Raw genomic sequence first — 72089 nt, forward strand, 5'->3', positions numbered from 1 at the left:
AGCTTTTCTGTAATTAATTCAGTGCTTGCTGACTCCCTACATTTGCTCTCAGCAGAAGGGGATGTTGTGCACTAGCTTGCAAAATGAAAGGCCTCTCATTTAGACACATAAATCTACCCTTCTCTGGAGCTCAGCAGGGCAGACTGCGGTGCTGTGTAGACGCAGTGCACCCAGGGGTTCAGGTGGCTGCACTGCATGCACACTGCTTGCACACTGCACCCCTGCAGGACCCTAGCAGCCTGCCTGCCGCCATGCACTGACAGGCTTTGCAGCCACATCTGATTCCCTTTTGACTTTTGGGCTTTTGTCATTACAATTGTCTGAAGTATGGCATTTCACTGAGTGTCCAGTCCAGGAGCTGCCAAGAGATTTGAGAGCCAGAAGGTGCAAGCTAGTTTAGGCACTGCAGAGCTCATCACAGGAAAATGTGAGTTTTATTTTCTCTGAGGCCTCTTTTAGGAGAAAAGGTCTTCTCTCCATTGCTGTGTAAAGAAATTCATGTCAACATAAGAGTCCTCCTTGCTGAGCTGATAAAAAAACCCAAACCCACAATAATTTTTCCCCAGCTAACCAGAGCTAAATTAGGCCAATAATGTAAAATGCAGATGGAACTTGCTTTGAAATGCTTTCCTCGCTTGCTTTCAGTATACAGGCACCTGTATTATCTAGGAAAAACTGAAGACAGCTATAATATAGTTGCAAAAGCAGATTTTCTTCAGAGACATAGACTGGGATTACATCAGTGTTGCTGAATTACACCCATCCAATAGATGTAGTGCTCTTTTCCCTCCAGGAACAAAAGTAGATTCAAAGAGAACATCTACACTTTCCTCCAGCTGATGTACCAACCTTCAGAGAAGGTGGAACAGAGCCATCAAAACAATATTCACATTTCCTTTTTAAGGATTATTAGAACCATGAGACTAATTCCATATAAAGATACCTCATTTTGTTCCCCAGAACACAGATGCAAAATTGTCTTCAAAATCATAACACTGAAAAAAAAGAAAACAGCATTTTTTTCTGAAAGTATTTGTAGAGGTCTCTTACTGAGTTTGTTTTCCAGTCACTTTTTTTCTCCCATTCTCTTGCTCTTTTCTCACAATTTCTTCCAAGAAAATATATTTTCCTTTTTTTCTATCTTGGTAATTTTAAAACAATTTATTAAACATTTGTCTTCTGTGCATGATAGAGTCTATCTTTTATTTATTTATTTGCAGGATTTGTATCCCAAAATAGTGGAAGGACACCAACTGAAAAGATAAAGTAATGCAAAATAAAAACAAGACGACTGAAATATTTGTCAAAAAGGCAACATTTGCCCACACAGTTATCACTGTATGAAAACGGAGATGTTGCGATTATTTCTTATTTTAATTTAAAAATCTCCATGCATAGAGTACAGGCATGGGCAGTAATAGGTAATACCTTTGATCACATTTTCCTTTCCAGAGAAAACATTTTCCTTTACAAGCATTTTATGACCTTTTAAAAAAGTGCTCCAGAATTACTTTGATTTGCTGTATGACTTTGACATTTGTCCAGGCAGCAGTCCTAGAGTTTGCTGCATTTCAATTTGGGAATGAATCTTTTCAAAGCAAGAGCTGCACTGCAGTTCACATTTTTTCACTGCTACCATGGTCAGTTAAGGTCAGATACATAAGGTAATTTAAAGATCTGAGGCAGCAAATGAGTGCCTCAGATGCCTAGCTCTCAATATTCAATGCCTTCTTTTGTGTCCAATTACCTGAATGTTTCCATTCCATTTGTCATGTTTTTTGCAACAATATGGGAAGATTTGTAATATCACATGTTCAAGATCAACTTGGATATCAGACAACAGCAATCAGCATCTTAAGCTACTTAAGATAAAAATATGTCAATATTAAGTAAGTTGCTCAAGGTGAAAGCAGAAGTTCATGCTCAAACAAGAAGCGTGCCTCACATGGGTCCTCAGTGCCTGTCAGATGAGCCTAGTGCTCACTGTTCAAAACAGGCATTTTGAATTTGGAACAAGCTTCCTGCTGGAGTCTGAAGGTGCATTTCCAGTCTTGCATTTATGGGAATCAAAACAGGCTGTCATATTAGCAGAAACAAACAGTAAAGAAAAATCCTAAAAATTGTGCAGAGAAGCAATCCTTTAAGTCCAAAAGCTGCGTCATGTCCTCTGAGTCCTCCAAGTCCAAAACTGAATGTTTTCCAGAGGCACAAGCATTTCCAGCAAACAGCCTTCCCTATCCATAGGCCTCCATATGGTCTTAATTTTAAAAATATTCCTAATTCCATCAATCTCTATCCAAAATAGATTTCAAATGCTGGATACAGTACTTGGTTTAATTTAACGACAAAGGAGTATTTTTCTCTTTTTTCAACTTTAAATGTTTTCATTAGTAAAACATATTTTAGCAAGTAAAAAGCAATTTTCCATCCAGAACTACCCAAATTAACCAAAAATATATTCTACATATATTCATAAAGTTGTGTTGGTTTTCTGCTTGAAGTTAGCGGTTGTCTGTTTCCTGACTGTTACTGCTAAAAGCATCTTTCTATAAAATAAATGGTGATATGTAGGCCATAAGGCAAACATTTCCTGAAAGAGATTGTCCCAAAAATGCGGTATGACTGAAATCTTCTGGCTTAAAAATAGTGTAGAGTTAATAGCATATGTGATGAGAGGAGGTCTTGAACTAACAAGAGTTTGGGAGAGAAAGTGGCTTGGAAAAAGAGCCTAAGTGTTATTTAATATAACACATTTAAAACAAGAAATGAACCATTAGGTTTGTGTTCAGGCAATCTTTCTTGTGGCATGCAATCTACAAAGTGCTATAAAAGCCTGTATTTCAATATTTCATACCAACAAAATTATTTTCTAGAATTGTGGTCATGTCCTGCAGTTAAGTTCTCTTCTGATTGCATAATACTTTACTTCTGACAGTCCACTATAAGTAATTTGCAACTTCTTCTGGATGAACTACAGTAATCCTTATGGTGATTATTTTTGTCGTTACTGATGGCTACAACATACTGTCTCTGTTCGTTTCTTTATAACAGGTGAAACTCAGATAAGTGATGACCAACATCACAATCACTATAGTTGCCACAATCCATATATGGATCTAATGCTACTAGTGCAAACAAATGTTATCACCTTATCTGATCTCCCTTCCCTGTGCCAGTAAACAAACTACAGAAATGTTTTACAAATATCATGCTATAATAAACTTTAACCCATATTAAACAGATGAGGTAAAAATCATATGTTGCTTAAAGAAATCCTGAGCGTCCTGTGGCTGTGGTTTTTCAGTTAGATGAAAGCTAAACTGAAAAATTCCAGAAGAACCTTTCTGGATTTCAGTGCTGACTGTAGTAACTTCTTTTATGAAATACATGAAGAAGTTTTATTTTAACAAGGGCTACTTAAATGTAAACTGCTGTTTGGCATCAAAATACACAGGACAAGAAGACAGAACTGGTCTAAGGTGGTTTCACTTTCAAATCTGGTGTATTACAGACTTACAGCATGAGCTATGCTCTCTGAAGCAGATCTGCTGATGGATTCCCCTTGTTCCAGTGAAGCAGCCAAAATTCTACATAAGGTGGAACTTGTAGTCATCCTGCCACTGCTGAGCCCTGCCTTTATAATGAAGTGTATCCTGCCTCACCACAGCAGGAAAAGCAAAACTTTCTGGTCATGTAGGAGCATGCCACTCTCCAAGATCTAGAATTAAAGTTCTGAGCTTCTCATATACAGGGTAAGTGGACCCCTTGTTTTGTGTATTCCTGAAGTATACCATGCCCAAGTGCTGCATCTCCAGCTCCACACACTGGTACTGGAACCTAATTCAAGAGGCAGGGCTCATGGAAATTTTGTATCACAACTGCTTTCCACAGTTGAGAAATGCCTTGAAAGTCTTAGGTAGAAAGCTAAAGAAGTCTACAGGCAGGTACACTCAAAACATGTTTTTTCTTTTCTTACTTTTCTCTTTCTGTAACTGTATTTACAATTTTCTGATTTTTCTCACCATTTGCATTGTTAGAAATACACATTAATTTTTCTGTCATAGCATTTGCATAGCAATTAATTTCATCCATCAAACACAAATAATTCCTTTCTCTGGAAGTGAAAATGCAAATACAAAAAAAGTGGTTGTAAACAAATCCCAAGAATTTCTGAGTGTTTTTCAAAAAACTACAGTTTGGTTTGAATTTCAGTGTGAAAGAATAAACTGCCAAGTGAAAGGAAGGAGGTCTACTTGCAGGTGTAATTGAGGAACCTTCTGGCAGGGATATGCAATGGAGAAACAGGCAAAATCTCCAAGCAGTCCCCTGATTGTTGTATCTTGGAAGTGCCACAGATACCTCCAGTTTCTTCAGTGAGATTGCACAACATTGCATGTAATGGATCAAAAGCATGTTCATGCGTTCCCACATGCAGGGATGCTTGTTGTACAGGACTCTAGAATGGGAATTTTTCTCACATCTTGCTTGCAGTATTTCACCTGTAAATTTTCCCAGATGTTCTGTGAACATGTGTGATCTCCTTGGCAATTCTACCTCCCCTCAGCTCCTTACCCTTTCTCTCCTCTCTGTGAACTGACATCAGGGCCTTCAGCAGTTCACAGTAAATTTACAAGTCATTTAGCATATTCTTTGGACTTCTCAAACATTAACATGCCTACAAAAAAACCCCCCAACCAAACCATAATTTCTTAATACAGAGCAGATCATGCTGCAGTTAAGCGTTCCTGAGTTTGATCCAATGATCTTCCCTTAAAAGCAAAGGGAAGATCTGAATTCTTTCAGTTAGTCCTGGTCTCCAGATGGGATGTTCTTGTCTTGTTCTCACGTCTCTGCTGGGTGTTTAACTTAATTAAATACTTACTTAATACTGCAGATTGTTACAAAAAAAAATCACTGTCTTTTAGAGAATGAGCGGTTCTCATATCCCCTTCCAAGAATTTCAATTGCTGCTGCTTTAAAGGCAAGCAAGTTACTTTTTGTCAACAATATTAATTTGGGTCATGAGTCTGGAAAACGTCAAACTTTATGGAACTTTATGAACCACAAGTAAATCCACACTTCTGTTTGCATTGCAATAAAGTTGCATATTTAAGTCTTTACATGATGTTAATGTAGTAGGATTAAGGGTATGAAAACCTTCCAAACTACCATAAGTAAGGACATATGAATCTTCCAGGACCTAACAAATCATAAATATATTGATAATAATTTACACATGGACTCTTTCACATTATAATTTTAAAAAGAGCTTCATAGACAGTTTTGTAATTGTTTCCCCTGCAGATTTTTCTTCTAATTAGCTCATGCTCAGCAACACAATTTAATTGCTAATGAGTTTCTTGAATGAATAATGACAAATGTTTTATTCTTTTACTGAAAATAATTTTGCACAGAAGTGTTTGACTTAATTCTACACAGGATTTATCCACAACAGTTGGCTAGTATTAGTCTTGCCTTGTCTTCAAGCTTGCAATGAAATCTGAAATAAATAATCAGAATGTTTAATGAAGAGCGAGGTATTTCCTACTTATTCCTGTATGCCAACAAATAATACTGATTGTCTCTTGAACATTTGGCTATACTCTAAACACAAGCTACAACTGAGAAATACTACCTAATCTTTCTCTGTATTCATGCAACTGTAAACAGCTAAGTTACTAGCCAAGATTATTAAATTCTACATTCTTTTCTATCATAGTACCTGTTTAATATCTGTTGCAGTTGTTGGCTGGAGAATTTCATTGTCCTCAACAGCTGAACTAAAGATCTTTTGAAATGGATTTTAGTTAAATGTACCAATTTTGCTGGAATTAGAAAACCGAAAGAGCTGAAAATGCTAGGTAGCTATTGTCACTTACCTAATATCATCACTTGTCACAAAAACATAAAGATGTCCTGACCGGCTCAAATATTAGTAACTTATCCTCATAACTGAAATTATGGCTTCCTCCCCATGCCATATGCAGAAGAAAAACAGGGCAAGCAAATATGATAAATTCTTGGTGGTATTACTTGCTCTGGTTTCTCTGTATTTAATAGCCAACAATGGATTTTCTTTTTCCTTTGCTCACCTTGAGCTAAGTAAAACACAAACACCTGGAGTCCACTACATCCGGATCAAAACCTTCTACAAATCAGTAGCCCACTGCATGAGGAATCATTACTTTTCACTTCTTCTGAACCTGGTTTCATTTGTTTCCCTCTGCTCCCATACAAGAAAAGAGATGCCCATCCAAGTTCTCCAAGGTCTTTGTAGACTTCTGTGTTATCCTGCTCAACTGTTCCTTCTCCAGACCAGGGTCCTGGCTTACCCACTTGTCCCTCTTTTGGAAAGTATTTAATGCCTTTGATCATTCTTGTTGTCTTTCTCTGAACCTCTCGGAGTTCAACAGGTATTGAACTTCTTTGACTTCAACAGATATTAAACTTTGGAAAGGTTAAATAATTCTTTACAAGGCAAAATATAATGGGACTTCCCATCAGAGAACTTCAGAAATTAGAGTAAGGAACATAACCATCTAGAATTAAGGCGTAATGAAAACAGACAATAAAGTCAAGTAAAGTCACCTTACAATGTGTAGCTAAAGTAAATACTGTACACAAACTAATGTACATAAAGCAATCTACTCCACAAATTATTGATAACATGATCCAATGATGACTGAACTGCTTGAAAAAAATCTTGTTGGTTTCAAGGTCCACAGTGTCAATAAAATTCTGTTTTGTGGCATGGATGTTATCACATCTGAGAAGCAATAGAAAGCAGTTGCTTGGCTATTGGAGACGTTTCATACAGGATAGAGAAACTGGGAGGTTTAGCTTGCTTCTACCTGAGAGAGGGAAAAGGTCAGTGAGTTTTTTGGGAAGCTGAGGAGTTGAGGGACAGGGGTCTCCCTGCCTCCTCCTCTTGTGCCCAGTCCCTTCATACACTAACCCTCTCCACTCTTCTTTTTCCTTGTTTTGCAGGAGGCGTGAAGGTGAGAAGGAGCCAAAGGCAGTTCTGCAGCAAGAGGAAAGGCTTGTGGAAGAAGAATGGAAGTGAGACAGAGATTGGTGCTCAGGGCTTCTGCTGGGGATAAGCAAGAAGGCTTTACAGGTAGAAAGAAGAATCTTTGGTTTGGAAAGGAGGCACTGCTCCAGCAGCCAGCCTCCACCTCTGCTGGCATGAGCTTGGCAGGCAATTTGTATCCTGCCTGCTTTGCCAGTGCTTAAAGCCAGCCCTTCCTGCACCATAGCATGACACCTGGATAAAAAACTTAAGTTACATGGGGAAAGCCTGAGTAGTGCATACTCTCATGGCGGCTCAGAAACATGATGCTTCTACTGCATAAACCAAAGCAATTTAGTTTTGCACTTGCCTCTGCATTTAGTGTACTTATCATTATATTGCTATCTATCCCTAGATTTCTAGATAAATGGATTCACATGGCAGCAAATAGTTACTCTAAGCAGTAAAAAGGAAAAGAATAGGAATCAGTGCAGTGTGCAAAACACAAACTCTAATCCATCCTAATTAGCTGCTATATATTTTTAAATGTATAGTAACTAAATATAATTATTGCTAAAGTTCAGCTTCAGACTGTTTAAAACAAAAGGTTATTGATTCTCACATGATACAGCAATCTTATGAACATTGCGTGCTGAGTCAGCCAATTCCCCTGGGCATCTCTTAGAAAAAAGTGAGGTTTTTGAGCCAGGCTTTGAAAAATGATTCACCTACACTATAACTGAAGGGTGATATCAACGACAAATGATACCAAATGTCAAATGGCTTTGTGAAAGCTTTGAGAATATAATGTAAAAAGGCAAAACAGAGTCCTAGAACTGAAATAGTGTGTTTCCTAATCTTAATATAAGAACAGAACTCGTGGCACTGGTTTTCAAGTAATGGACCAAAACTTATGAAGCAGTCTCAGCAGCACACAAATTTCTCATTCCACCTTTCGCCAAGATTATTAATTTTTCACCATAATTTATTTATAAAGGATTATTCTAAACCAGAGTGAAATTTCTCCAGTGTAAATCACAAAGTACTATAGAGACATTACCATACTAAGGGACCTGCAGAAGTTTATAACCTGAATGAACAATGAAAACAGACTAGAGAATGAATTTAGAAACACTAATTAAAAAAAAAAAAAAGTCTATTTTAACAAAGTAGATTGTTCCAAACGGCTAGTTTTGTCTTGAAACATCTTTACAATAGTAGCACACGTGCTTCTGAAGGATAGTCTTTTTGTGCACTGAGTAACCTCAGTGTCTGCTGAGTCTATTGTTGCTGAGACTGTGCAGTCAGTGCTTATTCTCAGCATATCAGACTCTTGCTTGATTCTTACACAGTTTACTAAATCCTCAGACAGATTGTTCAGATTTAAAAGACATTTCTGCCACTTCATGGCTTTACATCAGAGATAGAGATGTCTAATATTAAGGAAGGAAAACTGTTTCTCAGCTGCTCATTCACCTTTTTTTCCATCCTTCCTCCATCCTTCTTTTTATATTATCCTGCCTCAGTTTGTTTTATAAAATCAAAATGAAAAAAATCCTGACAAAAGGCTTCCATAGTGCAAAATTACATCTACTCCCTTCACCCTACTGCAATACCAACAGGATTGTTGTGTCAATGAACTGGGCCAACTGTGGTACCAGACCAAGGTGAAGTGAAGGAAGTAGGAAATAAATGGGTATGAGCTGGAGTATGCCAACGTAAAAAAGTACTGTGAGTAAGGGGACAAAGAGATGGGTGTTAGTGGAGTAAATCCTGTAGGGAAAGGAACTAGTCAGGAAGCCTGTGTGATCCACCTGCAATGCTAAGAAAAAAAAAGATTGCATATCTGCTTCATTATTTTTCACTATTACTTCCTACTTTTTTTTTTTTTTTTTTTTTTCAAAAAGCGGGCAGAGACAGAGAAGCAGACTGATTACATGAGTCTCAGGAAAAGTTCCTGAAAACTACACAAGAATTACATGAAGCCTGAGGCATCAGAGGGAAATTGTACAGATTGTGCAGAACACGAAAATTGAACCTCATGGCAAATTGGTTTAACCAGTTAGCACCAACAGTTACTAGTTGTAGATTTAAATGTCTAAAATTTCTATAAGAAGAAAAGCAACAGGGTACATATTTTGATTCTTCTTCCTTTGCTTTGGGTATAGGAGAAAGCAGTGTTGTCCTACACAAATTCAGAAAAACGCAGACCATAAGACAGGCATTTCTAGCCAGATTTTTACATGCAAGATATGCTTTGGTGTGATTAAATTATTCTGTAAATAGAACATCTAATGTTGTAATTCTGTTTTTGTTAATTCTGTGTATCACATTTCTTTTTACAATAATGCAACATTTATTACATTAGCAAAGTTTTTTCACATCCTGTTCTTTCTCAGTTCTTCAGCTTAAGTGGAGGTATGACCTTTTGTACCTAATTGTTCTTTTCTCTTTTGTTTTTCTTCATTATGTTTTATATGCATTGTTTTCTTCTAGACAGGAACAAATGATTCTGCCAAAAGAAGCAGCTCTACAACTTTAATGAAGTTTCTGGATGGTACCCATGATTGACTTTAAACTAATCTAATTTTTTGTAAAGACCGTGTATCTCTTTTAACATCACAGTGTTTGACATCACAACCAGTCAAAAGCATCTCACATATGAGGGATGAACAGCCTCAGAAGTACCACTGACAGCATGCAGAGCCTCAGTGCTTTCCACAAGGATGTCAGGAGAGAAAAGCATTGTCTCCTACACAGGAAGCCTATTTATGAATAATGTCTATTCTTTCAAAACTCAGAAAGTTCTCAGCAATTGGGTTTGCAGCCAGGTTTTGCAGTCATCTACTTCATACTCAAAAGAAATGAAAAACTTAGTGTGAACGAGCAGGGCTTAGGACTTTAAGCCCAGATTTTTAAGTCATGCATCTGCTTCTGTGCAAATGTAAATGGATGGGGATACAATGTGTTTTCACTTACACCTATTGTATCTTTATACCCAAAGGTGAATTCCATGAACTTCTATTATTTGGCTACCTCTGTCCACTCTGGAAAAAAAAAAAAAATAGGAATATTTCCATAAGCTTCAAAAGAAACTGACTCCAGCTTGTAAGTTACTCACATAAAGAGATACGAGCTCAATAATAATTCAATAAGTTTTAAAATAAAATCATAACATTTCATCAGTACTTTCAATTCTTCCCTCCTCACTTGTCTTCCCCCTCCTAAACTTTTAAAAAGAGCGAAATATTATCAAGATAGTTTAACAGTGACCATATCAAAACTGCTACTCTAATTTTTCATTGCAGTGGGGTTTTTTGAGTTAAAGATTTTCAGAAGTGTGGTCTACAGCTCAGTGACATCTCATTACCCACCCTACACTCACAGGATACTTATTGAGAACAATGTCCAGTTGACATTTAAGCTTTAAGTGAAAGAACAAATAATCACAGAGTGAACCATTACAAGTACTAGCAATACGGGAACCATCCATTAAATCAGCTGTACCATCTAGCAAAGCCACTTTAGGGAAAATGCTGCTCTTACATTGCTACCTTCACAGCTGGTGTCTCCTAAAGATTTAGAGTATATGTCTGCAAAATGTGAGGTTAAAAAGTCATACCACTGGAGAGCAGTAAATTAAAAAAATCTTCCTGATCTCATTACTAGAATTAAAATAGTAGAAAAATAGGACTGGAAAGGATCCAAAGGATCACCTGTTCCTTCCGCTGTTCAAAAAATAAGATCAATTATACCATTTTTTTAATGAGACAGACTCTTCAGCCTAAGTCATTCATCGTATTGTTTCATTACCTTTATCAATTGAAATAAAAATCAACTGAAAATTCCTATATGAATTTTCTTGCTGTACTTTAAGCCAGTTTATTCTTCCTGATCTTTGCAACAGCCTTTGCATACCTGACTTCTTTTTTTCCCCCTATATACTTTCATTTTCTTTGGGTTTAAATAGACCCAGTCTCTTTAACTTTCTTTCAGAAGTGATTTTTTAGACCCCTGACCTGTCTCATCCAGATCTTTCAGATCTTTCTTAGTGATCCATATCTTCCTCAAAATGTTGTACAACTTTCTCAAGCTGCCCAAAATAAAGGAAAAAAGAAAAAAAAAAACCAAACACCTACACTTTATTAATGCTAAATAATTTTTTTAAAAGAATAATTATTTAACATTTCTTACAAGCTCTGTTTATGTTGCATCCTAGTATATGTCCTAACATTTTCTTTTACAGCCTTGATGGTTCATGGCTAGCTTCTTGCTCACCATAATCTAAAAAAATCTTTTTTTCACATATGCTTTCTAAACAGTTAGTCTTATCCTGAATTTCTGCAGCCTATTATTACCACACAAATAGAGTTCTTTATATTTACCATAATGAAATTAATCCTTATTTTCCATACCATATCTCTAATTTGTCAAGATGATTTTGAATCATAAAGCCTTTCTCCAATGCAGTTGTTATCCAAATTTGTTTCCTATAGCATAATTATTAAGTAAACTTTTTACTCTCTCATCTAAGTACCTAAAAGTACCAAGCAATGCCTCTGCAGACCATCACATTCTTCTATTTATTAGGACACCAATTCCTACTCCATTGTACAGTTATCTTTTGCATGTACACAACAATTTCACCTAGACTATGTTTTGCAAGCACTCTTATGAAAATGTCCTGTAAGGGAAATGTAAATGATTTTTAAGACTGGATATCCTGTATTGAAAATGTAGTTTAAAATATAAGAAGTAACATTATTTCTCTCTCTCTCTCTCTCTCCCTCTCCCTCTCAACTTCATCTGTTCTTAAGTTTATCAAAAGTTTGATTTCTTAAGCTAGATGCAAATAAAAAATTCTGGTACATAAATCTAAGATTCCAACCCTCTATTGTACGGACTATTAAGTAATAATGTCCTGTAAAGATTATATTAGATTAATAGATTAGAATAGAATAATTACATATTAAATGAGGTCTGAATTTCCCATCTAAATGTCATCAATGTGGCATGCTTGCTGTTCCATTAAGCAGATCAGAGGCAGATCTCCTCCCCGAGTGAGTTTCGGTTTTCTGGCTTTCATCTGAGTACAGCCAGATATTTGAGGAGGTAAGGTTTTCTCTTAAAACTTCTCCTGAATCTTCTGGTAAAGATAGAACATTATTAATATATTATAACATTTCTGGGTTTTCCATTAATAATCATAGCTTTTATACTTCAACAGCAGGATGTTTCACTAATACAGGGCACTACTTAATATAGAATTCAATACTTTTTAAAAATATTAGGTACTATTAAAGTGAACTATGGATACAAGTTACAACATCACCTTTTGCTTGCTTTTTATTCATAGATAATTAGAGGGACTGGAAAGTATTGCCAAATGTCAAGAAAAGGTGTTTGGCTTACATGAAGAAAATAAAAATCAAAAAATACATAGGAACTCTAAATAACTGTTTCTAAGTATAGATGCTGTGTTCCTGCTTGATTGCAGTGAAAAGCCAAGAACTTTTAACTTACAGTAAGCTTAAGTACACAATTTAAAATAGCTATTTTATAAAATACTATTTAAAATAGTATAGGACTTAAAACAATAAATTATCTTTCTGTCCCACAATATCATTGACAGATCTGAAGTTAGTGAAATAGCTTTTTTGGTTTTGCCAGGTCTTTCTGTACTCACTTCAGGTACAAACATTTTCTCCTTTCTGTTTGTCACTCATTAGTAGCAATTAGGACTACCTGAAAATCAAAAACATTTGTGGAAAAAAACCCCTGTCTTTTGCAATAGTTGGAAGATAAACTTTTCTCAAAAAAAAAAAAAAACAAAAAAAAAACTGGTTATCAAAACAGATTAACATTTAGATTTTTGACATTTAATTTTGCCAATTATGTTTATTTCTATTTTTCCCAGTAAAAATGTACAAATATCAAAACAGAATTCACATCTAGAAAAAATGTAAACAATTCATGAAAACAATCAGCATTACCAAAATATTTATCTTAGAAAAAAAGGGCTATTTCGGCACAAAATGTTGTAACATCTAACACTGTTCATTTGAAACATTTGACTTTATTCTAGCAACAACAGAATATAAGAAATATGCACTTTGCTTTCCACTAAAATGAGCTATATGATCTTTCATTGTAAGGGTTGCTAAAAATACTATACTGTTGCCTCTGTATGCAGTTGCATTAATTATAGAGCTATAGTGATATAGCTATTTTAGAATGAGTGTTCTAAAAGACAGATTTTGGCCTCTGGTTTGCTTTCTGTCTAGCACACCACTATGCATAAATCAACACAGATTCCAAATGTAAAATACTGATTGATTTGGTTTGCCGCCACTCATGATCTAATAATTCAGAAAGGTCACTTTTGGTTGCTGTGGAGATCTCAGGTAACAAGGAGGTGTGCGTTACCCTCACCTGTGCCCTGAAAAAAACTGGTAAGTACAAACTTTTTCCCTTGGAAACAAGTCAAACCACAACACTGTTTTCGAAAATGTTTCCTGCTCCCTTCATCCTTTATTTTAAGAAACAAAGTAATAAAGGATTTTGTACTTCTTTTACATTAAAGGGGGATGTGAGAAACAGGTTGGTGTCAGCACGTCCTTATAACCATAACATGCTAGACTGGTTCACATGAAGTATCCTCCACCACTTTCTGTGAGACCACTCTCAAAATAAGGTATTATTCAGTGTAATGATGGCAGAATCTGTTCGTGAGGGAACGCAACCTCTCATGTGTTCAAGGAAAGGAAAGAGATACACACATACACAGAGAATAAAAGAAGGACAGAGACACTAATGTCCTTGAGCAAATGTATTCATTTTTATTTCTCTGTGCTGCTTCTATCTAAACCAGTTTCTTTAGTGTCACAGGCAAAATTTAGCCTGGACAAGTGCAGAGAAAAAATTGCTATGAGGGCTGAAAAGAAAGACTGCTTTATTCTAAGCTGCCTCCTAGTCTTCTGCATTAGATGGCTGAACTGTTGAGTATACAGCAGTCACTGACTTCAAATTAAGTGGTAATAAATGCAGATCTCCATGAAGATTCCATGAGTTAGTAATTACAGTTTTATTGCAATTGGAAATGGTGAAATAAACTCAGTCTCTACTGTCCCATACATGTAATTGATTAGTTAATTTGTCTTCAGCACTCTCACAGTTTTAATAGTTCTCCATCAATGCCATGAAAATTAATAGGATGCAAAATGTATAAAATCATATCCCCCAAGAAACCACTGTTCATTACCAGTGAAGTATATTTATTTCATTTGCGTTTGGTGTGGGGTCACCACCTTTTTCTTTTTCTTTTTCTTTTTCTTTTTCTTTTTCTTTCTCTTTTTCTTTCTCTTTCTCTTTCTCTTTCTCTTTTTCTTTTTCTTTTTCTTTTTCTTTTTCTTTTTCTTTCTCTTTTTCTTTTTCTTTTTCTTTTTCTTTTTCTTTTTCTTTTTCTTTTTCTTTTTCTTTTTCTTTTTCTTTTTCTCTTTCTCTTTCTTTTTCCTTCTTCTTTTTCTCCTTTTTTTTTCTTTTTCTTTTTCCTTCTCTTTTTTCTTTTTCCTTCTTCTTTTTCTCCTTTTTTTTTTTCCTTTCTTTCTTTCTTTCCTCAATGACATTTTCAGACTTGGCATTTTGTGACATTTTCAGATTCATATTGCTAACACTCTGCCTGCAGAATTAAAAGTACACCCAGAGGAAGAGCTGCATTCAGGCACATCAGCAGAGGTTTACATGGGCTCCTTTCCTTATGAATATATACAAATAGACAGCTTTCATATGAAAAGGCTAGGTTGAATTTTCACTTTGTTTTTGTCTCTGTTGTGGTTTCTGTCATGATTCACTTCATTTTGTAAAACCTGTGGCTCCATAATATTCCTCTGGGATTCAGTCAAGCAATAATAAACCAGAATAAAAAGAAGCTACTGCTCTGCAGCAGACTGTGGTGAAGGGAGACTCTCACAGAATGGGGAAGAAATAATCCTCATGGACACATCTGGACATCTGACCTGCCTTGCTGCCTTTTGGCAAGAGTATAATTTGCATTTCTTCAAGGGATCACTAAGGTCCCGCCAGCTGCTTTGCAGGCTATGGTGCTAATCCATTGCCAACTGCAGCATTTTGGGGTTTTGGGGTAAGTATATTTTTTAATCTTAATTGATGTGTAGTGTAAAATATTACCTCAAGAACTGTCCAAAGCATTCCAAGAAAAGCATCTTAACCCCCAGGAACGTGAGGAAATAATGTGCTCTTTATGGGAAGGGATGAGTCAGGACAATTTGTATCTACCACAGCTATTTTTCTTCAAAGTTGAGACTTTTTACCTCAATAATTTCTCTAATATCAGTTGGAAAAGGATGAGATATTTATTTGTCTGACCTGCAGGGCTATTTTCTTTAAAGTCTGACAGTTTGGCTTCATCTGTATCTGCAGGCCATGTTAAAATTTAAATCTAATTAACAAACATCTTATTCAAGTAACATTTAGGGTTTTTTTTTCCCTAACTTCATACTGGTTTGAAGCTGTTCTTGTGTCTGTGTTAGATCTAGATGGTATTTTTCCATCAGAAATTTTTGCTGTGGCAAAATGCCTTCTCTGTTACACAAAAATATTGGTGGTACCCTCCCCTCTTTTCCATTTTCTACAAAAAATAATATTGTTGAAGTTGGTTTCAATTGTTCAAAGAAAATAGATGAAGGTTTAAGAAAAGCTGAAAAGTGTAAGTATAAAGGAGAGGCATTGTAGGAAAAGAAATAATTTCCCAACATTCAATATGAGATAGAAAATGAGCAAATACATCTAGTTTTCCAGAGACCTAGTTAGCCTGGGGGGAAAAAAAGGAAAAAAAAAAATCAAAATATTCAATGTATATAAACATTTAACAATATCCTACTGGATTCAGAAAGACGTGTGAAAGGAAGACACTCAACAAGATACCATGTATATTTTTCCCTCCATAGCATGTATTCCCAAAACGAGTGAGCATACACTGCCTAGTGATTTAAACAGTAGACGAGAAGGAAAGAGTGGAAGTCTAGAAACAGGCAGGGTTCACTGACAGAAGACAAATTTATATCTACCTTGTTACCAACATACTGATGCCTCCTTGCTGCAGTTTCTTTATCAAAGTCACTCAGTGAAGACATAATCATTAAAAGTGCAAGGCTGAAGCTTAAAGTAACAGTGGGACTGTCATACTTATTTATATCTACATAGATTTATTAAAAGCATTCCAGCTATGCTCCAGGCACTAGTATAAATATTAAAAATACGAATCAAGTGACTGTGACACTCGGGGCTGCAACTGGTGGGTTGTGAACCTGCCATGCAAAGAACAGCCTCTAACTGGCCATCTTGGTCACCTCAGCCTACACCAAGCTAGGTAAAGTGACCGGCCTTGAAGATCAACAGCTGGAGGTTGTGCTTATCCAGCCAGTGAGAATTATATCAGATTTATGACCACTGCATAGACAACAGAAACAGCTTCCTCCAGGTTTATCTGCAAAGCTGCTGTGCTTCCTCTTTTTATAGGTGAAGACTGGGAACATAGAATCACAGAATCATGGAATGCTTTGGGTTGGAAGGGACCTTTAGAGGTCATCTAGCCCAACCCCTGCAGTGAGCAGGGACAGCTTTAACCAGATCAGGTTGCTCAGAGCCCCATCCATCCTGACCTTGAAGGTTTCCAGGGATGGGGCCTCTACCACCTCTCTGGGCAACCTGTTCCAGTGCTTGACCACCCTCATTGTAAAAAATTTCTTTCTAATGTCTAGTCTAAATCTGTTCTTTAGTTTAAATCCGTTATTCCTTGTCCTGTCACAACAGGCCTTGTATGTAGTCATTAGCAAGGGTAAACTTAACATTACTAATGCATCTATATAAATAATATCAGTCATGAAGCTTTTTGTTATTTTCTTTTAAAACACAGTTGTTTTAATGATCATGCTGTGTATTTTGTGGAGAAGTCTAAAAATTCCTATTTTCTTGTGACTTTAGTGAGCATTTAAATGTAAATAGTAGCTGTTTTCCCCATAGCATCTGTCTCTTGTCCTTATCACATTTTTTCTCTAGCAAATGTAATATTCTGTGGGCATACATAGCTCTATCTATTTTTATTACCCTTCTACTTTTCTTCCAGATCTAATTACTTTGTATATAACAAAGACCATACCTGTTACGGATAAGAACTTCATAAGCATAGAACAGACTTCATGTTTGTCTCTTCACAGTTTCCCAGCATGCAAGTATGGTTTAAAGTTTTTAACTTTAGAAGGCAGAAAACCAACTGATTTATTCCTTATTTACCATATGCAAGATTCTGGCCTACAGCCATTACCTAGCATGCCTATCAACTAAAAGGTCTCCTTCCCTATTATATTGCTTGCATAATCTGGTCAGAGCTAGAGCAGAAGTATTGTCACTGAGGTTTTTTCTAAAAAGGCTCAACAATATGAACAAACAACAAAACAAAAAACTTTTATTTTATTTTATTTTTATATTTTCTAATATATTTGCGCTTGGTCTCCACAATTTCTTAAAGTATGAGGAAGAAAATTTACCCAGTAGCAAGTCATAGTGTACCACAGATGTTACTTACACAACTATGGTAGACTTGTGCATTAGCTATGTTTCAAATTAATACTGTGAAAACAACCCCTAATCCAGTGTTTCCACTACTTGAGCACTATGTATGGTGCCGGTCTCTGCAGGTCCAGAATGCAGATAGTGTAGTTTGAAAAGATATAAGAAGAGTTAATAAAGTTATTAGGAAGAGGGACTAGTTGCCTTACAAGGACATAATAAAAATGCTAGAATTCATTCTCCATTTGAAGAGGAAGAGGCTGCAGAGGAATATAGTCAAGGTTTGCAAAATCATGATTGTGGTGGTAAGATGAATGCAGAACTGCTACTCAGGAATTTCTGCAACACTGGAATCATTGGGTGCATGCTGAAACTGTTAGAATATCATTTTGAAAAATAAAGTGCTTTTTTACACAGCAGATAATGAGCTTCTGGGATTTGGCATCACAAAAGATTTACAAGGGCAAACAGCATTAGCAAATTCAAAAAAGGATTAGCCTTATTCAAGGATTGCAGATCTTTAAACAGACCAGTAAAGTAGACAGGTACTGAGTAATCTACTTAATGCTGGGATGACTGTGGGAGCTGGAGGGATATGAGGGGCAAGGACCACCAACACCACTGCCACTGCTGGAGGGAGGCTACCAGGTCAGAACAACCTTCAGCATGACATCCTGGGGAATTTCTAACAATTCTTTGTTTGAAATATAGACCTTTTAATTTGCTTGCAAAATCTGACCTGAGGATAACCTTTCCTAATTAAGTTTCCAAGTCAAGCCATGTTTTCTTCTTTAGTGGCGTATTCACCAAGCGTCTACACAGTCTTTGAGAACAGCTGGAACTTAAACAGTAACCTGTTGTAACTACTCTTCCAAGTGAGGACAAATCTTCCCTTGGAAGTGAGTCCACGACAGCTTTATTAAACCATATTTAACATTTTTTCCTAATCTCACAGTTCTGATAATTGAGGATTCAAATCCCAAAGATTTCATGTAAGATTTTTAATAGGGAACTCATTGGTGCCTCAGGTCTGGAAAAATTTGTGTGTCATAAAAGAAAGGCAGTAAAATTTGACACCAGAATCTACTTGTCCTCATCAGAAGCCAGCACAAAGCAGGTAAAGGGACCTACTTGTCACCTATAGGATGACCTATATGTCAAATCACAAAAGCACATCTTTACTGTATGATAGCATTCCTCACAGACATCTGGTCTATGGATAAATGGGGAGACATATACTCACACACTGTTTCCAGTCTTTTAATCATCATAAACAACTATAAATAGAACAAGAAAAAAAGCAGCAGCAAACAGCAATAAATACTAAAATGGGAGAAAACAATATTTAAAAAGCAGTAAAATGAAGATAGACAAATCATCCTTCAACATTGAAGTTACACAAAGTACGCAATTTAAGTCAGATGAATGATGTGTAATATTTTTTTGAAGGTGCAGTTGTTCTTAGTATTTAGCAACAAGAAAGGGAAAGGGTCAATGTAAGAATCCCTCTGTCTTTTGAAAAATAAAAAAACCCCTCTATTTGTCAGGGATGACCCAACAAGAGTAAGTTTGATCTACAGTATTAAGCAGAGTCTCACACAAAGCAGAAGTATATTGTATTGTAGGAAAGCAATATGTCTTTTAAAAGGTATGAAATTGTTCTCCTTATTCCCTCCTGCTTATGTGTAAACTCTTACAGAAATGGTGCACTGCACCAAAGTTCACCTACAACTGGCAGTTTAAATAAAAAAGAAAAACAAAACTGTGAAAAACACAGTGAAATGTACACTTTGATAAATGAGTTTCCTCAGTTTCTTAAGCAATGATGCATGTAGTGTTTCTAATTTTAACACAGAGGCAACAAACTTACAGTACAAAACATATTTTAAAAATTCTTTTGTTAAAACAACCCTTTACCTTTAAAGATAAATGAGATATTTATTATGTCTTGGGGTTTTATTTTTCCCCAAAAAATACAGTATTTCTGTTTACACAAGGGTGTAAAGGATCAAATCACTGTCTACAACAGCTTGGAAAGAATACAGTCAGACTTGATGGGCATGATGATATTTTTAAGTTCAGCCAGAGTGCAAAAGAAACAAACCCCTCAGGTACCTGTCAGAGGCAGGTGTGATCTCCCCAGGACAGATTCATACTGTGTTTTGGGCTTTATCCCCTGTGTCCACTTGCCATTAGTGTCCATTTCTGAACTGGTGAAAGGTTGTTACTTGAAACGTGAAAGGTTGTTACATAGCAGCATGCAGTCTTTGCTATCACTGTCCTTTCTTGTGGGGTTATTCACATTTTTCCCCTCCATAGCCCCTTGTGTCCAGCATTCATGACAGCTCCTGATGATCGGCAGTGTGCTAATGAAGCATCCCGGTATTAGCTAACAGATGGTAAGGAAAACAACCAAAGCCCCTCACACCATTTATTTTGAGCTGTGCCTATCACACTGGTGGCCATTTGCAATTTTCATAAAGGAAGGTGTGCAGGTAAAGCAAAACTGAATCTCCCCCAGAATTTACAAGTGCCTGAAGGAACTTTCTGACATAGCAGTCATGGAGCTATTAAATGCTGTGATAACAAAGTTATTACCTGGAAGGAATTTTCAGGTTGAGAAATTTATAATTTTGTTCACAAGAGCTAGGCCAGGTCAGCACAGCAAAATCAGGACATGTCTTTGTTAATTAAAAAAACTGTGAGGTAAAAGATAGGACTGACAGATTGTCTAGAAAAAGCCTTAGCATCAATTCATCTTATAACAACTTCAAACTCATTTTCTGCTACAGGTTATTTCATTCAGGGGAATGTGAAACATACTCTGCTGGCAAAATCTGTTTCTGTAAGTTACATCCAAGTTCTTTTTTAGTACACTAAAACACTTTAACAACACTGGAAAAGCACTTCAAATGAAGTCAGCCCAAATATCCCTAAGCTAACATCTAACTTTTTGCAGTAAACTTTCTACTTGCATGTATTTTGATCACATAGGTTATCTTTTTCCATATTTCAGACTGTATACATTTCAGACCATGCAACATTGATTCTTTGATTTAAAAAGAATGGGGTTCAATTTGTGCACTAGACCTCCTGTGAGATACGGAATACACAATGATTTTGAATACATTGATTTCAACAAAACACAACTGGAAAACAAGCAGAAGTAAAATATGTTCCTCTAGATTTATGTTTCACTTTAGCAAGATCAGAAATCTTTTTTGTTGAAAATCTACTTAAATCTACTGTCAGAAAAGCAAGTACTGTTCAAGAAAATAATATGAAAGAGTGTTCTAAGGTATTGGCTTGGTCATTATGCATATATTAGGCTTAGCATCTTCATTGTAGCTTTATGGCAGGGGGTGGATTTTGTTTCTTGTTTGCTTTTTGCACAAATGTCTGTTGTTATGTTTAAATCTGAACAAAAATCCAGGCATTGCTACTTATTTTAGGCCTGCATTAATATTTTAACATACAAAATAGTAGAGAGATGTTATTAAAGTACGTACACTGGTTTTCTTTTTAAATGCCTGACTGGTAGAATCTAGTAAACTAAATAGGATTATTGTACATTTCTAAGTAGGAATTTGTAATTTTTTGTAAATATCAATTTAAGGACTTCCATTGTGCTTTCAGCATACTGAATTGTACTCAAGTTGCAGCTCCATGATAATTCCTTTCTTAATTTCTGTAAATGATGATAAGGATTTTCTTATAACTGAACGCTTGCCAGTGGAAGAGTGCTTATCTACAAAATGTAACAAACGCTATGAAGCAAATCAGAGCCACATTATTGGCAAAAAGAGGCAGGGATTTTATAATTCCACTTTCTTCCAAGTTTCCCAAATCTATCAGCAGACCTTACCTAGCCTTTCCATCAAGAGACCTGATGGAAGACAGGGAAAGGGTTTTGCAGTTTCTATGAAATGCCACCTAGCCAGAGTGAAAACTTGGTAGAAGCAACATAGTTTACAATTTAAGGTTATTGTGTATTAATGATTATTAAATCTCTTATATATCCTCCTCTTCTGATTTATCAATCATTAATAGTCAATAAGAAAGATATTCTTTCTTCCCTGGTGTTCTTCCCTAACCCCAAATGCCCTATCTAGCTATAGTATTAAAAGTAATCTGTCTCATAAATTTTGCCAGCCTCTAAGCCCCTTGAGTTCATTCCAGCTACTAACATTTTCTGGGAAGAGGGATGTGTTCACTGATACTTGGCAAAGTACAGAAAGTCAAGGATATCTGTTTGGCTCTACTATCGGAATAAATTAGTAACTAGAAAATTTGTTTCTTGTGATGTCCAAACAAACCATTAAGCTGAAATGAAGCATTTTGGAAGAAGAAAACAATACTCTATATAATTAAACAGGTATGGTATTTGTCAATACATATATCACAGCAAGCATAGGAAAGGCCACAACCCTGAAAATGGATCAAAAGTAAAGGCAGGTTTGTAAGTGATACTGGATCTGCAGCACACTGATAATCTTGCTGAATCACGGAAATGACTTGACTTCTCTGTGTACATTATATCACAGGCATCAAATATTTAAGAAAAAAACCAAAACAACCATTTGGTCAATGTCTCTTCTGAACGACATGATCTTACACTGTTTCTAGAAGCCTAACAAGGTGAACATTTTGAAGATTAGGAGAATAAAATCACCTGGTGAAAAATAGTATATATGTGAATGTTATAAGAAAAGAACAGGAAAAGATAGTATTTTGTTATATGATATTTTTTCTCTCAAAGTAATCATGAAAGTTATATGAAATGATAAACTTTTTTTATAAGCTCCCCTTTAGGTTCCAATCTACAGAATACCTTGCTGTTTTTTCTTACGAATAAAGTACAGAACTCCTCTTCCACTGATCTTAAACCTAGGAGTTTATTCCCAGAATCTCTATAGCTAATTATTACCTCAAATCATCTTCTGCTTTCTAGATGGTGTTTGAAAGTTGACCAGTCACTTTTGCTATGATCAACACAGCAGCCAAGACATGTTTCTCAATGGTGTGTCACACAATGGCAAAAGGTGGCATTGACCATTTGCTTTCTATTATATGTCAGTGGTTTCTGGAGCCCAAACATTTTATTTTGTCAAAGATAAAAATAAATTCTTCTACTGCTTTTCACCTTTCTTTTGTCTCCATACCTCTTTCCATAGCAGCTTTCTAAAACATTCAAAAATTACTCTTTTACATGAAGATAATGATAAAAGCTGGGTACATTCATTTGTAGTTTCAGAATTCAAATCTGGGCAACATCCATCTTAAATAAGTTATAGCTTAACCAACTTCTTTTAAACAAATTTAATATTAATAACAAAAAATTCTCTTTTGTTATAAATTCAATAAACTTCACTAAAAATAATTTAGTTCGGCCCTTAGGCAAACCATATTATTTATTTTTTTCAAGAACAAAACAAGAAGTTGCAATTGCCATGAGAACTACAATATACCACTTTGCACAAGTTAGGCTGGCGACTGCCCATGGCTACAAACTTTTGTGAATGCACCTGTTTCTATAAATGCTTTGTCCTCTACAGGTCACCACCTGCCTTATCCACCTGTTGCATGATGCCTAAATCTTAGGCTGAAGTCTCTAGTGTAAAGACTGTTTTGTGCCATTTCTTAAATGCTTAGGACACTTAAATTCTCACCCCTGTTGAGATCTTTAGGGATTTCTATCATTTGGGCAATGAATAATTAGATCAGAAATATAAAACACTCTGTGGTGATTTCACATAGTTTCAGACATAAATTAAATATGTTCAGCCAAGTGTGCACTCAGCAACTATGAAATAAGCTTAAAACACTTGCACCTGCAATGTTAGAATAGAGACCAATATGGTCCGTATTTACATCACATGGTCTGTGATGATGACCTAATCTTGAGAAAGGATAGCCATTTGAAATAAGTATGTCTCGAAATGGCAGAATCCTGGAGTCAAAAGCAAGTGTGCAGAAAGATTTTATAAACTGAAAACATTTTCCATTTTTCTCTAATTTAACAGAAGCATACAATAAATAAATACTCACATCCTGGATTTAGAATTAGCATCTTGACTGATTGTTAAGTAATATCATATATCATCCAAACCTGAATTGCAGTGACTCTGTAGTTCTGATTCAGCTTATGGTATGAATTGTCCATTTAACCCTAAACTAAAATGCTGGTAGAAAAACACAGCGGTAATTATATATTTGACAGCATCAAAAACCCCATGAAATTTAGTTAATTTCTTTGCATTTTGAAGAACAGAACTGAATTTACTTTTTGGTAAATTCTCTGAATTTACTTTTCTCAAACTATGCAGTATGCATAGCTTAGGCTGAAAGTTAACTCAGGAAGCAGCAAAACTACTTTTGTATTTTATATTTTGGCTGGGCGAACGGTGCATTTCCAGATTGTACATTTAGTACAAGGGATTAGCTGAAGCCAGTTTGGAAACAGGGTAGAAGGAAAAAAACATATATTAAAAAAGGATATGAAAATATACAAAATGCTAGGAGATGTATTAATGGATGCTGGCAGGCAGCAGATAGCCAAGGTGTGTACCTAACATTGATCAGCAGCTTTGCTCTGATCTGACATCCAAAAAGGCTTTTGAGTTTTAAGAGGCTTTGGTGAGCAGCTCACCCTTCACTCTTGCAAGAGGGGGAAGAAATGTTTGTTTGGAATTTTTCCCTCTGCCAATGGTAATGACCATTTAGGCCAGCATTTGGCAAACAAGATTTTTTGTCCAGCTTTTATAATCTGGCTGTAGTGGCAATTTGCTATAAACAGTAAGCACTTTCCAGTTCAGTAATGTGTCTACTGACGCTCTTCCTGTTGCTCTGTCTGGTACAAAATATCAACTTTCATGATAGACATCTCTCCGGAAAGGTGAATGACTGTTTCATTCCTAGTGATAGCATTTCAACTCAAAGTTGAATATGGACTTGAATGCCTCCTCCTGGATTCCTTCTTCAGACAGGCAGCTGGTGTCCCTCACAAGCAACAAGGCATCCCAACAGTTACGGTTTTGAGTTTTTTATCGTAAGACACTAATTTCCAGAATTCAGAAATGCTTAAGAATTACATACTGTATTTTTCTCCTCCTTTGCAACACAGGTTGCAATTCTTGCTGCTTCAGACTGAAAAAGGGATGCTTACAGACTGGTCAGACAGAATTGTGCATATGACGTATCATGTCTTTTAAGATTTCAGGTTCTTATTACTTTTAGAATATTTTGGTTTAAATATATGCAAATAACAATGAAAGACTGTTATCATCAGGAAAAACTTAATTTATGCACAAAATGTACCTAAATTCCCCAACTCATCACACCAGCTGCTTAAACCATGGACTTAGAAAAATAGCTAGGGTTAGTCTGTCTACATGCATAGACTGTTTGGCAAATATGTTTTGTTCCAACCTATCTTGCTGCTGGATGCTTTCATTTACTTTTGGGGAAAGAAAATGTGGTTGAGCTTTGACATACATGTTTCTCCACCCCTTGATAAGAAAGTGATCTTGTTCTAGAACTAACTGCTGTCATCAGTAAAACATAATGCAAGTCTGTAAAAAAAGACAGAAAGGTGACATCATGAAGACTTTGGAGAGGGAGATTTGTCGAATGTGTGAAAGAAATCACATGCCTAGGTGAAAAAACAATAGTAATCTTCATGCACAGATACAGCTCATGGCTTGGTATGTCTTAGTGGTACTGTTCCCTTAAAAAAGACATTGTTTTCTTTGATATTGAGGAAAATGAGATTAGCCAATGAACATAATTTTTAGTATTAATTTATTATAGGAAACAGTTGAATCATTAATATTTTTCCTGGCCGTTTTTTACAGATAAATTTTCCTATGCCTTGTGTTATCTACTAACTTGCGTTTTGTTGACATTTCATCCTCCGAAGCAAATAAAGAAATCTGTGAAAATTTAATTTGGCTTTCTTTGCATTATGACTCCTGGATGATAGAGTCAGTTGACGCTTTAATAGCTTCAAGTGGGTGTTTTATAATTCTAATATGTCACAAAGAATTAGCCAGAGCTAACACAGTAAGGGTCAGGGCCCTGAGATCATCCATGGGCCTTACCATACTCTGTCAAATCTCCCTTGGGATGCCTCACACCCCTAGCCATGGGACTGGGACCCATGCTATGTCCTGGTCTCCTGAGCAGCACTCAGACCCAGGCCATGCCCTTGTCTCCAGTCCTGCCACTGGCTCTATCTCCTGCTCCTGGGCTGATCCTGGACCTGTCTTAACCCCTAGCCATGCCCATCGCACAGCTCTGCCTATCACATATTAATAATAAAAATTAACTCAAAATCCTGAACTGTGTACAAGTGAATGTAACTTGCACATCCACCAACAAAAATACACAGCTCTGTCCTAAGCTATGTGATTTTAGTCCACAAGGTCTAAAGACTGCTAAGACCCTGCACACTCTATTGCAGCAGTGAACAGCAAGGTGCATCAGTAGCTGTTTATGTGCCTAATTATCCATTCTTCAAACAAACTCACAGCTGCATAGGAAAATTCAACTACCTGTCTACCTTGTTGTTGATGAGAAGTGCTATTGCTAAAAAATATTAGCTCAAAATGCAAGCACAAATGTTTACTGTTTGCATCATGGTACTTTTTATTGTAATTAAGAACACCACCTCATGTGTCATTATTGACATATTAATTTACAAGGAGGGACAGTCCTGACCCAGGAGAACTTATTATACAAGAGTAAAAGTAGAAACTGTCACTTTTAGTGACAGTTTGATATGGCAAGATTATGTGAGCTGAGTAGTATTATATGGGAAGGTCACCCAAGCTGGGTCCTTAACCCATATTTTCTGATTCCAACTCTTTTCTTTTCTCTTCTGTGTACTACTTACTGCAATGTGTCTTTCCCCTTATAAAGATTAATCACAGGTGTTTTTGTTACACCTAAAAAGAAGGAATTCTAAAACAGATCAAAACCAATTTATCAGTACAATTTGATAAATAAATACCCATAAATAAAAAAAAACCACCAAATACTATTGCTTTAAAATAAGGCCCCAAATAATATCTTGTAATATCCTTTAAAATGGTGATTCCAATTTAAATCATTTCTTTGGTATAAATCAAATGCTTGAAGTGAAGCTAGACCCAATTGTTCTGACTTGCATATTTTTAAAATTACTTGTATCAAAAGTAAACATTTCACACATCCTTACTCACTGTACTCAAAGTCCGTGCATGGCAAATACGAAGACCAGTATAATCCTCTGTACTTACACCTATATTAATTGATAAATTTTATACACTATATCAAAATGACCCAAATAAATGATTCCCAACTAATGAACTTCAAATTCAGTCCTCTGACCCACAGCTATGGGATCCTTTCCAATGTAGATAACTCCTAGACTAAATCCTTAATGTATTATAATTTTTCACTGTAGGAAGAGAAGTAGAAGCCTTACCAGTTTATTAGGATGAATGAAGCCATCTTAAAAATTTATTATTAATCATCAGATCATGAGTTTCACTTAGCTTTACCTTTCATTACTCCTTTAGATATTGTCCTGGTTTTGGCTGGGATGGAGTTAATTTTCTTCCTAGTTGCTGGCATAGTGCTCTGTTTTGGATTTAGGATGAGAATAATGTTGATAACACACTGATGTTTTACTTGTTGCTAAGTACTGCTTATGCTAGTCAAGGACTTTTCAGCTTCCCATGCTCTGCCAGGTGCACAAGAAGCTGGGAGGGGGCACAGCCAGGACAGCTGACCCATGGCCAAAGGGCTATTCCGTACCATATGACATCATGCTCAGTATAGAAACTGGGGGAAGTTGGCTGGGGAGCAGCGATCACTGCTCGGGAACTGTCTGGGTATTGGTCGGCAGGTGGTGAGCAATTGCATTGTGCATCACTTGCTTTGTATATTATTATTATTATATTGTTGTTATTATCATTATTATTTTACTTTATTTTAATTATTAAACTGTTCTTACCTCAACCCAGGAGTGTTTCTCACTCTTACTCCTCTGATTCCCTCCCCCATCCCATCAGGGTAGGGGGAGTGAGTGAGCGGCTGCGTGGTGCTTAGTTGCTGGCTGGAGCTAAACCACAACAATATATGCATGTATATAAACATATACAGAGTTTTGGCCTCCTGAAGCTATTAGTACATGTATAACTTTTTGAAATAAAATAAGTTTTGCTATTAGGGTGTCATTGGTTTCTACTGTGCAAACGGACTGGACAAACTAAACAACACTGTGTTAAGAATGAAAGCACATTTTCTGTATCCCTGTATTAACCGTTCATGTTGGTCTATCCACATCATAAAAATATACTTAAATTACAACAAATTGAATTTTTTTAAATGAAAACAAGAGTTAAAATCACATGTAAAGTATATCTTATTAAAGGTATAACTTATTATATCTTAATAAAATACAAAATTTTATTAACACATCTCAATGAAAACTTTATGAGAGAAAACGCAAAAATAGAAAAATATTTTTAATGGGGCATGTAGGAATGTACCTTGTCACACCTTGGGCTGCAGGTACGAATACAGAGAGGGCTCTTTATTGGCTTAAATAATCTTGCACTTTCTATAACAAGACAACACTCCAGTGCAGATATACCTAAGTTACCTTTAAGTCTGTGAGATGGGGTATAAAAAACCATGCCAGCTGTAGCAATAGGGAGTTCAGTGAGGACTAATTCACCATCTTACAAGGCAGAATTATCCTGTGCTGAGTTCAGTGTACCTACAAGAAGCCTGGATCATTTTGGTAATTAAGCTAAAGCAGAAGGCTAAAACTGGACAGGGAGGGATGTGGGGAGCTGCAGTCTGTGACTGCAGGACTTCTTTCCACTCCCATACCTGAACGTGTCCCTGCACTGAGCACTTCTGGTCAGCATCCCCTGGCCTCTGAATCAATGAATACCCTGACTCTTCATCCTCCTCCTGTTTCTGTTTTCTGTAGCCATTTAGCTCCACATCCCATTTCCCTCCATTTTATCTAAGAATACGTTTCCCCCCTTGATATTCCTGGGTCCAAGTGTGGGTCAGCAAGTACCACCCTGTGAAACGGGGGTTGGTCTTTAGGAGAAAGAAGGAAACTTTAGATGTAAACGTCTTTTCTGGAATGGAGACAAAGCAGGCAGAGAAGCAGTCAGTGACAGTAGGCAGATTCCTCTGTCTGGACTGAGATTTGGGAGGACATGAAAGCTGGAGTTCCTGACATTGTTCTGAGTCTGGCTTCACCCCTGGCTGAAATCTCACAGATAGCACCCACACACCCAGACTCCTGAGAACTGGCAACACAGCAGCCTTGACATGAAAAAAGGCATGTGTCAGAGCTGCCAGTATTTATGGGCACTATGCCCACTGTTCAGGAAGAGAAATGACCGGGATGTGCTGGGGAAGCTCTTTGTCATGTCTCCTACCTAAGTGTCCCAGCAGAATTTGGGCCTTTTTAGACCCTGTATCATGTTAATATGGATTTCTGTGGTCCAGCTCAAAAACATGTAATTTCCGCACTTCAGAGTGACTGAGACATTTGTCCTACTTGAGTATCCCCAGCACAGCTGTGCAACCACCAGCTCAGTTTTCACTGAGACAACAGACAGAAACTGATGCACCTATGAGCTGTGTTGTTATGGATGCAAGTAAGGTTTAATAGTTTTATCAGCTTCTCAGCTGGTATAAATTAATACAGTTTCAATGTTCACACTGGCTGTGGGTCCAGCCCTTAAAAATTAATGTAGGTGCCAAAAGTGGCAACATGGCACCTGGACCACACTGTTCATCTACACAGTAGAAACAGCGATGAGCCATGCAGGCAGCCCCGTACCTCATAGCAATGCATTGCTGGAGATCGTAAGGGCTTTCTGTTTCATCTGACTGCATAATAAGAAACACGGCATGCAACTTACCTCACTGGATATTCAGCTGCCTTATCTCTTCTTCCATTCAAAAAAAAGGATACCAATTACAATAAATTGAGGTGATGATTTTATGACATGGACACCTGCATGTTAGGAAGTGAACTGAAATCACATCTTTCTGCCATGGAACAGATACCATATGTAATGACTTTCAGTCATCCTTGTCTCACTGTGGATTGAAAGCTACAATTTATACATGAAAAGGTTTGGATGTACTTAGCAATTCCCTAAGCTCGAGCAGAATAAGCCATTACTAATCCCCCGAGTTCCAAAAGTTATTCTACTGAAAGATGCCAGAGCATCCATATCTTCCCACAGGAAGGAAATACCACAAATTGTTACTTAATTGAAAACAAACAAACAGAAAGAAACACCACCATGAGAATGAAAGCAAAGTCAGTAACTGTCTTGTATTTTCTTACAAGTTACATGTTACACTTTAATCAGTGAAAGTAAAATATAGTATTTGTTTCTAGGAATCTGAAATATTGGAGATGTTAAAATCTTCATTTAGTTCTTATTTTATGTCCATATTTATCTAATATTTGTATTTAGTTCAGGATTATATGTGTGTTACTCTATAAAGTTGTAACTTTAAACCAAAAAAGCCTATGTAACATGAGCTCTTCTGTTAATTCGTGTGCCCCATAGAAATTGTTCCTGTCAATATTTTAATTTCAGTGAGAATGAATGAGAGAAAAGAAACAAAAAACATGTCATTCTAAACAGATGGATGTCACAGACTTCATACCACAGCTAAGAGTTAGTATACAAGTTTATGCAGCTTGATACACTATAAACAATTCCTGCACATAAATGCTGAATGGAATAAACCTTGGGTAACACATCAGCACAATATTTAATTTTTGTTATTTCCCTGTTTCTCAAAGATATTTTTAGCATTTCTAGGTATGTAACAAATAGACTACCCAAGCCCGCCAGCAGATGTAGAATCTCTGCAATGCTCTGACTTCTGCAGCAAGTTTCCTGTGTTTCTATCTTCTCACTAGGTGTGAAAAGCAAGCAGCCCCTGCCCAACAGCAGGACTACTGCGGGCACTCCTTTCAGGCTTGACAATAGAAATCATAGTGTTGAAAATAAAATTATAAAGAAATGCAAGAAGCACCATATGGCTTTCTGACATGTAACCTAAGTATAAGCTATTGTCACTGAATACTGCGAATGGTTGCAGAAATGGTTCCATTAAGGTAGCAGAGGCCACATCATTTATTAACTTTGAGGAGACTTAGGTAATTCTTTCACACATAGGGAGGCAAGCAACCTTTGGTGAAAAGTCATGCAGTATCCACACACTCTTTACAAGCCTTTGTCCAAATATTTAAACACCTATATAAAACATTGTTTTGCCTGTATAATATTCCTTCATTTTCGCTTTCTTCAGCTACCACCTCCTCCATGTTTTACTCTCAGCTCCTGAAATGAGTCATTTACTGTCACTTCCTAGTTTTCTTTAAATTGCCGATGAAAAATCACAGGACCTCTTAAAGTTTGTATTCCAGCATGTACCCCAGTGTGCCAGGCACTGTACCTACACAATAAAAAGATGTGTTCAGTGCTCTGAATTGGAGAACCATTGTAACTCCCAGCAACTGCCCATGGCTAAGCAAAAAATGAATCATCACTCATGCAAGTGTCCAGTCAGCAGCAATCACTATGTGATATCCATGTAAGAATAAGTGCATATTTTGATTCTGATCAAATTATCTACTCCTGATGTAAGAAAATAAAACACCTTGTGTAGATTCACACTTATAAACTGATTGGAATTTTTTCTAAGACTTAGAAAGAATGAAATTATTTTTTTTGCCTACACCTCTTGCATTTAAAAAAAATAGAGGAAAGCAGTTGCTGACTAGCATTAGGGTTAAGATTTTTATTTTGTTTAATTGAGATGTTACTGAGGGAAAGGAAGTTGAAAGGAGCTTTTTGGACAGCCATATTCTTCAAAATAACATTGCGATGCTTTCTGGATTTTGTCCCACTGTTATATAGAAGAACCTGGCAAACAGATGGGTATGTACAGTACGTACAGATGTGTTTTGTAGAGATCTCTGTATATATGATTTTACCTGAAAGGACTTCCTGTAAAATTGCCATGATTACATTTTTTATATTTCTGTCCAACTTATTAAATGGCAGATAATTGGCCTGGTTTGAGTTCACACTTCTTGATTTTTCTCATCAAGTACTTTTTTTTCTTGGCAGTTACCAGCTATGGAGATAGTCCAGAAAATCATCCAGCTTAGCAGACATGGGATGTTTAAAACTTAACCTGCTCTGAAAAGTATTTCTTATCCTGAAGAATAGGATCTACTAAACCCTGAGCAAATCACAACATAGGTGTGGTTACACTAATGTGGAAAACTACTTTTCCAGGTGACCTAAAACTTTCCAAGCCACATCTTTCTTATACCAATCCTGTCCCTTTCCCAGGGAGGTGCCCAATGCCCAGTGCTAAGGCTGCCCCAGCTACCCACCAGCCTGCCCTACTCCCCAGATTGGGGTAGTGGGACAGTTGCTACAATCCCCAGGAGCCCACAGCCTCCACAGTGCCCTGAGAGCCTGAAGGCAGATCTTAAAAGTGAAATCTGGGACAAACAATACATTGAGGACTTAGGCTTTTCAACACCCTTGGTCATTATGTTGTCTGCTGAGCAACAAAAGACCCTAGCCTTTTTTTTGGGAGGAAGCCTCTCCTATCCTTCACATCCCTCAATGTTTTCTAGTCTGGCTGAGGACTGGATTGTTTCACCTCTCCAAGTTCAGGCAACGTCTCTGTGTTCCTCCCAGGCAGTCCATCTCCATTTCCACTTCTGAATGTTTCCTATTCACCTCTGAGCTCATTCAGGAGCTCCTTGTTCCTCTGTGCTGTCTCTCTGTCTGTTGGGAAGGATTGCTCTTGTGATTTGAGCAATTCTCCTTGAAGTTTACCAGCTCTCCTGGTCACCTTTACTCTCTAGCACAGTCTCCTGTGGGATCCTCCCAAGAGAGTCCCAGAACAAGCTGAAATCTCCTGTCCCGAAGTCCAAAACTGTGACTGCAATCTGTCTTCTGGGCTTTTCTCAGGATCTTAGCTCCACAGTTTCATGGTGACTGCAGTCAAGACTGCCCTGGGCAATCACATATCCAACCACTTCTTCCTTGCTTGTGACAAAAAAGGCTAGCAGAGAATCTGCTCTGGTCAGCTCATTGATTCTGTGTGTTGAGAAATTTCCATCAACGCACTCCAGAAATTCCCCAGATCACATACACGCAAGTCTATTGCCTGCCCAGCAGAGGTCAGAGGCATATGTGTAACAGATAGTTTTTCTTACTAAGAGAACCATCAAGGTTTTTTATTTTATTCAAAACTATGTTTCTGAAAATAAAAAAATAATCTTTTATACTGTCAAATAAAATAAATCATTAAAATTAATAAAATACAAGAAACAGCTGCCTCAGAATAAAACATAAGTATTGTAATATTCTGATTTGGTAGTAGTCTTGTAGTTTAATGGGATTATTATTACTACATCTTTTGTTCCCTCTGAAAGCTAAGATCACATAGCCCACCCTGTGTCCTGCCTCATGCATAGTTCTTAAGTCTGGCAGTTGGATAAGGATGCATGGGAGCTTGAGGTATCTATGAGCCCTTCTACGTTGCTCAAACCTTTTCTGCAGTACATATAGCTCATTGGAAGATGATAATGATTCAGAGTAGTCTGCTGAACGAACCCTTGCAAGATTTTCTTGACAGTTCAATGGTAAAATTTCCCATGAGGATGAATGTATTGATTTTTACTCAGCTCTAATTCAAACCTTCAAGTGCAAAGGGTGCTGTCATTTTCAGTGTCATTGAACCAGTCAGACCAATTCATCCTGAGTGCCTCTAAATAAGGCATGCGCTTAAAAGCAAACACATACATTTATACATGCAGTACAAGCATAAAGTGTACTTAGTGATTCCAATTGCTAGAGAGATTGCTCAAATGGAACATTTCTGCCAAATGCATCACACTCTGTTTCTATCAGGTATATGGTATTCAGATACTCTCATGCCTTAGGAATACAATTAATAAATAATAATTAAATACCAATAAGTAGTGATCAAGAGAACAAACAACTAAGAACTACTCTAATGGTAGAGAGACTTCCTATTATTCATCCATGTAATTCAACTAATTTCTACAAAACTGATAATGCTATTATTCAAACCCAAAATTCCTTGTCTTCATCTAGCAGCAGAAAGTGATGTGGTTTGGCAGTTATGTGAGTATTGCCCGTATACCAAAAGCTGACTCATTTGTGACTGTGTTTTCAAATAAAGAGTTTAGTTTGAGTATCTGCTGCTAAGACTAAATTTGCAAGCACTGTGAGAGGTCCAGGTTGTGTAACACTCAGGTACAAGTGCAGCATTGTCAAATATCTCTCAATAATCTCAAACAGCTAAGATAGAAGGAATATAATTGATCAAAACATCTCCATCTCTGACTATTCTATACTTCTTTAGCTTGCCTTAAATACTTCAGTTTGTTCATTTCCTCAAAATACATCCCACTGCTTCTCATTAATCTCCTGGTCTGATTATATGTTTGTATCACACAAATGTCTCATCTGAGGTCAGTTTTCCATTGCACTTGGCTTTGAACAGAGAGATGAGAATGAGCTGCCACAGCAGTTTTAGATACCACAGTGCAATTCTCTTTAGAGAAAAGAATCATACACATTTTAGGTTGGCAGCCCCTTTGCAACAAACAAATAATGGATGCAAAATATCTGATCCACTTGATAACCTAAACAAGTGAGTTACATTCAGTAGCTGAAGTAGAAATAGCTCCGTAACTGCTGCTTACTACTGAAACCCATACTGTCTTATCAGACATCAGGATTGTTTCTGTAGTAAAATGCAGGAGGAAAAAAAAGTTTAAAAAAACTGTGAGGAGTGATAACATATGTTTCTTAGTGGAAGACGGAAAGAGAAAGAAGGGCTGCACTGATGATATGGCCTGCAGCGCTCTGTGTATGATACAGTCTTTACAGCAAGACACAGTCTGTCTGCATTGGCTGGTACAATGTTTTTACTCATACATTTCCACCAGCGTTGTTCACAGTGCACATGATTTGCTATAGCTCCTGCCAACAGTTTTAATTGGACTTATGCCGACTGCGCAGCAATAAAATGTTGCTTCTGCATTGACTGTGCATTTCTGCGATGTCAGCTCTGGGAGGAAAAAGGTGCAAAGGGTGTGCAGTTCCTTGGTACCTGTTGCACAGCCCACTGAGATCAAGAAGATTTTTTTCCAGTGGTGTCTGTGGGGCTTGAATTAGGCATTATGTTTCTGGCAGGAAGCCTTCACTCCATCCTACCCTCCTCTACAAATAATAGGATATGACTTACCCTTTGAACATTAGTCATAAACCAGCAACCTACGTAACAAGTCCACACTTTTTGCTGAGGCACTTGAGTTCTGTCCATGGCTCCACTAATGTTGTACTGGGGAGTGTAAGAGCAGAATTTAGCTTGATAGATTAGAATTTTACCTCCATACTTCTAAGAGTGATCCTTCAGTCTCATTAACTTCCATTAAATGACCAACTCTGACAGCAATGCGCACTTTATCTGGCCTGCCAAAACAAAGCCACCCTAGTAAAGGCGGGCGTTTTTGGTCTTTCTTCAAGAAATATAAAGCTATGCTGTCTTGTTCTGAGGTAATGGTCAGAAAAAAAGATAGGATTCTTTCAAGGTTGCTCTCTGTGGAGTAAATGCTGGAGGTGATTTAGAGATTAAACTTAGATTCACAATTTTAGGAAAGGCACAGCACTGACAAAGCTTCCAGGGTGGAGTGCAGCTGGCATGCAAGGAATCCGTTTCACGGAAGTTCCCTAGGCCTGCAACCTTAGACGTCGGCAACACCAGGGGAACTTGGTGTGTTGGCTCTAAGCGGAACTGCCCCAAGGGTGGAGCGGTGTGGAGACACCGTGGCCAGGCTCTGTGTGGCACCCCAGATGGGACTGCTCTGAAGCATTCTGCCCAGCCAGGGCAGCTCCTGTGCCCTTGGATTCCCCAGTACACTCCGTCAAGCCCAGAGACTTGGTCTATCTACAGACATGGAAAGACGAAGCATTTGTCACCTTATTGCTGCTGCTTTTAGTCCCTGTATAGTCCTGACTGTGCCAGAACATGGCAAACAATTTATTGTAGATGTACTTACCAAAGGAACAGGCTGCAGTACAATGGAACACTGCAAGAACTTGGGCAAATGATGGATGAATGAAGAAGGACAATAGGAAAGGTATAATATGAGACCCTGGGCCAACAACCTGCCATATTTTTGACAACATGCTGCCCTTTGGTAAACTTTGCTCATTATAATATCATTATAATACCAAAACACACCTCCATCCCAAAACCTACTCACCTCTAAGGTGCGACCACTCCTCACTGAGTTTGCGCTTTGAATTTTTCCTAGCCTATGCCTTTAAAGCAAAGCGAGAAAGTTTTACACCAATCATAGCACAGTATGTATGACTAGAGTCACTCAAGCTCCACCTGAAAGGTAAAAAATAGTATAAATTAGCCTAAGAGAGAGGGAATGTTAGGGAAGATACCATCATGTACCACTCTGACTTCTGGGATCAGTCAATGGGCTGAGCCTCTCTTGCCCCCCATTGGGACGCCTTTGGGTAAGACTTGAACACTTGGTTATACCAAGTGCCTCCCCGGAAAACTTAGAAACCTCTATATAGAGTTGCTTTATATCTTTTGATGCATCTGTGTTACCCATGCTTTGGTATTTGCATGTGCCTTGCAGTCAGTGAATTTATCGCCAGTAATCCAAAGAACCTGTGTGTCTGTTGCTTTAATAAATTGCTTTGACTCATTGGTCTAGCCGTGATAGTTCTCATTGAACGCGACCAGATGCTTTAAGTGTGGCCGTGGTAGTTCATGCAATGCAACTAGATGAAAGGTGCCTACATTATTTGTGCATCCGTAATCGTGATAGTTCAGTACGCTGAACGTGACAGGACTTATAACGATAAATTGGGTACCTTCCAAAGCCCTCTTGACGCAACACTCTCATACCAAATTACTATGTCTTCAAAGTCTCAGAACCGTTTTTCTCCTGCTATTAATCTGATTATTTCTGTCAATGTTATATTTCAGCTGATGGGCACTTGTGTTCTGTTATTTAGTCCTCCCACATTCTCTTTTCCCTCTACCCCATTTCTTCTGCATTTTCCTGTAACTTTGATAAACTTCTTACATTTGATCTGCAACCATTTAAAAACTGTGTTCATCATAAATATGGGGCATAGGGAAATAGATGAGTTTTATGCTTGTACTGCAGAAGTAATTCTTACGTCCTGTACTAAATTCACATGTCATTTCAAATAATAAATATGATTACTGGATGACAGGTGTTTAGGAAAGGATTACTTTATACTCTCTACCATTTTATTTAGATCACTAGACAGCAAAAGGTACTGGCAGTATCTAGAAATTCTTAATAAAATCAGGATCTAATTATTTTCCTATTTATATTTCTTCATTTCTCTCCCTCAGTTTCTGAAATACAGCTGATATATGCTGGCTGAAGTTTTTTTTCTCCCTATCCAACACTCTCCAACTTCAGAAAGTAAGACTGTATGAAATGTCTGCCAAGATGTCAAAAAATCAAGCAGAGAAAAATAACAAATAAAATGGGTATGTGCATGAGAGTGAGATACAATCTTGCAGAAGGCTCTTGAATACTTTATTATATAAAGGAGGAAAAAAAACAACAGAAACCAAAAATTAATAAAGTGAAACACACAACACATGTTATTACAGCTAAGAAAATATTTATTTTTAGTTCTCCAGCTGAAGTTCTATTCATTTTAAAACAAATTGTTTAAAATTAAAAAATAATTCTAATTATTTTTTAGTTGAAACATTTCTGCAAGAGAGTGAGAACGATTCTAGAGCTGTCAGCAGTTGACATTTAAGATTACACCTGAAACACAAGCAATTTAGGATTAAGTACCTTCTTTGCTGCATTCAGAGTTTGCTTCGCACTACTCTTATGCAAGTTTCTTAACCATCTTTCTGTATGAGCATATCTTGTTCTTTCTGGTTTGTTCCCTTTGTCTTCACATCCTTTTCCAAAACACAGATGTTGCATTTTTATACCCCATAATGAAAATTAGTTTTGAAGTCTCAAAATTCATCACAAAATATTGTTTCTTTCAGCAGCTTTACATGCTTTAACAGCTGTAGCAAACAAAGCTCTCAACATAAATCTAATCGAAAACTAAGTAGGACATTGTGAAGGGTTGGTGCAACTTACTAATCCTAATTAAGTAACTAACAAAAAAGTATTGGAAGGAGTTAAAAGGAAATGGTGTGCTATGTATGCTAAAAGCTCCTCATCTTTATCTAATGCAATAAGAGCTCCCCCTCTTCTTGTTTTGTTGGTTTTGTTTTGTTTTGTTTTAATTGGAAGGTGCTTCATACAGCTCAACAGATTAATTTGGCCCATCTGTAACTCCAAAGCGGTGGAAGACTTCAGTTAGGACCCGTATTTTTACATTCACATCTGAAAAGAACATTCCAACAAATTTATCTTCCAATGGAATTGATATTAAATTGGCTTTAGATGAAGTAAAGTGGTTTGTAATTACGATCCTCCAGAACTGGGGACTTGAAGTCGTATAAATAGAACTATGTTACTCCTGCAAGTATTACAGGAGTTAGTCAAGAGAGAGAGGGAGAAAAGGCCTGCAGATGAGAGGCTGTTGTTCAAAACCCTAATTAAAACATGAGAGTGTGTGTTTGTGTGCCTTTGCACACATGCACCAAATTTCCAAAAGCTCTATTGGTCCTCTAAACAGACAAGCACATGGGTCAGGCATGAATGAAGTTAAATGCAGTGTTTCCCTTAAGGCTTTCTTCAACCTTCTCTACCTTTGTTTCCTAAACTCACACATGATGTGAGCAGGGGATGAATCTCTGCAGTGTCAAATGACACCTGGTTGACATACCTCACTAAGGCGGCAAAAAGCGCAGGGCGAGAGCGGGCAGCCCAGCCCCAGCCGGCAGCGGGGAAGGGCGGGAGAGGGCGAGCTGCTGACGTGAGGCAGCTCTGACGCAGCGTGGGCGGGCACAGGAGTGGCGGCGGCCAACCCCCCCCCCCCCCCCTCCCCCTCCCCCCTATAAAAGCAGCCCCCAGGGAGCGCGGCGACCAGGACGGGCGAATAGGCTGTGGGGCGGGTGTTCACGCGGGGAGGGCCGAGTGCCCCTCCGGGCTCCACAGGCAAACCCAGGCAGTGGGCATCGCCCTCCCAGGAGAACACCTGGCAGCTGTGGGCACCGCCCGCCCGAAAGCCGCCGCCAGAAGGAATGCGGCGACCCAGCCGGAGCTCCCGCACAAACACGCAGCCGTCCGGGCCTGGCTGCAGGCAGTGCCTGAGCCTGTCGCTTGTGCCGCAGGGCAGCGGAGACGGCAAATGTCTGCGGTGTGAGCAGGGAGATGATCTGCTCAGCCTGGGGGCAGAGCTGAAGGAGGAGGTGGGAAGGCTGAGGAGGATCAGGGAGTGCGAGAGGGAGACAGATTGGGGGAGCCGCACCCGGCCGTCCCTGGGGCCAGGGCAGCAGGCAGAGGCCCCACAAGGAGCGGAGGATCCCCTGCCCTCTTGCCGGCAAGCAGAAGGAGGGGATCCAAGAGACGGGGGGAATGGAAAGAGGTCCCTGCCCGGGGAGGCAGGCGAATCCCCTCCCGGCCTCCCTCACCTTCCCAGCTGCCCCTACACAACAGATATGGGGCTCTGGGAGCTGAGGACCAGGCAAGTGGGGAGGGAGGTGAAGGTGAAGGTCCAGCCAGGGGGTTGCTGAGGGCCAGTCAGTCACCCTCACGGATTACGATTGCCCCTGTTAAGAAGAAAAGGAGGGTAATTGTGGTGGGTGATTCCCTCCTGCGGGGAACTGAGGGACCCATCTGCCATCCAGACCCATCCCACAGGGAAGTCTGCTGCCTCCCTGGGGCCCGGGTTAGGGATGTTACTAGGAAACTCCCCTATCGTAAGGCCCTCCGATTATTACCCACTGCTGGTTGTACAGGTGGGCAGTGATGAGGTTGTGGAGAGAAGTCCTAAAGCAATCAAAAGGGACTTCAGGGCACTGGGGCGATTGGTTGCAGCATCAGGAGCACAGGTAGTGTTTTCCTCTATCCTGTCAGTGGCAGGGAAGAATGCTAAATAGAATGGGAAAACTCACCTAATTAACAAGTAGCTCAGAGGCTGGTACCATCAGTGGAATTTTGGTTTTTTTGATCATGGGGAGGTTTACATGGCACCGGGCCTGCTGGTGGCAGATGGAATCCTGCTGTCTCCAAAGGGGAAAAGGATCCTTGCCCATGAGTTGGCAGGACTCATTGAGAGGGCTTTAAACTAGGTTCAAAGGGGGAAGGGGATATAACCAGGCTCACTAGTGAGGAGCCCAGCGGTGGCATGGCAACATTGCGGGCAAAGTCGATAGCCTGCCTCAAGTGCATCTACACCAATGCATGTAGCATGGGCAACAAACAGGAGGAGCTGGAAGCCCTTGTGCAGCAGGGTAGCTACGACTTAGTCGCCATCACAGAAACATGGTGGGATGACTCTCATGACTGGAGTGCTGCACTGGATGGCTATAAGCTCTTCAGAAGGGCTTTGATTGTATAGAGCTCAACAGTTGTGATGATAAGGTCGAGTGCGTATGGGTAAGGATGAGGGGGAAGGCCAGCAAGGCAGACGTCCTGTTGGGACTGCTATAGACCACCCAACCAGGATGTAGAGGTGGATGAAGTGTTCTACAAGCGGCTGGCAGAAGTCTCACAATTGCTAGCCCTTGTTCTCGTGGGGGACTTCAACTTGCCGGACATCTGCTGGAAATAAAACACAGCAGAAAGGCAACAGTCTAGGAAGTTCCTAGAGCATGTGGAAGATAACTTCCTGACACAGCTGGTAAGCAAGCCTACCAGGGGAGGTACCTCACTTGACCTGCTCTTTACAAACAGAGAAGGACTCGTGGGAGATGTCGTGGTTGGAGGCTGTCGGGCTTAGCAACAACGATATGATAGAGTTTTCGATTCTTGGCAATATAAAGAGGAGGGGCAGCCAAACTGTTACCATGGACTTCTGAAGGGCAGACTTTGGCCTCTTCAGGACCCTGGTTGGGAAAGTCCCTTGGGAGGCAGTCCTGAAGGGCAAAGGGGTCCAGGAAGGCTGGCCCTCCTTCAGGAAGGAAGTCTTAAGGGCGCAGGAGCGGGTCTGTCCCCATGTGCAGTAAGACCAACTGGCGGGGAAGACGACTGGCCTGGCTGAACAGGGAGCTTTTGCTGGGACTCAGGGCAAAAAGGAGAGTCTACCACCTTTGGAAGAAGGGGCAGGCAACTCAGGAAGAGTACAGGGATCTTGTTAGGTCATGCAGGGAGGAAATCAGAAAAGCAAAAGCCCAGCTAGAACTCAATCTGTTGTCAGAGATAATAAAAAATGTTTTTACAAGTACAACAGTAAAACGAGAGCCAAGGAGAATCTCCATCCTTTGCTGGATGTGGGGGGGAACATTGTCACCAAGGATGAGGAAAAGGCTGAGGTACTTAATGCCTTCTTTGCCTCTGTCTTTAACAGCCAGACCAGTTATCCCCAGGGTTTTCAGCCCCTTGAGCTGGAAGACAGGGATGGGGAGCAGAATGGAGCCCCCATAATCCAGGAGGAAGCAGTTAATGACCTGCTACACCACCTGAACACTCACAAGTTTATGGGGCCAGATGGGATCTATCCGAGAGTACTGAGAAAGCTGGCGGAGGAGCCTGCCAAGCCACTTTCCATCATCTATCAGCAGTCCTGGTTAACAGGGGAGGTCCCTGATGACTGGAGGCTTGCCAATGTGATGCCCATCTACAAGGGCCGGAAGGAGGATCCAGGGAACTACAGGCCTGTCAGCCTGACCTTGGTGCTGGGGAAGATTATGGAGCGTTTCATATTGAGTGTGCTCAACAGGCAAGTGCAGGCCAACCAAGAGATCAGGCCCAGCTTGACCAGCCTGATCTCCTTCTATGACCTGGTGACCCGCCTGGTGGATGAAGGAAAGGCTGTGGATTTCATCTACCTGGACTTCAGTAAAGCCTTTGACACTGTCTTCCATAGCATTCTCCTTAGGAAGCTGGCAGCTTATGGCTTAGTCAGACATACTCTTCGCTGTGGAAAAAACTGGTTGGGTGGCTGAGCCCAGAGAGTAGTGGTGAATGGAGTTAAATCCAGTTGGCAGCTGGTCACAAGTGGTGTTCCCCAGAACTCCGTTTTGGGGCCAGGCTTGTTTAATATCTTTATCAAGGATCTGGATGAAGGGATTGAGTGCGCCCTCAGTAAGTTTGCAGATGACACCAAGCTGGAGTGGCAGTGGTAGTCTGCTTGAGGGTAGGATGGCCCTGCAGAGGGACCTGGACAGGCTGGATGGATTGGCTGAGGCCAGCTGTATGAGGTTTAACAAGGCCAAGTGCCAGCTCCTGCACTTTGGTCGCAACAACCCCATGCAACACTACAGGCTTGGGGAAGAGTGGCTGGAAAGCTGCCTGGCTGAAAAGGACCTGGGGGTGCTGGTTGACAGCTGGCTGAAGATGAGCCAGCAGTGTGCCCAGGAGGCCAAGGAGGCCAAGAGCATCCTGGCTTGGATCAGGAATAGTGTGGCCAGCAGGAGCAGGGAGGTGATTGTCCTCCTGTACTCGGCGCTGGTGAGGCTGCATCTTGAATACTGTGTCCAGTTTTGGGCCCCTCACTACAAGAAAGACATTGAGGTGCTGGAGCATGTCCAGAGAAGGGCAACAAGGCTGGTGAAGGGTCTGGAGCACAGGTCTTATGAGGAGCGGCTGAGGGACCTGGGGTTGTTTAGCCTGGAGAAGAGGAGGCTGAGGGGAGACCTTATGGCTCTCTACAACTACCTGAAAGGAGGTTGTAGTGAGGTGGGTGTTGGTCTCTTCTCCCAAGTAACAAGTGATAGGACAAGAGGAAATAGGCTCAAGCTGCACCAAGGGAGGTTTAGATTGGATATTAGGAAAAGTTTCTTCACGGAGAGGGTAGTCAAGCAGTGGACCAGGCTGCCCAGAGAGTTGGTGGAGTCACCATCCCTGGAAGTGTTGAAAAAACGGGTAGACGTGGCACTGTGGGACATGGTTTAGTGGGCATGGGGGTTTTGGGTTGATGGCTGGACTGATGATCTGAGAGGTCCTGTCCAATCTTGATGATTCCTAGTTTTTACTTTCATTATAAATAATCCAGCCACCAAGCCAGGAAACATGAAATTGCTACTCTACCCTTAGTTGGTTTAGTGGTGGACTTGATAATGTTAGGTTAATGGTTGGAGTGGATGATCTTAAATGTCTTTTCCACCCTAAATGATTCTATGATTCTATGACTATTTAATTATAATTATGGGAAAAAACCATGGCAGAACATTGACTGCACAAGGAAACAAATGTTAGGAAATTCAGAGCAGATCCTGCTTATTTTTGTGCTTGTATTTTGTTTTTAAATTATTTTAAACCTGGTAAAATCCATAATCCAAACATGAAGGATCTCTCTATTTGTGTTAATGGAAAATTTCCAAAAAGTAATTGCATTTGTCTGGTTGTTTTGTGTATGGCACAGTTTCTGTGACTACCTGGAGCTGTTTTAAGAGCTGGATAATCTTGTGAATATCAGCTGCAGAGCATATTAACATTTTTATTTGTATTGATTCTGTCCTATTTTACTGAAGGCCTCAAGTTTATAACAAGGATGATAAAAGTACTGCTCGGTCATAAGTTACCATTACAAAACCCACAATTTCTCTTGATAGTATCCGGAATAAATATGTTCTCCATAAATCCTGGGTTTATTGAAGAGAAATAAGGACACTGAGCACCTTGCAGAACAGAACTTCAGCACGTGCAGTGGTTCAGAAATGGCCTTTAAAATTCTGCTGCCACCTTTGTCACAAAGGTTCTAACATAGAAGAAAAATGTCCTAATTCTGATTCTCAGGCAGACTTTACATAGCCAACATGCAAGTACTGTTTTCTGCCTTATTTCCTCTCAAATTATATTATAAATCATGAATAGCAATAGGCTGATGTTCATTGGTCCCTGTTTCCCCTAAAGATAAAAGTGTTCGCCTCACAACAGCTGTGTGCAGCTGTGGGCAGAAGGTACAGAAAAGAGTAAGCAATGGAACAGGCAATATCAAAGAATTAGTGAACCATGTGTGTAGGATACAGATTTGCAAAATGGACCAGTTTCTTGGTGTGCACTGCAGAGTCTACAAAATTATTTACACAAGCTGTTGATATGGCTACAGTACTTAATGTACAATCCTGTCCAACATCCATCAGAGTTGGAGCTAGTTTTCTGAACTGACCAGAGTGCATACAGAATATGATTTAAATAAAATTTTCCATATGGACACAGAAAGTGAACATTATGTTTCCTGGATAAATCTTTTCTATTCATTTAAAGTACTCATGTGGCTGAAGAACATCATAATTTATTTAGGCTTTTAAAAGGGTATGTCATAAAGTTCTTTTCTCCACAGAATGCCTGTATATAAGTGGTGTGCAAAGCCTTTCCTTTATTCTGAAGTTCTCTAGGTCTTCAAAATAAAAAGCGTTGCAATATGTGCTCACATATTTGTTCAGGGAACTTGGTAAGAACCTCTGTAATGCCATAAATAGAAATAAATAGCCTAGGCATAGCAAGATAAAGAGATTAGTGTATTGGTCCCTCTTAGATCAGAAGTTCTAAATTGTACTCTTAGGAACTGGAAGGTGAAGTGAGTAATGGTCTGAGTTTGGTGACCCACAGTAGATTCAGATAAATACAAATGATCTGAAGTTTGAATGCTTTTTTAGACCTTTTCCAGGCTCTTGCATTTTTTTGTCTTTTCATAGCTTAGATGAAAATCTAAAGAAGAGAAAATCTTCCCAGTGACATTTTATTGTTTTTTCTACCCTTCTCAATCGATACGTAATTGGTATATAAAAGTAGAGAAGACTGCAAAAGGCTTACACCAAAGCAAAGAGACTTTTCTGAACAATAAATCTTGGTAGATTCATCAATAAAACACTCAGCTTAAGAAGTATCTAGAGCCGAAAAAAGGGAGGGCAGTCACAACATCTCATTTCCTCTCATTTCCCTATTCCCATCCCACTTAGTAGTGGAGATCTGTCAACCCTTTTACCTTCACAGATGGACAGTTCATTCCTGCATCACCCACGCTGATGATGTCCTTTCTCATGTACATTTCTGCCTTCTTGCAAGGTTTCTATCATGCTGTTTCATACTTCTCCTTTGTCATCTGTGTACCCTAATTATAGCATCCTCCAGAAATGCTAGCAATTTTTAAAAAGGAATATATATATATGCTCTAGCAAAAATGTTGGTATTTGTTACCTTCCCTCATTGGGCTATTTAGCCCATTGCATTCTGTACCCCTCATACCTCCAGACTATCTAAGGGAAAGGCAAATGACCTTTGGAAGAGTCAGCAATATAGGTTCATATATAAAGATATATGTATGCAAATTGTATCTACGTATTGGGCGGGGGGGGGGGGTGCGGGGAGAGATGAAGATTCACCAAGTTCATCAGTACTGTGTTTTCTGCATTTGCCATTTTCTTCCACAATCTATAGTCTTTCTAAATAACTGCCTTGCATGTTCTTTAAAGCAGCAAAACAAGGACAGTTTTACATTTAGATATCTTTCAGAACACAACACTAAGTCTGACATGGGTATTTCAATGCTATTGGCATAACCATTGTGTTGCAAACATCAAATAATTCTCTAAATATAAGTGTTTCATAGCCATGCTGAATAACATACACATAAAGCCCTGTATAAAGATCCACAGGTCAGAGCATAGTTGAGTGCTAGAACTTATTTGTCATAGAGTCCAGCAAAACCCACATAAATATTTTGAAAACTTTTTTGTTATTGTTTGACTTAGTACTACCAAGAGCAAACTTTCAGTTTCTTAGAATGTGCACTAGGTCTCCAGGCCCCTGTGTACTATCCTATTTTCCCCTGATCTCAGAGTCTATGATGTGGTTTAGGCATAGTCAACCTGCAAATGAGGTTCTGCAAAGAACCAGAAGTCATACTGCAAAGATGCTTTAGAAAACCTTTGTTCTGTGATCTCAGCTAGTGATAACTCTGGCAGATCCAAAACACTGCTTAGATGTTGTTTTTTTCAACAACCTGAGGGATTATGAGATTTTTCAGGCACATACCACTGGAGGCTGCGAGAAGTCTCTGAGTCCTCAACTCATCCCACACTGAGGGCTGCTGAGTTGCTTTCTTCCACGGTTCTTCCATACGACAGTACAGCCAGTGAAAAATCCCTCATGAAGGCAGCATGCATTTTATTACTTTCAATTTTGTCTAAGGGCTTACTAATCTTATTTCTCTGGAAAACACCCTTCCCTTACCTGTCTCAAGCTCTTTCTTCCAAACAAGACTACTTTCTACATTAAGGTTTCTCAGAAAGCACATGAATGCATTTTCTTTTGCTTTTAATATAGAGAACTCTGAATAGGCTTCACTAGAGTCAGTAAAAGTAACACTGTCAAAATGTAGTCATAGGCTTATTGCGTTATTGCATGACTTAGATCGTTTCTACATGTCATAATACTTGTGGTTAGCTAGGCAAGAATCTGTTATCCTTGGAGAATTGCTCTAAACATATGTGAAGAAACATTTTAGAAATTGAGGACATATAGAGAGATACTTAGTGTCTATATAGCACCAATGAAATCTAGCATAGATGGATAGATGCTAATCTTTGTCCTCCATTTAACATTAAATTAAGGGAACTTAATTAATAGTTATTTATTTCATACACTTAATTACTGAAGACCTGGTTTATGAATAGTGAAACCCATATAATACAGTCATACAAATTAGTATTACACCTAAACCTGCATGTTGTCCTGGCTCTTCCAAATACAAGACAGACAGGAAAAGCAGAATATTGGTAATGTTGATAACACTTTTTAATCCATTTTTATTTTTGGAGGGATGGATAGTACTCATGGCTTGAGCACATTGGTCCATATCCTGAAATGGTACATATTGATGATCCCACTGTATCATAGAGTCATAGAATCATAGAATGGCTTGGGTTAGAAGGGACCTTAAAGACCACCTAGTTCCAATCCCCCTGCCATGGGCAGGGACACCTTCCACTAGACCACGTTGGTCAAAGCTCCATCCAACCTGGCCTTGAACACTTCCAGGGAGGGGGCATCCACAACTACTCTGGGCAACCTGTTCCAGTGTCTCACCACTCTCATAGTGTAGCATTTCTTCCTTATATCTAATCTAAATCTACCCTCTTTCAGTTTAAAGCCATTACATCTTGTCCTATCACTACATGTCCTTGTAAAAAGTCCCACCCCAGCTTTCTTGTAGACCCCGTTCAGGTGCTGGAAGGCTGCTATAAGGTCTCCCTGGAGGCTTCCCTAGTCTGACCAACCCCAGCTGTCTCAGCCTGTCTTCATAGGATAGGTGCTCCAGCCCTCTCATCATCTTTGTGGCCTTCCTCTGGACTCACTCCAACAGGTCCATGTCCTTCTTATGTTGGGGGCCCCAGAGCTGGACACAGTACTCCAGGTGGGGTCTCATGAGAGCAGAGTAGCACAGGAGGATCACCTCCCTTGACCTGCTGGTCATGTTTCTTTTCATGCAGCCCAAGATATGGTTGGTTTTCTGGGCTGTGAGTACACATTGCCAGGACATGTTGAGCTTCTCATCAACTGTAGATCTGGAGAATAATTCTTTCCAATCACTGATCGGTTTTCTTCTTGGTAGTGTAGTGAATGTGATGCAGAAGAGGATAGTTTCTGCTGTTCTGAGCATAAAGGTCTATACTAGCACTTCACAATGCAGATGAATACATATATCAAAAATTGCCTAAACATACAATATTGAAGCTTTTTGCCTCTTGTGCCATGAAATCTAAACCAGCTAGTGAGGGGCTGAAAGAGATACCTTGCTCATTCTTTCACTTGCAGAATTATTTTTTAGTTTTTATTTACTGATATCAAGTCATTAAAAAAAAAATCAGAAGTAATTTTTAATATATATTTTCATTGATCCTACCTGTTAGTAAGAATTTTTTTTTTTTTTTTCCACTGAAGGACTAATTTGGCTTTTATTCTTGGCTGGAAGATATGCCAGTGTTTAAATTTAGTCAATTCCCAGATTAAATTGTCAGATCATGCCATGATCTACAATTCATGTAACGCCACTGTATGAACTAGGGCTGCTTGCTAGAGAGAAATGTTAGGATTTGATCCTGTAAATCACTTCATGTAATGTGCAGCTAGAAAGTGGTGCTAAAAGGAATTCTGTTATTACACCTTGTTCTAAAAAGGTTGAAAATGACAAAGCACTATCAAATATGAGACAGTATAACTAACCATAAGTAGGACTTGCTCTATGTGCCTTTAAAGCCAAATAACAAAATCCTTTTCCAGGACAAAGCTCATTCCTGATTTTCAGTCTGATCCACTTTTCTTGGGTACTCATAGTAACTTAATCAGTGATCAGGGTGCATAAACAGTGAGCAATGGCTCCCTTTAAATCTAATCTCCCCAGCTGAAGTGATGATAGGAGGGGAAATGAGATGCATACACTACAGATGGACCAGGACCCAGCTTTCTTTAATAGATTTACACCAGGGATAAATAACTGGTCTGCTGTAATTAAAAAAAACATCAAGACCAAAATGTGTAAATGACAGTGCAAAAATTTAGTGTACACACACCCAGAGGATGAAAAATGTTTATTTATGTTGTTAGTAAATAAATCACAAACACTACATGGTCTGCGTGAATTCATCTCTGAACCACCAAGTGCTATTTATCAAAAAAGTAGAAATACAAACATCCACAAGGAAGAGAACAGAGAGCGCAAAAAAAGATGGGTTTAAAAGTCAGCCCTCTGGAATAACTATGTCCAATGATTATACATACAGAAGCATCTTTAAAACTTCCTTCTTCGAGTGAAAAGTCTCAACAGTATTCTTGCAGAACAAATGTAGCTCTTGAATCAACAAAGGTAGTATTTCACAACAAAAATCAGAAAAGCAAAGATCTCCTCATTGCAAAGCACATTTCAAAGGCAATTTGTATCTCTGTCTTGTAAAAAGCTTTCTAAATACTTCAGAATCAAAAGAAAAACAATAAAAGTCACTTTTATATTTGGCAGGAAACAAGGAGATCCTAATTTGTAATTGTAATGGAATTCACAAGTTCCTTTCATGAAATGTTTCTTCCTTACATAAGGCAGCACAAATTTTGACTCACCAACAGAGGAAAAGTCTTTCTTTCCCTGTAATTAAAAATAATCCAGAAATTGATTCCATATTTTTAAATTATTCAGAAGACCATAGGATTGATCCTAGGACATTTCAGACCATCAGGGACCATGGGAAGTCTCCAGTCCAACCCCCTGCCCAGACCAGGTTGCTCAGGGTTTTATCCTGTAGGGGCTGGAAACCATCCAAGGAAGGAGATGGCACCACCTCCCTGGGCACTGGCCCCACTGACCCACCATTCTCAGTGGGGAAAAGCTCTCCCTTATCTTCAGCCTTTCTGGCCCTGCTCAGCTCGTTGCCAGACAAGACGCAGGACCTTCTCCCCAGAGCTGCCCCTGGTCCCGCCAGCATCGCTGCCAGGGCTTTGCCTGCCCAAGACACAGCTGCACAGTGCTCCTGCCCCAAATGCGTGGGGGTCCTGTTGGCCCCTTCCTCCTGCCAGTCCCAGTCCTAGTGAATGGCAAGCCCTGTCCTCACACCTATTGGCCAAGTATTTTTTTCTGACTGGTTTAATTAGTCGTTAATGTTGCCCCAAATATTTAGCTATTCTTCGTGGTCTGTAATACACAAAATAAACTGATGAGATGAGTTATGTGCACATGAACTTCAGAAGAACTTAATTCTCATAAATAAAGAGTATTTGGCTATCTGTCCTGTTGGCTAGCCAGCATGACTGCCTTTCCCAGAAATACAACCTCAATGATACGCATGATGTTGGCAATGCCAACAGCCTGTCAGTGTGATGTTATTTCTAGGAGAGACACACCTGCAAGATGGCATTGTACTGACACAGGTGTATATGAAGTTATGCATCTGATTATTCTATTATTTAAGTAGCTGGCTGTTCTGGTGGGGACTGCAAACGTTCAGATAAATTTCCAGGCCCTCTCTGTGAACTCTTTTATCTGCTGAAAATTCCCGCAGAGCGCATACTGCCACTCTAGTTCTCAGGAGCTGTGCAGAAAAACCAGAGAGAAAATAGAAGTAGAGATAGAAAGGAGGTTGGAGGAGGGGGGAGTAGGGGGAGGAACAAGCTGTTCTTTTGCCCCCCCCCCCTTTTTTTAAAAAAATTATTACTCATAAATGAACAGAATGGAAATATTTACAAATGCAGATGGCAGTTATTTTTCTTGTGCATAAGAGTTAACATCAGTAGCACTAGATCTCAGCTGTAGTCACTGTTTTTGTGTAACTCCAAACAGAGAGTAAGCCTTGAAATCTCCTGATTGTCTCATTAAGCAGGGTCTATTAAGGAACTGTAAAACAATTTGCATTACTTAATCTTCTGAATCCAGATGAGGCTCTAATCAATTACAGCCATTAAGTGCGGGTGCATAATGTAACAAGAAGCCTAATGCATTCAGCTAAGAGTCAGGTGGTTACTGTATCTTTCTATCATAAGCAAAAAGTTGTAAAAATAACTAAACAAGTTATATATCACATAAGGCAAACAGCTTATTGCTCAGGAAAACAAATTATTTTTTTATGTGGTAGCCTGAGACACAAAAGGACCTCAGTAAATCCATTCTCAGGATTAAGGCATGGAGAATTTGGCTGTAGCTTAAGTTGCAAGCTTACAAGGAAAGATAAAGCAAATTCACTCCAAATTCTCCAGCCTATAGGCAAATATCCAAATATCACATGATATGGTTGCACCGATAAACTGCACAACCCTTTTCCTCTTCCTACTCTTTCAATTAGAGGTGCATTTTATCAGCTCAATTTCCAGTGAAAATAGGATATTGAGTGGTTGGGAAGAATACATATACACAATACAATATAGTTATATACAGTGTTCCTGAGTGGGGAGTGACATCAAACTTCAAGTAGCAAGTACCTAGTAATTTTTGAAACGTGTCCATTTAATAACACCTCAAGCTGGAAACACACAAGTTTACTAAAATTAGCTTACAGCATCAGGTAGATGGATACACATAAAATGAGGAAAATATAATTTTTTAAATAAATATTTCTGAAATTTGGCATACTTCAGGAATAAAATAAATAATTTAAACTTCAAAAGAATGTAGCATAAAATTATTTTATGCTCAAAATATGCAAGACAATACTTTTCCAAATAATTCCAATCTGTGAATCCAGAAAAATCTCAGCTGAGACCCACAAATGACAACCAGCACAGGTGTAAAGAATATTTATCTTTTTGTCCTTCGCCACTTGCTTTTAGAGCAAATGAGGGCAACTATAATACACCAAAGCATTACATGTAGCAAAATGAGTTTTGTTCATTAGAGGAAAATTTATATTAAGTTTGAAAGAGTGGAAATAATTTCATGACAGCTGACTGAGGAAATTAAAGGTAACCAGCTGGTAAACCAGTAAATTGTGATTTTATGAGCTGTGAATTTGATCCACAGATGATTTTAATAAATAACCTTTGAAATCAAATTCATGTTTCTTAATTCAGAAGTTTGTAGAGGTATTCTTACTTGTTTTATTTATCCTACTCAACGCACAGTGAGATCATGCATTATTGAGATGTTACTCAATTTGTTGTTAAAACAGCCCAAATTATAACAAACACAGCAGCATTTTAAGAACTAGCGGCTAATGAACAGGTAACTATAAATGCACAGAGAAGCAGGTGGCACATGGCTGAAGGAGTACTGTGTTCCATACTGTATAGACATCATCTTTAGTTTTATAACTAGCATATTATAAGATGCACATGCAAATTAAAGTAATTAAAATATGTTTAGAAATTACAATGAAAGATGTAAAGAGTAAAAAAAGAGCTTTGAATAAACCTGATATTGTTTGCTACTTCAGATTTGAGATGGGGACAGAGCACTTAGAAATCCCACTGTACCAAGCCTGTGTTCTATGTTGTATAAAGTTATTACTGTAGTAAATGTCATAAATTTGTCAATATTACGTTTTAGTTAGCATTTGAGTAGTACAGCTACCTTCAAGAAAAAAACAAGCCATGCTTTTGAGACTAACAGCTACTGTGCACTGCAGATCAATGCTAGATGATGGCCAGCAAGTCTACAGTGAAACATGTCAGATGGTAGCTGACCTTAAATGTGACTTCTGATGTTGTCAATGGTACAGGGCTACAGCTGTAGCAATGGACTTCCCTCTCTCTTCCGCTCATATCCACCTATCTATTCCTTTCTATGCCACAATTTCCTAGCCTCATCTTCTTAGTCCAACTTTCATGTAAGTGTATTTATTTGCTTTTTACAGGTTCAGCTTTGAAGAACTCTAGGAAAAAATAAAGGAGATAAAGGAGAAAAATTCTTTGCCATTAATCTATAATGTACATGTGCTATGAACAGTGTTTGATCTACCTGAGTCTTGAACTGGTCTCCTTCATGAATACTGCGTGTAATTATTTTTAGTGCAAGCATTGCCAAAGTGGACTGCAACTCTTGATCATAAATACAACTGATCATCTGCTAACTCATCTGATATTTTAAAAACAAATAACTTCTTTTTCATTTTTAATATTTCAGCTGAATGTTAAAGCCATTATCAACTTAGACTTCAAAATTTCAAACAAATGAAGAACAGTATTTTCTGAAATTATAAAAAAAAAACCCTGTTTTCACACAATGCACAGTTCTGCTTTGAAGTTTTCCACAACAGAATGCCATTGAGGCAAATAAAAAAAAAAAAAAAAAAATCAGACTAAGGATTGAGGATTTATGCAGCCAACAAGCTACATAACCAGAACTGAAGTTAATGAAGGAAAAGGTCTCTGTGCTTTCCAGCAATAGATCTGGAACCGACCACTGTCAGACACAAGATACTAGACAAGTAAATCCTAAATTACACAATATGGCCCATTACTTAAATCTTGTGATACTCTTTAATACTCTGTAATAAATACATTAGCAACAAAAGGAGGGCTAAGGACAGTCTCCATCCTTTATTGGATGCAGGGGGGAAACATAGTGACAAAGGGTGAGGAAAAGGCTGAGGGACTTAATGCATTATTTGCCTCAGTCTTTAATTCTAAGACCAGTTGTTCTCAGGCTACTCAGCCCCCTGAGCTAGAAGACAGGGATGGCGAGCAGAATGAAGCTCCCATAATGCAAGGGGAAATGGTTAGCAACCTGCTACACCACTCAGAAACACACAAGTCTATCGGGCCAGATGGAATCCACCCAAGAATGCTGAGGGAGCAGGTGGAAGTGCTCACCAAGTAGCTTTCCATCATTTATCAGCAGTCCTGGCTAACCAGGGAGGTCCCACTTGACTGGAGGTTAGCAAATGTGATGTCCATCTACAAGAAGGGCCAGAAGGAGGATTTGTGGGAAATAAGGGCCTGTCAGTCTGACCTCGGTGCCGGGAAAGGTTATGGAGCAGCTCATCTTGAGTGCCATCATGTGGCACATACAGGACAACCAGGCAATCAGGCCCAGTCAGTGTGGGTTTATGGAAGGCAGGTCCTGCCCCACTAACCTGATCTCTTTCTTTGACAAGGTGACCTGCTCAGTGGATGAGGGAGAGGCTGTGGATATTGTCTACCTGGACTTCAGTAAAAGCCTTTGACATCGTTTCCCACAGCATTCTCCTGGAGAAACTGGCTGCTCAGAGCTTGGACGGGTGTACTCTTTGCTGGGTAAAAAACTGGCTGGGTGGCCAGACCCAAAGAGTAGTGGTGAATGGAGTTAACTCCAGTTGGTGGCCAGTCACAAGTGGTGTTCCCCAGAGCTCTGTAGTGGGGCCACTTCTGCTTAATAACTTTAGCAATGATCTGGATGAGGGCATCGAGTGCACCCTCAGTAAGTTTGCAGATGACACCAAGTTGGGCGGGAGTGTTGATCTGCTTGAGGGTAGGAAGGCTCTACAGAGGGACCTGGACAGGCTGGACCGATGGGCCAAGGCCAACTGTGTGAGGTTCAACAAGGCCAAGTGCCAGCTCCTGCACTTTGGTCACAACAACCCCATGAAAAGCTACACGCTTGGGGAAGAGTGGCTGGAAAGCTGCCTGGCTGAAAAGGATCTGGGGTTTTTGGTCGACAGTCAGCTGGATATGAGCCAGCAGTGTGCCCAGGTGGCCAAGGAGGCCAAGAGCATCCTGGCGTGGATCAGGAATAGTGTGGCCAGCAAGATTAGTGCTTATCCGCCTGTACTCAGAACTGGTGGGGCTGCACCTTGAACTCTGGTTCAATTTTGGGCCCCTTACTACAAGAAAGGCATTGAGGTGCTGGATTGTGTCCAAAGAAGAGCAAGAAGCTGGCGAATCCTCTAGAGCACAAGTCTTATGAGGAGCAGCTGAGGGAACTGGGGTTGTTTAGCCTGGAGAAGAGGAGGCTGAGGGGAGACCTTATCGCTCTCTACAACTACCTGAAAGGAGGTTGTAGTGAGGTGGGTGTTGGTCTCTTCTCCCAAGTAACAAGCGTTAGGACGAGAGGAAATGACCTCAAGTTGTGCCAGGGGACATTTACGTTGGATGCTATGAAAAATTTCTTCACCGAAAGGGTTATCAAGCCTTGGACCAGGCTGCCCAGGGAAGTGGCTGAGTCCCCACTCCTGGAGGTATTTAAAAGACATGTAGATGTGGCACTTAGGGGCATGGTTTAGTGGTGGACTTGGCAGTGCTAGGTTAACAGTTGGACTTGATGATCTTAAAGGTCTTTTCCAACCTAAATGATTCTATGATTCTGTGATTATATTCCTTCTATTCTCTTGACTGCCATAAAGGGACAAGTACTCTGTCAGCAGGTTGTCATCTGTATTATCGCTGGACCATGTGTGTTCCTTGTAAAACCATAGTAGTATCTGGAATGCCACAACACTTCTAGACTTGAGTCCTTCTTAATGACAACAACATGCAGAAACCAGTAATCATGTTAAGCATGTTAGAATAAAAAAAAAAAAAAAAAATCTTCCAGATGCCTTGTAGAGGCCAGAAAATATCCTGCCTGAGATTACAAAACCAGCTTGTAGCTATCAAGCAGCCCCACCTGCCCTGTTTGACTCCTGTTAGAAGTGCTGATAACTTAAGTAGGAAGCCTGGAAGCAGATGAAGCTGATGCTTGTCTAATTAGCCCTTATTTCCATTTCAGTGCACAGAATTTGTCACACACTGAGGCATTTATCTGGGACATGGGAAACCCATCACTCCTTTCTGCCATCCAGAGCCGATATTGAAACAAATTTTCCCAATCACCTGCAGAATTCCCCAACTACAAGCCTAGAAAGTTATACCCATTTTTCTGTTCTTTCGTTCACTGAATAATTAATTTTGTTTTCCAGTTGGAGATGGTTCAACATGTGATATTAAGGAAAGATGACCCAAAGAGTGTTCCAGAAAGCTAAGGGACTTCTGAATTCAGAGAGCAGAATTTGAACCCCAAACTCCTATGCTTCACTAGGCCCTAAGGTATGACCAAAGGAGGAGGATGTTTTTCCGCATTTCTTAAGTTCATATAATGCAGCAAATGCTTTTCACATTACAACTTTCCATTTTATGATCCAGCAGATATTTCTTTTAATTTATATAAAACCATGGACTCTATTACCGAGGTATCTTGGGTTTTTACCTTGCTGCTCATTATTCAGTCTTTTGAGGGGAGAAGGCTGCTGCCTTGTTTCCTTTTCCTTCACCTTTCTTAAATACTTAATTTTTTGGTCTCCAGATGACAAGAGGGCTTCTGTATGAATTGTAAAGATGTTAGAAATAATCCTGTTTTGTCACTTTATTTATTTATTTAATACAAAATATGACTTTGCATCATAGAATAATTGTGTTGCTTTCTGCTTTCCCTAGCAGTCCAATAAAAGAGTAATGCATACAAATCATTTTACTGTTTAAAACTTTTGAATAAAACATGCTAACCTTGTCATATTAAGTGACAGACAGAAATGTCACCATTGTTTGCCTGGGACAAATAATCCATATACTTCATGAATAATTCATCTGATCTTTAAGAATGTTTAACAATATTGAATTTATATAAATTTCAATTGTATGGTGCATCAAACTCCCTTTATCAATTTACATGTGTGCCTCATCAATTTAATCCCGTATCTATATCACTCTACCTCTGTGTTAACCCTGGCAGGTTTGGAGGTTGTTCTTATTTTATAGCACACAGACACTATCACTGCCCAAGTTGTATCATTCAGTATCCTCCTTGTGACCTTCTCTCTACCATTCTGAACTCAAGAACCTACAATAAACCCAGGTTGTACATCCATCACAGTGGCATTAGCTGCAGGGACAAGTATCTAGTAGTAGCTTTTCTCAGGGCCATTGGATTCTGAAAAGGGATTGAAACACTAGTCTAGATAAGATCTAAATCCCTCCCAAAATAAGATTCCAATCCTTTCCTAAAGCTACCTGTCCATCAAACTTAAAAAAGGAAAAATCTGAAAACAAAGGCTCTTGAGTGGCAGGGCGAAGGAAGAAGGTTCTACAGTAAAACGCACATGTGCACACATGCATACACATACTCACACATGCAGAGTCCTGCCAGCACTCCTCAGCCTCGAAAAGGAAAAGGTGTGGGCTTGGTAGCTTTTAAGGTACCACTTTTGTGAAAGATACCAGCCCTGTACTGTCCATTTTGCATCAGCTCAGTACAAACACTTAGAGGGCTGTAATATGGCACGATCAGGAACATAAGAGTTGTGGCTGGGCATTTCTAAAATGCAGTAATTTTTTTTTTTCCCTTAAGACACACAGTATGCTTTTGAGTAAAAAGGCGTGCGCTTTTGAGTAAAAAGGCATGCACAATGCAAACACAAAAGAAAATTAAATCTCTCTGAAGGCTTTGTGTGACTACAGCAGACAACTGTAAATAGGTTCTCTTTCTCTTAGTGCTTAACAAGTTTGTATGATGAGTACAGTAGACACTCTCAATCTAAAATTTGTGCACAAGCATGGAGAGAGGCTGGCAAGTGGGACAGAATCTCTGTTGTGGTAAACAAACCTTTTCCTAAAATTATTTTTCCCAAAAAAGCTTTTGAGCTTGCCAAAAGCTTGCTAACTCATCGTGTTTCTATTTCCCTGATGAAGAAACTGAAGAAACAAAATATTACAAACAAACAAACAAAAAAAGCAACAAAATTTAAATCTGCAAAGAGTCACTGCCTGGTGTCTTCACAGTATTTTATTGCTGTTTTCTGGATGGAGAAAATATAGTCAAAATTAATAAATCCAAAGGATCATACCTCCAGGTGCAGCCCTTTAAACAATGGGGACCTGGTATATGAATGAAGTTCCTAGCTCTTACCACAAAACTCTTCAAAGCAGCATGAAGTATGTTGTATTGTACTAAAGTGCATTCTGTTTCTACTTAAAAGAACAAAGAAGGATGATAAAAACATAAAGCTTTTTTTTTTTCAGCCCACACACAAAGAGTACTGGCTTTTTTGGGGGCAGATTGACTTAGTGTTTGGCACTAATTTCATTCAGAAATAGACCTGTACAGGAAAATTCTGATATCTCTTTTGGCATGATGCTAGCTTTTCAGTTCTCCCAGAGTCAACAGCCCACTTTTTGAAACACTTTTCCAAAATATTTGCTGTATCAGTGCCAGCAGATGAGCAGTAACTGGGAGGTTAGAAGTATGATGCATATGAAGAAGCAGTAACAATATATACTATCATCTCCACAGGAAAAAAAAACAACCCACAAAAACAGGTTTTTATGATTTTGCACCTTAACAAACTAGTTAAGCAAGTCATGCAATCTGTTTAACGGAGTGAGAAAGAGGGAGAGAGAAGGATTATTCCCGTATGTCTCCTCTTCCCTGCACATTTCTATCTTCTGTCCATGAGTGAACACACCTGCGTTTGAAATACATCTGTAAGCTGTTGAAAGATCTGTTACACTTCTGAGGTGACATATCTAAGAGTATCAAATAGTAAGGAGGGCAATATTAACTGGAAATCCAGATCAAAGGCCTCAGAATTTTCTGTATTCCTTAACACAATCTAGGTAGCAGAAAAATCCAACTTGGCTCCAAAAGTCTTAAATATATAAAGATCAGCAAAGATCAGTAAAGATACTCCAGTTCTCTATGCTTCTTTCAAAACTTTGGTTTGATTTGCAGCCAGGATGCATGGAGGCTGACAGCAATCCTAATACCTCTAAATTATGGTGCTGGGATTTGTTGATCTGTGCAATCTCAAAACTAGAAGATGAAAGAGAGAGAGTATTTCTGTGAGTAAATTTAGATGGGACTGCAAGTCTGTTTAGGTCATCTGCAGGCATATAAACAGAGATGGTGGATGGCTTCTACTCTTTGTACAAAATCTGATATTGAGTGACCTTGGATCTCCACTTGTGCTAGTGTATCCAGGTCTGCTTAATGCATGGGGTGTAAAACCATTTGTATTATTACAAAACTTCTGTTATAAGGATAGTTATGGGAGTAAATTAACATCTGTAAGAGCTTTTAAAACACTTAATTGAAGACTTTAAAAGTTAAGTTCAGAACAAAAAACGATTATTTCAGTTGAGATTGTCTTACCTGTCTGAACATGAACATACTAAATAATGCAACTCAGAGCTGAGTCAGCTACCATACGTTCTCATGTACTAGTCACATCCAAGTTAAAAGTTGTAGAAATAGTCAAAAGAGCAGCAAACATCATGACAATAAAAAAAAATCTGAAGAAAGATATTCTCCTACAAAAAAGAACTAAGATACAGAAGACTAAATTGGGCAGTTTCATTGCTTCTATTTTTTCACCTTGCTTTCTATGCGTTGTCTATCTTAAACTACCTAATCTGCTGGACTGTTTTATTTTTGTCAATGGTAACACACTTTTCCATAGCAGAACAATAGCAGATAACAAAGGTCAGCTCATTATAAAATGCTAAGACCATTGTCAACATTTCTACTGAGTAGAGATACTTTGAATGGGATAGATTTCCTTTTTAAAGAAGTCATATTCTAGTTCTCTGTCAGGAGAAATCTCAGACATTCAACTGCTGTATTCATTCTTCATCGGATCTTTCCCTTAGCAATTTAGTAAGGGTAGTAAGCATTATGAATAACAATGTATTAATAAATTTTGATTAGAACCTTGGGGTATAATTATTGCCCTCTGAATTTAGAGGGAAATTCTTACATTACTTGCGGCTATGTTACCTTAAAAAATAAAAGTTGAAAATAGATGGAATTTTTTTTATTAATTTTAATGGGTTTAGTAACAAATCCTTCCTGACAATGTGCTATAATCACTGCATCCTTGAAAACTAGCTCTCCCTGTACAGGAACATCATGTAAAATATTTACTTACAGAAACTTAGCCTCTATAATATTAATACAAGGGAACAAATGGATGGTTAAATCAAACTTAAGAATAGGAAAATACTAACTCAAGTATTACTGAGTTTTCACTCTGCATTTTAGGAAGGACTATAAGGTAGAACTAAGCATTTCAATTTTCTTCTTGAACTTTTTATCAAAACATCTGTTGCTGGCAAAAACAAAGTTGAAAGCAAAGGACTTATTTTTCAAGTAGTATATTTAGCAATATGCACACATATTGTGGAAGGAATATTTAAGGACTTTACTTTTTGAGAAAATAATACTGTGGTGCATTTCAAACAATATACCCTTCTTTCTCTAGGGATTATTGCTCATAGTACTTCTCTGCCTTTTACATCTGCACCAGTATAGAACACAGAGCTATGTATATCCAGGTAGAAATGTAGTTCTTGGCCATGGGAGAAAGTAAAACAATTGCAGTGAACTTTTTTTTTACCTCCCCCCCCCCCCCCCATCTCACTCACACTACTCCATAGTTTGTATGGATAAAAGCACAAACAAATTAGCAAGCATTCCCTTCAAGAAATTAATGAGAAAGGGACAAAGAGAAACCAGGAAAGAGTAATGATGCTTCTGCATTCACCTTTTCAGGCAGAACAACTCAGTGCCCCCAAAACTTCTCCAGCCTGTGAGGACCAACATCAGCAATTAATCTGAGGAAAATTATCTTGTTCTCTCTTTCTCCTGCAGTTGCAAACCATATGGGAAATCACTGGAATAGACATCAATGAGAAGGAGAGAAAGGAGCAATATTTAAAGGATGTAGCACAGAAGAACTGGTTCAGGGGTGAGCGTTAGGTCTTGAGACTGATCCTGAGATGGTGGGCTTTCAGCTAAGGTCATGTTTTGTGTCAGGCAGCCTGGATAACTGGAAAAATAATACCATACAAGATTTTCTGTAGCCAACTGTTGATATGTATACTTTTTTAAAAAAGTATAGACATCTTTACTGAGAGGTAAATCCATTTTTGTTACTCAGGTCAACATTAATGTGTTTTCCTCCAAAGGTTGCCCAGCTTTTGAGCCTATTACCCAAACAACTATGTCTGGACATTCTTGACAAGATTTACTTTTTCATCTCAGGGCACTATCAAAGTACTAAATCTAGTTTCTCAGTATGGGAGGGGAACAGGTTGGGGAGAACTATTGCCATTTAGTAAGTGAAATGATAACTGAAAAGTCCTCACTGCAGTTGTATGATTCTCGGTCAGATTAAATTTTAATTCTTTAATTTTGTAAAGGGCAAATCTTAAAAGTATTTTTTCCATCTTCTACAATGCATAAAATTTAAAAATGTCATGATCATTGATCAAATAGCCATAATTACACAAGGGTATGACTTCTGCTCTTGTTTCAAATCCAAATAGCTCAGTTTTGAACTTTTGTCTTTCTGGGTACATGTCTCATCTTCTCAGCCTATGGTCAGTTCACTACATAAAGAAACTTACCACTTCTTTTTAAATACAGATTTGTAAGAAAAAAATACTCTTTTGAATCCACTTTTTATTAACATGCAGTCTTACAGTGGAGAACATGAACAAGCACTGAAGTAAACATGAAAACTGATCCATTTGTTGCTGACTCATGTTAAGAGATTACCACCTTTCACCTAGTTTTTTTCTCTCTACCCTGTCCTGATGTCCTTACATCCATGTTTACCACTGCTTAACAATTTTCTTGTACATCCTTTGGCCTGGCTTTATTGAGTGGCTCAGGTTTAACTTGTGAAAACCAAACCATTTCATTTTTGTCCAAGGATTGTTCTACACAATCAGGTTAAAAGACAAAGTGGTGAGCAATCAAATCATAAAAATGAGACAGGTAATTTTGAGCAGTTGAGGGCTTTGATCTCTGAAGTCAGACCCTACTCAAGTGAAAGCCTGCCTGGAAATCCAATGAAATGTAGAGATGTCATATTTGCTTGAAGTCCTCAACACACCTTTCAAAAGCAGACTTATTTTGGTTCCATGAAAATATACAAACAAGATATTTTTTTAGAAATGCTTGTCACAAAGAATACATTCAGTGAAATGAAATTTGGAATTTAATTGATATTACTGTCTTTCAGAGATTGTAGGATTAGAGTTTTAGCCACAGTGAAGTTGACCTTTTCATAAGACTGTGATTTGACACTGCAGTGAACTTTTTACTATTAACAAGCCCATAAACCTTCGATATCTAAGAATTTTCCTGCAGTCTGTGGCTTTGTCTGTGTTCTACCCAACATTCTAGTTCTACACAAAGATTTATGTGACTGAGAGAAGATTCACAAGATAACACAAAATCTTGCATAAAGCCCCCCCCCCCTTTTTTTTTTTAGGAAACAGATTTTATGCAGAGGAAGGGAGGGAGGAAGGGAGGAAGGGAGGGAGGGAGGGAGGGAGGGAGGGAGGGAGGAAGGAAGGAAGGAAGGAAGGAAGGAAGGAAGGAAGGAAGGAAGGAAGGAAGGAAGGAAGGAGTCTTAAATTTAGGATCTTAAATGTAGACCTTAGCATTTTTTAAAATCCTCAGTGCACAAACATTACTATTACACTCAGATAGCAAACTCCATGACTGTAACAAACTCTAATTTTGCATTACAGGATTTTTTTGGCTAATCTTGCTCCTAGAGACTACATAGAAATATCTGTAGCATTACAGGTATACATATGTAACTTCATATATATAAATATATATTTTATATGTATGAATATTATATGTAGCATTAGTAATTAAAAACTGTTTAGAAAAATCTTATAGAGTATCAAATTTAATTTGCTGTGTAAGTTCCTTAGGGTTGGGCATTTAGAAGGTAGAAAAATCAGATAAGTGAAGAATCATGGGTTTACTAGTGCTAGCTCCAGAGTTTTTTCAAATCGTAAACAAGACATGCTGTAAAGTTTTGTGATGTTTTCACTGGACAGTAATAAATAGTTACCTCAAACTTGAAAGTTTTTGAAAAATTTAAGAATGACAATTTTCTGCTGTATTATAATGGCAGGTATACTCAAAACACCAAAAGTCTCTCCAGTTCCTTTTCTATGTAAAGAAATGAGGCCAAGTTCAAAACCAACATAATCAGGCTCAACTCTGTTGTAGTATTTTTTAGGTACTATACATCTCTATCTCATTAATGCTACTGTGATGCTTGTAAGTGGAAAAGTTTATAAAAATTTTAAAAAAATGTCACCATGACATTACATCAAACTCACTACTTAGTACTTGTGTTGCTTTAAGACTAATTTGAAACTGGAAAACATCATTATAGAAAGGCAGGAGTTGCCCCATAATATCCCAGTCATGATATCTTAGATGCAACGTACTGAAAAGCACAAAAGCTAGAAGAGTGTATTGGAAACTCACATTTAACAGACAGATTTTTTACAAATAATATTTCCATGAAAGCCAGCTTAATCACCAACGCACAATCACTGTAATTCTGAGACGTCTGCTTTGCTCAGCGGTTTTAATACACAGATCAATTTTGCATTACCTCCTTCTGGTTGTGAGTGCCTGTGAGTGCTCATGGAGGGAGGTCATAAAACATTTATAGGCCTAAGAATGTAAATTACAGCAAAGAGTGAATCTTCAATCTGTGGACAAACCCTTGAAAGAGATTTTTCTGAGAAGTCTGCGGTAAGCATTTGCTCTGTCTCACACCTCATAAAATTTTCATTTTCATTTCCTTTACAGAGTTTACCTTTTGATTAGTATTTGGATTTCTAATAGATAATGCTAAATGCCACATATACTAAAAATAATATGCAATAATATCTATTTTTTATTATTATCTGCCATGTAACAAAAAGGAGGAAACATAAACAATATTCCTGTTTTACTCTAGGTAATAAAGCCAATAGATAATTGAAGAAAAATAGAAAGATCACATTGACAAAAAAATGCAAATAGCACTTTGCGACACAAGGACTGGCTTCTTTCAGATCAAACACGAATAGAAAGATGTTTTACTTAGTTTTATTTCATATGATTTTCTCATGTGACAAAGTTCATATTGAATGCTAAAAATGTCCAACTTCTCCCTCAATATTCTGTCATCAAAATCAAATCTTTTCAGTTAAGCATGCTATGGTTCATGAGCTCCTAATTAAGAAGTCCATTTGAGGTTTCATACCTCACAGCATAGATGCCCAAGCCTTCCTGAAAAAGTCTACAGTATGAAAACAGTACAAAGATTTCAAGTTCTGAAGCATATGGGAAATCAGTAATGAGAAAACTACAGAACTCTCAAACTCTTTGTGTATGTATATCTTTCACCATTTTTGGAATGGCTTACTAATATAACAAAAGGGGTAAAGGGGGGCAGATAGAGACAAGCGTGCCTTCTGGCAATTACTAACAACTGTCACTAAATCAATGCTGGAACTATTCTATTAAAAATTGAGAACCAAGGAGAAAATACACCATGAAATAATTACAAAAAGCCAGTGTTTAGCCATAATGACCCAGCAGGTTGCAAGTGTTGTCCACATGACGCAAATTCTGCTGGGAAGAAACTATGAAATAAGGTAGGGAAAAAAGTCAATAGTGCTGACAAATTAAATCAGGAGAATGTCAAATGCAATATACATCTTTATTCATGGCAAAGAACTGATATATATCTACATCTGACAACTGAGTAGTCTGTACTACATAACCCCTGCTTCGATATCCTCTCCCACAAATGTTAGAAAACTATGTTATTAATTCAAAAACTAGAAAATTACTAGTCTTGAATCTGATAAGAATCAAATGACTAAACAGCAGACAGGAATCCTATGCATATACATATTGGGAAGGTGTTTTTTAGAAGATCTTGGTGTTACAGAATCACAGAGTAGTTGAGCTTGGAAGAGACCTTCTACAATTGTCTAGTACAACTCATATGCTCTTTTTCATACAACAAATTGTAGTTTGAATTCCTTCTTCATCAATACCTGAGCTGTTCCTTTCAATCCACCTCATGCAAACCAAACAGTGCACTCCCATAATCAAGTGCACAGGATTCAGGAAAAAAAGATTCAGCAATATACAATTCAGTTGAAGTGACATTTATTAAGCTCTGAAGGTCTCATCTGAATGTCAGTGAATGTCATCTGCTGATTTTACAATATTTATTTCTTATATACTTTGTAGGTTGAAATGGCTTTTATATGTCTTACCTTTCTATGATAATGAAAATTGAAAACTAATATTCACAATGCCTGGCGTTTTCCCCAGCCACTCAATAAAATTCAGGACCTTTAACCACAACCTGGGTTTGGCCTTAGAAATGACAGATGAAACTTTTAACATCTAGGCAGGGCAGGTACTGGAAAATATATGCAAATGCATAAATGTAGGAGTCAGAACATTCAATCTCTCTCCCTACCAATACCAATGATTTTTGTTTTCTTTCAAATTTGGAAGTCATTTAATCTTATCTGCATAATGGCGGTAGCAGCTATTTGACAGGGTACTCAATCACAGATTTTATTCTGGGATCCCTGGGGACACAAGGTAGCAATTACACGCCTTTCTTCCTCCATCACCTCCGGCCTGTTGTGTCAGTTACTATCTCCAGCTCAGCTTCCTGCCTCTCTCATCCCAATCCTGGTTCTAAGTTTCACTCAGTGCTACACCATAATTTCAGTCTTTCATTGTTGCTGAGCTCTTCATCTCAGTGTCTGCTCTTGCTAAGCTCTTTCCAAGGGCTAATCAGTTAGTTGCCTTCCTGTGTCCTGCTGTCCTCTATGGGAGCTATGACAGAAGGAGCCTGGAAAGTAGAGGGAAGATAATTTCACTGGTCCACTCTCTTGCTTCAAGGAGAAGAAAACATAATAGAAGTTTTACTCAAACCTAAAAGCCCAAGGCTGGAACATGTTATCGCTCTCTACAACTACGTGAAAGGAGGTTGTAGCGAGGTGCATTGTGGGTCTCTTCTCCCAAGTAGTTAGCAATAGGGTGAGAGGAGATGGCCTCAAGCTGTGCCAGGGGAGGTTTAGATTGCATATTAGGAAAAATATCTTCACAGAAAGGGTAGTCAAGCATTGGAACAGGCTGCCCAGAGAGGTGGTGGAGTCACCATCCCTGGAAGTGTTCAAAAAACAGGTAGACGTGGCACTCTGGGACACGGTTTAGTGGGCATGGGGGTTTTGGGTTGATGATTGGAATGATGATCTTAGAGGTCCCTTTCCAATCTTGATGATTCCTAGTTTTTACTTTCATTATAAATGACCCAGCCACCAAGCCAGGAGGCATGGGGTTGCTGCTCTACCCTTAGTTGGTTTAGTGGTGGACTTGGTAATGTTAAGTTAATGGTTGAAGTGGATGATCTTAAAGGCCTTTTCCAACCTAAACGATTCTATGATTCTATGTTTCTATGTACAGAACAGACCTTCTTTCACAAACTTAAATGCCACATTCTAAAATTAAAATCTTCATGAAGCATGTGGAAAATTATGGGTTTTTTCATTTTTTACTGAAGCACAGAATTTGGCCAAATTATAATGATTTAAAGGATTTTTCAGGTGGAAGACAAATATGAAAAACAAGAAAACCTTTCCACCCATCAGGCCAATACAAAAGCCTTGACAACTTTCAACACCCTTTCTAGACAGGGCAAAGAATCTCTTAGCAAACTCTTAGCAAAAAGAAATTCTTTTTTGTATGTTTTTTTTATGGACAAATGACATTTTCCCCTGAGCTTCTTGACAAATAGGCTTGTGTTTCCAACGTTGCCACTTAAATTTGGCCTGAGAGAAACACATCATCTAAATCAAACATTTGCAAAGTTACACAAAACTTTAAAAGGGTAGTTCAAATGCTAAGTGTGCTGTAAGAAGTAATGTTATTATCCAAACCTCCTGTAACAATGCTGCATCATACTCCATAGATCATGATTTCCTGTGAGAAGAGAGATGCACTCTACAAATGCCTGGGAGTGAGTTTTAGCACTTTTCAATATTAAAACATAAATTCTTTCTGATTGTATAATGAGACCAGAAAGATAAGAGTGTGGAACTACCGTGGTATTTTTGAAGGAAAATGTGAAGCAAATTAAATGAGTAATGCTTCCATGCTTCTCTATTCTGATTCTGAAGACTAGAGTCTATATTTAAAAAAAATTTTTTTAAAAAAAAAATTCCTTTCTCATTAGCAGTGGTACTCTCTGAGAGAGCTGATTTTGGTCCATTTCAGCAAGTTATTCAGATTCTGTCCTAATGTTTTTCTGCTAAAACTACAGTTCATCTAGAGCCTTCAAGATTAAAATTAATCTCTACAATCAACTTCAATAGATTGTTCAAACTCTAAGTGCATCCCCCACTTGTTCTTCATTGAGAAGTGTAGGCGGTTTTTTTCTCCCCCTCCAAATTATTTCCGCGCTGTCATAAATTAGCCAGTGGAAGCATGGCTATGCATGCTTACAACAAACTGAACAAGACCATCATATTTCAGTGCTTTGAGATGAATCATGAAGTGCCTGTAACTCTCAGAATCAGGACAGAATACCTCAGAAAGGCTGTACAAAGTCCAGAGGTGGGCAATTTTAGTTCCAGACAGTTTTGCTCCAAGAAAATCAGGAATGATCATTTATAATAATCTGTTTAGGATTGTTTTGGTCAGGGCAAGTCTTGCACTAGTTTTTCTGCATTCTTGGTGCCAGATATGATATTCTAGCAAGGACAGAGTTGGAGTATTATATATCTGTAGCCTTTGTATCAGGAAGTGTCTTTCATGGGATAAGGTAGAAAATGAATGCATAGATCTATGAACACCAGCTAATTTTGTTTAATTCTAATTTGTGAACTGAACTTTCCAAGAGTTTTGGCAACTTCACAGATATTGTCTGCTGCTTGATCTACTGTTATACAGTCGTATTAGCATTAACAGCTATTTCTTCAGCTGCACCAGTGAAATCCATAACATCACTGTAATTCACACATGGAAATTTCAGCACAATGGGTGAGCCAAAGAAAGATGTGTTGTTCTAGTGTGCAGCCCCGCATGATAACATAGAATCAACTTTTGGCTCTGATTTTGAAAAGGGTAACTAAAGTCTTTGGTAATTCAGTAGACAAAGAAAGGTAGAAAGAATGAATGATGACTCATTAAGCTACTATTTCAATAATTCGAACACACTGAGAGCAATTAGATTTTGACAGAGAATTGAGGAACAGAAGTATCTCTTCACACAGAATTAAAGATCTTTTGTTTGCTAAACAAATCTAAATTAACCCAGTCTTGATCCCTTTAGAAATCAGCAAAGAATGTCAAGTCAAACACGACTTTTGCTGTGGAGAGGGAAAAGAAAAGACATTGCAGTAATATTTTATAAACAGTAGCAAGGACTGGCAAATAATTTGAAACCTGAATGAGGTTTCATTGTTATTGTTTATATTACTTTTTAACTAGCTCATGATAACTGCAATATGCAAACATAATTATTCCACAGGATTTTTATAAACACCATATTACTTTTTTCCCTTCCCCTAGCTGATCAGTGGTTTACTTCCAGGTTTTCTGATAAAATGTTGTCTCATGATTTTATCTCCATTTGTCTTTGTGGTTTTAGGTTGATTTTAGAGAATTATTTCTGTTAGTTCTCTTCCTTTTTTTTCCAACCAAAATACATCGTAGAATGCAACATCAAACACCTATTTTGGGGAAATCTGCAAGTAGCACAAAATGGAAGAGTATTTTTTGCTTTTCCTTTAACAATCCAGAAGTAAATGGGATATCTGTCTTCCATTTAGTCAATCTGATATTTTCCTATTTCACATTGTGTTCTCTGTTTTGTGTTCTCTTTTTTGTGTGTTAGTCTTTCCTTATGACTCATGTGTGCCTTTGTTGGATTCTTCTGGCTGTGTCGTTGTCTAATTCAGTATTTTATAACATAAAATATTAGCCTACAGAATCAAATGCCATAAGATACCATAGAGACAACAAAAAAGGATTTCTTTTAAGTACATAATAAGAAAACTCAAACTCTAATTTGTGTTTCTTTTAAATGCATTCTCTGGAGGCTAAACAAGGAAATGAGTGTTATAAATTCTCTTCTTGAAGGCTCTTCCACAGGACCCATCTCCAAACTTTTTTGTTTACTCTCCTGAACCATAGAATGCATGAATTGAACAAGAAAATCATATCTCCTATGAACACCACTAGTGTGGCTTGCATATTTCTAAGTAAACTAAAAATATCCTTAGCATTTTATATCCAGGTTATTTATACACATATGCTATGCTAATTTTCTTTCTGAAGCATGACACTGATAGTAGGGATATTCTTATAGCTGAGTGATGGTTGGCTGGATGAAAGGATGGCCATATGTCTTCTGAGTGACTCTGGCTCAGTAGTTTGTATCTAATATTTTGCTGTGCTTCAGGGACGATGGGAGGAACTTGCTTCTCTAGTTGTTCACTGAATTTTCATCTAGAAATGCTATTGAATTGGCAATGGTTACATGATTCTTGAGTTACCTATTCTGTGGATGATGCACATTGCAGTGCAGGTAACAAGCATAAAGGTATCAGTGCAGGCAAGAAAATAAGTTAGTTATCTGAAGTTCAAACTGCGCAGGCATGGAAACCTTTAATGCAAAATGAGGGGGAAAAAAATCTGACCCTTAATCATTATAACTAATGACTGCAATAAATGCTTTAGCTAAGAGAAAAAGGTCAAAAGACTACTTAACATGTAAGAAGAGATAAAAATGACTCAGTGTAGAGCCAACTATTTTCCAACTTAGACTTGCATATACTGCTCAGGAGTATAGTGTGTAAGCATGCCACTTTTGCATACATAATAGGTTTCACCCTGCACTCCTCACATTCCATAGAAGGTCTTGTCGGTAGTCTAAAGAAATAAAACTCAAGTTCATATCTGATATCACACACCTGGGGTGATGTTACTTGGGATTCATGAAATACTATACTGGAGCAGATCTGCTTACCATTTAACAAGATTGTATACTTTTGACAATAGCGTCTGCATCTTGTTCTGTAATGCACCAGGTCATTATAGAAAAGAAGACAAGACCATTTCTTTCTTCTTTTCAACTTTTCTTCTAGAGGCATGAGCTACAGTGATAATATCTGCTATTATTCATATAATTTAGTGTAATTACACATGCAAAGTTTATGCCTCAAGACTTAATTCTACACCAATTATCAAATAGATTTACATTGTGCTATATAATTTTATATAAGAGTTATTAATGGACTCGTAAAAATCAGAGGAAAGTTAATGACATAACTGAACCATCCTACATTTCTTATACATGAAAAATCCCATGTCGTGTATTTAAGTAACCAACATGTTAAGTCTTTGTGAGAGGTCTGTACATATGTCAGTATGTTAAATTTGGAGTGTTAGTTTTCTCAATTTGTCATTGTTCAATGACTGCTTGTTTTATTTTGTAATTACATTGTTTCTTTTTTGGTTAGAGTTTTGGGCTTTTTTTTTTCATTTTGATAATTTTGAAGGTAAACATTTTATTTTGGTTTTAGAATTTATCATATGTTAGCTTAGTTGATATTGCCTACAGTGAGAATGCCTTTTTTTTAACTTATGAGATATCCTTTTCATTCACATGCTAATGATGCCAAATGGTTGTGACTTACATGTTTGTGCTAGGTGTCCATTTCTGTTCAGTCTTCATCCCCAGCCAATACAGTTTAATCTTATTCAAAGTCTGTGTGAGTAAAAGTTGTTGCATCTATATTAAAAAAAATTGACAGTTGTTTCAGTAGGAGTGCTAACTTTTGTGCAGGGACTAGAAATTTACAGCTCTACTTTATAAGTCCCCTATTTCTTTGTTAGTGAAAATTGACTTCATGAAAATTGGCTAATGCAAAGAAGCAAAACTGAATTTTCTCACTCTTTTGGTACTTGCTGTAGCATCAGACACATAGGCTTAGAATAAGAAAAGCTGCCACTTTCGCTCTCAATCTTTCCTATTAGACCTAGGCAGATTGGAAGAGAGGGAAGAGCTTAATTTGAATAAAAACAAATGAAGAAGGCTGCTCTGGAAGGACTAACAAAAGGTCTAGGAACCCCAGAGGGAGAGGCTATCAGGAGGAACAGACAGCACCTGAAGACAGTGAAAAAAGAGGCATGGGGAAGAGCTGATGAGGCTAGAAAGAAAAGAAGCATGAGGGAGAAATGCCACCAAGCTGTCTGTACGACTATTGGTATCAGACTGATTCTGCTGGTACTCTTTTCCTAGCAGATTTCCCTCCAGACCCTATCAAAATGCAGAGAAACCAGAGTGAAATAAGGCATATCAGCTCTCACTTCTATTTCCATTCAAAAAACATGGGATTTAGGCAGAGGATGCTGTATCTAGTCTTCTGCACTCTTGTGATTCCACACCCACACAAATCACCACAGCTGTACTGTAGAGACATATTTGAGACTAATTGGGAATAACAGAGAAACAACTGCAAAATCTAACTGAAAATATCCCACTTTCATCCACCCCACACTAGAAATGGTCTGTTAAACTTTAGTTTATGAGTGGCTTCACCCAATCTGTGCCACCTAGCATCTAACAACCCTATTGAGAGTTGACTGAAAGAAAGAGCAAAAAATAATTACATATCTGTACATTATTTACTAATGGATCCAGCAAAGAGGAATGTATTTTAAAAGATTAAGAGGGAGGCGCATACTCTGCACAGGATTAAGAAAAAGTCCTATGTTTACAGGCTGTCAGTAAGTATTCCAGTGAGGTACTGGGCTTTCCCCATGTCACCAACTCTGCCCTCACCTTGTCCCTGAATTCAAATGTCAAAATGCTGCCAGCAGTTTTCTTGCAGAGTCACCTGGCCAGCAACAGTAAAGGGGAGGAAGTTAGACGAGACAAAGGGAAAAGAATTATTACACAAACTCAAACTATCATGTCTAGGTTTTTTATTAAATCTATGAGTATTATCATCTACTTTCTCCAGATTTATGAACTTTCTTATTTCATGTTTGATTATCAGAAATTCTGAAATCACCTACACGAGGTATCAAAACTTTACAAATAGGGATAACTAGTTGGGAAAGTTTTTCTTTGTTTCCTTTTGTTGCTAGGTGTAGACATATCTTCAACTGTATATTAAAATGCATTGCCTACTATATAAGAATAACTAACATTTGAGGTGTCTTCCATATACTGTCACAGAAAGTGATGTCATACCTGAAGCAGAAACTGAAAAAGGGTGATTTTGTCAAAAGGGCAGGAATGGTAGGTCAATTTACAAGTAAAAAAAAAAAAAGGGGAAATTATTCACATGAGGTTTGATGATTTTTAGTAACCTTGGGCAACTGATAAACTGTCTTTAAGAAATAAAGGAAAATATACTGATTTTGAGACTATGCTGAGCAGACCTGCTCACTGCTTCAGACACTTACTTCACATCCACTGGATAAAAAGGTGGTTAAAAGGCAAACTCCATTGTCCTGCAATAACAAAATGTGATCAGAAGGCAGATGACTGCCACTGCTTTGTATAATAAGACCTATGCACTCAACCACTGTTTGCAGCAAAGAAGTGAGAGAAGAGAAACTATTTGCCACTTTGTGCATCGTGTTTCTCTGTAGTCCTTGGGAAAAGACTCTTAATCCTGTTCTTGTTCTAAAAGTAAGCTACGAAGACCATCTTTTAACCAGAGCAGCAGAAGATGGAGTCAGAACCACATGTCTCTCTTCCATCTTCCAGACATTTCATATACAAAATAATGCAAAACTAACAAAGATTTTGTTCTGTAATGGATGTCCTAAAACACATAAAATGAGTCATGAGGTGCAGCCACCGAAGAAAACCCAACTAGAACACCACCACAGGAAATAAGAAGATATCAAGGGAAGATAATGTAAGGCATTTTAATGAGGGGACAAATATAAACACACAGGGAAAATAATCCATTTTCATGGATTTCCTGGCAGAATTGTATTTTCTGTCCAGCCGTCCAGGC

Source organism: Pelecanus crispus, chromosome Z (genome assembly GCF_030463565.1).
Source record: "Pelecanus crispus isolate bPelCri1 chromosome Z, bPelCri1.pri, whole genome shotgun sequence".
Lineage (NCBI taxonomy): Eukaryota > Metazoa > Chordata > Aves > Pelecaniformes > Pelecanidae > Pelecanus > Pelecanus crispus.